Source organism: Lupinus angustifolius, chromosome LG11 (assembly GCF_001865875.1).
Source record: "Lupinus angustifolius cultivar Tanjil chromosome LG11, LupAngTanjil_v1.0, whole genome shotgun sequence".
Taxonomy (NCBI): Eukaryota; Viridiplantae; Streptophyta; class Magnoliopsida; order Fabales; family Fabaceae; genus Lupinus; species Lupinus angustifolius.
In genome coordinates, this window is record NC_032019.1 from 20,914,766 (window position 1) to 20,986,854 (window position 72,089).

A 72,089-nucleotide genomic window follows, 5' to 3' on the forward strand; every position below is an offset into this window, starting at 1 on the left:
CACTCCAAAGCGTTGAATCGCACGATTCAACGCTTTTCATGGTGGAAACCCTATTAAAACTGGTAGAAAAGTGGACTAGTGGCGGAGCATCGAATCGCAGAAACGCTACACGTTTTCGAGTTGAGGAAGAAGATAGTTGTTTCAAATGTCTTCTACAATTTCGGGTTTGTTTTGACCCGGGTTCTGGCCCAACCCATTTTTAACCTAATTTTAAGCCCATCCCATTTTTTTTTTAAAAAAACCTAACCCTTTTATCTTCAGCCACCCAAATTCAGAAACCTTTCATCTTTTTCTATACAGTTGATGCCACATGGTGGAAACTTTCCATTTAATCAAAAATTCATTCACTCATTTCTATAAAAATCATGCTGCACTATTTCTTCATTCATCTCTTCTTCCTAAATCACAGAACAACAACATGGTTATGCTCTATCACCCAAAACCTTTTTGTTTCTTCCAAAAATGTTACTACTGCTCCTCCAACTCCCTCTTTTCTATCTCTTCCCCCTATTTTTTAACAAACCATGTCAACTGCCATTACTCCTCCAACCCTGTGTCTTTTGTAAATGTAAATTTATATTTTAAGTGGAGCTACGCTTCGTGTTATGCTCCACCGCTTCTACGACCCTACCCTACCCCACCCCCCGCTTCAAGGTTGACCCTACACTTTAACAATCTTGTTATCAACTCCTGCATAGTGTTTACCAATATTGTCTCAAGCCTCCTTTGAAGTTTTGGCACTGACAATCTTTTCAAAATTTGATTCATTCATGCATTGATGAATCATGAACAAAGTCTTACAATCTTTCTTCTTGCATTCTCTGAAGATATATCTCTGGACTGTTTGCCATGAGGAGGTTGTTCTTGCTTTCTTCCTTCTTTCCATAGATCTAAGATCGAAACAAGAGCTCTAGATATCATTGTTGAACTTATGAGAAAGAATGAATGAATGAAGAATAGATTTAGGAGAAATAAATATGTGTATATACTTTGATTGAAGAGGAAAAAGATATAACATTACAATGAAACAATACACTTGCTATTTATAGCTACAAGCCAACTAACTGAACTTCTAAAAATGGAAAGTATTCTAACTATACAAACAGTCTATTTAATCGATTATCGAGTATGGTTAATTGATTATCGAGTATTAATCAATTAACGAGTCTAGTAGAAAGAATTACTTTTCTCTCAACAAATTTCTCTACATGTTTAAAAGAAATTCACTAAAAAAACATGAGCAAAGAACCCAAGTAATAGTCCACATTATTAGGTAAAAAAATTATTTTTGTACTCTCAGGCACAAGGTGATAGTAAATATTATTGTATCAAATTGCACAATCCATCACGTGATCAACTACATATGGTTATGATGACCTCCACAACCTCATTACCCTACAATTGTTATGTAACATCGATCATAATGATACACTTACTTTGAGCTGCAACAAAATCGCATTGCACCGTATTTGGGCTATATCCAATTAAGTTTGAACCACATCAAATTTAAAATCATATTTTTAATCATGGAAAAAAATCACATCACAATAACCACAATCTCAATCAACCGTAACCACAACTAAACCAGTGATGAATACACAAAATCTAGGGAAGTATTAGTAAAAAACAATAGAGATGTGCCATACTTAACACCAACTCAGTCCAGGGATTAAAAACATAGTCAAAATCATGTCAACCAAGTACATGATGGGGCGGAGCCACTTGAACAACTTCAACGGTTAATGGTTAGGTTCCCAAGCCACCGTGACTTAAAAATAATAACTAAAATGCTTTCAGGGGTTAAGATGCTATAATAACAGACAATGAGGACCAATGTGCAAGCTCAATATGAAGAAGAAGGAACCATGGATTAATTAATGGAATGGTAGAAAAAGGAACCAACAGTAAAACACAAGTATACAAGCAATAATGAAATATAAAATCTATGCATTGACGATATAAAGTTTTTTACACTGTCAACACACCATAAATTTGTATTATTTTTATTTGAGAGTCAATAGTGATTAATAAATTAATATTGAATGATTTGGTGACATTGTAAAAAATATTTACATTGTTATGAAATGAAACAAGAGAGGCAATGGTATAAAATATGAAAATATGGTACTCCTTAGTAGGTAATGAGAGTGAGGCCTATATTTATGAAATCAATCATGAAACAATACCCCTAATTGTGGGTATTATTATGAATGGAGATTTATCCAGTTTAGGAAGTTTATTATTGGATGCAATGATGATCATATGGCATGCATAAATTTTAAAAGTTTCAGATTTTAAATTATTTGTAAATAAAAATAATATTAAAAATATAGTGTAATATTTATATATTATTAGTATAAATATTACAGGTGATACATTATTATTTGTATTACTTTTTTCAACGTATATATTTTTTCCCTTAAAACATATAAAAGAAAGTGGCAATATCTTTTGTTTATATTTGTGTGATATTGAATTGCAATTTGTTAGAAAGGTTGTGAGAAATAAGAGTATTATCGTACTTGTTGCCAGAATTTTTGTTTTTGGCAAAAAGTGAGAGTTGACAAACAACTACAATATTATTTGGTTTGGGAAACTTGATTATTGGGAGAATTGATATCAACTCATCTAAAGGCTCGCAATATATGGGGTCCTGTAAAATGAGACTAGACATTCATGAAGGGTTAAGATTGGGGGAGTTTTATATAGTTCTATGCCTATAATTATCTCTTCCATTAGAAGACATTTCATAGGCAAACAACTATTTTTTTGGATTATATGATTATCTCTTTCAACAAATATAATTCATAGGAATCGAATCTTTAATATTTTTGTCTATTTAATTAGTTAATCTTACAACATCAGACCGAATTAAAATCGTTGATTAAACTTAGAAATCCAAATTAAAATTGTTGTAGAACGAAAAATACATTTTGTTAATTTTAGGAAGTTTGGAGCAATACTTTGGGAGTTACAAATATTATAAACAAGATGAGCGTGTATGGAGAAGAAATTCCATATAATAAGGAAGAAAAAAAACTCTTATACCATATGTATCAAATTTAATCATGTTGTGATTATGATAATAGAGTCTCAACACAGACACCATTAGGGGTGTCAAAATGGGCCGCCCGGCCCGTTTAGCCATCGTCCGCAAATGCCCGCAACAATTTAAGCGGGCCGGGCATGCCCGCAATTGGTTAACGGACAAAAAGTCATGTCCTGTCCGTTTTAAAACGGGCTAAAGGGCAGCTCGCGGGCATTTTCCTGTTTACATTAAAAAAGCAACAATGGTGAATGCTAAGTTATCAAGTACATTATGCAGTAAATCAATAGATTTTACATAACCACATTACATAATAATTCAAAGTTTCTATAATAATAATTCAAAACATGTCTCTCTAACCATATTAGATAATAATTTTCTCTAACAAGTATGCAATAATAATTATAAAATAACCAAACAATAATAAAGTCTTAGATTAAAATTTTAAAAGTGTAAAATGTAATGTCTGCGGGCCGCCCGCGGAGCCCGTTTAAAATGCCCGCTAATAAAGTGGGCAAACGGGCCGGGCAATATGAGCTAACAGACAAAAATATCATGCCCTGCCCGCATTTTATTACGGGCAATGTGGGTTGGCCCGCAGGCAATGCTCGTTTTGGCACCCTAGACACCATAGTATAATATATATAGGTAATTGTATGGAAGTATTAAAATTTAGGGGAACAGAATCTTGAAAGAAAACAAAAAGGATCAAAGGATGGAAAAATCTTGAAAAGCCAAATAAATATGGTAGAAACTAGAATAGTAGAAGTATTAACAATATAAAAACCGGAAAGTGTTTCATGATTCACATGCATTTAAAGTATTTTCAATATATAGAAGGCATTAATAAGTAATATCATTAATGTCGTTGTAGTATAGTGGTAAGTATTCCCGCCTGTCACGCGGGTGACCCGGGTTCGATCCCCGGCAACGGCGATTTTACTTTTTTTGAATTTTCCATTAACACAATACTATTGTTTTTTTAAATAAAAATAAGTCCCCCTATTTTTATCTTACCTCTCCATTTGAAAACCTTCTCAGGAAACCCACTTTCTTCACAACCTCATTCTACTTTCTAGTGCTTCCTTCTCTATTGTCTTTCTTTATGTTTTTTAAAATTTCATTCTCGTAAGCCAAATTTCACATGTTGATGTCAGAAATGTATTTCCGTAAGCCAGTTTTTTTCTTCCGGAACGTGTTTCCGTAGGCAAAATGTAAAGCTTCCGGAATCAGTTTATGTAAAGCTAAATTTCAGCGATGCAAAATAAATAGGGAACTTTTGAAAGTGTAACGAACAAAATTAGGGAAATGCAGTATAAAATGAAAAGTAAAATTGGGTTAACAGAAGCTCTTATATATAAAGGGATGCATTTTTTATCAATAAAGTCGATTATATACAATGTGGAGTCCCCTTATAGCATATAAAGCATTCTTATTTAAATAGGAGTATTCTTCATTCATTTGTTTATTGCCAGATTCTTATTTCTTTGCACAAGACTTATGCTTGTTTTTGTAAGGAAATGTTAGCCTAAATGTCTAAAGAAGTAAAGATAAATCATTTGTTATTACAGAATATAAATGTGTGGGTAGATATTGGGATCAAAATAACAATAAAAATAATATTTATCATTGTAAAAAAAATAAAAGTTAAATGTAATTTTAATTATGAAATGTACAATAAATTATAAATAATGTCAGCTAACCTGTCCATGCATATCATAGATGCCAAGAAGATATCAGATTTATCTTTATTCCACAATTTAAATATATGGTGAGTTAATTTTCTTGTTGTTAATTAATTATGAGATAGAATCTTAATATGTTATCAAAGGTAAAGTTCAACCACTTTCTATATGTCATTTAGTCATGGATCACTAATAACTCATCGCTTAGTTCAACACACTCATGTGAAGAAGAAGAAGAGACATGTTGGAAACTAAATCTCACATATCATATGTTTTATTCTCTTTAATATGATTTAAATGTTTATTGAACTATTGCTTTTGTTAGAACTTGTTTGAAAATGATGAGTTCTTGAAGTGGTTTTAATGCAAATTAATGGGATCATTTATGGTGATTTTTGAGTTTGTGAAATGAAAAAATTCACTAGTTCTACATTGCTTGGATAAGAGAAGTTTGAAAGCTTTTATAAACCTTAAGTTTCATCATTGAGGTGTGTCCCAAGAAATATAATAAATTTTGTGAGTGAGTAAGGATTCATACAAACTAAACCATCCACATGCTTTATATCTCAATTAATTTTGAGATATAACCTTAATGACCAACAGATGGGATCTCTAAGTCAATTTTAATATGCTTATGGAAATGTTTGAGAAGAAATTATGCAATGAGCAGATTTTGCATGGTCTAAAAATAACGATAAAGGCCTGTGCGTTTTGTCAACAAATTAAGGCCCATTGTAGTTGTCCAATGTACATGCATGTACATGCGTCGGAGGGAATTTACTAGATATGGCAAAACAAGTTATCCGGCCCATTTAGCCCGCGCTCGGAAATGCCCGCAAAAATTTAAGCGGCGTAGACATGTCTGCATTAATTTAACGGGCAAAATTTAATGCCCTTCCCATTTTAAAATGGGCTTGCAGGCGCCCCGAACATTGTTGAAAAATTAAAAAAATTGATATAATAAATTAAATTAAATAAAGTAGTCGAAGATAAAAAATTAACAAAATTTTTTATATTTTATATGAAGTTTAACAAATCATATTAGATTACAATTTTTTTAAGGATTAAAAATTACATTACATCATAACTTATTTAAAATTTTCTTATTTTTTCTTTAAATTATATGTTTATGGGCCACCCGCATGGCCAACGAAAATGTCTGTAAACTTGATAGTCAAAACGGGCTGGGTAAAACGGGCAAATTGACAAAATTTGTATGTTCTGCCGGCAAAAAATGTGGGCTATGCAGTTGCGCCCACGACAATGTCCGTTTTGCCATATATGGAATCTACTTACTCTAATAGTATATTTAAAAAACTTATTTTACATCTTATTTATCAATTCTAGGAAAATCTAATAGTTTGAATTAGTGCGTAAATCTAAACCATTAGATTTAATAGAATTGATGGTCAAAATATAAAATAAATTTAGAAAACTTATTCTCGGAGAGTAAGTGGATCCTCCACTTATTTATATATGTATTATATATATATATATGACGTTCAAAATTCAAATATTTATTTCGAGACTCACCTATGTACAGTGGCCGAGCCTTAAAATTTTGGTTTTACATCTGTTATATTTTCCCCTCATTTTTAGGAATTATCCAATAATATTAAAGTAAATTAGATTGACATTTAAGATTTAGTTTAATTACATTTATGGTCATTCATATTAATAATATTATAGTCACATTCTTATGTGTGACTGTGTGAGCTCCCGATGCGATAAATGTATATACAATAGGACTAATTCGAGTAGGTATAAAATTCATGTGGTTCCATTAAATTTTATGAAATGTCAGACTAATTTATTTTTAATATTAAAATTTATTGTATCTAAGAAAAGGGCGGATTCTAGAGGTTGTACTACAAGTGAAAGAATAATGATGTATTTTGAAAATGAATATAAGTAATATTTGAAAGTTTATGATGTTTATTAATAGATGAGTTACAAAATGGTAATTTTGGAATGTCAAAAATTATGTCATAATAATTATTTAAAGTTTTGGCTATATATATAGTATAGATATAGAAGTATATATTATAAACATAAATTCATGCAATACTTTGTTGCTTGCATTGATTATTGTTTCATATTATCATATAATTGATATGTAATCAAAATAAGGTTTGACGTGAAGCGAGAAAAGTATGTGATCCTCAACGATCATTTAGAATATGATCATAGAATATTGGACTTAAGTCCCTAATAAGTAATAATAATTGAGTAAGAAAACAAAATTATCTTATATTATCATGATTTGTATTATATTCTTTTGTTGGAAATTTAATGTAAATATTTACATAATTAAATTATTTGATATACAATACGTAATTAAATTATTTCATATACAATATTATACATTTTTATTTTATCATCACAATTTGTTTTAAGTTAGAAATATCCATGCTTCACACACCAAGCCTATAAAATATCAGGAAGCTTTCCCCTCAAAATAATGTTCTAATTTAGAAGTGCAAGTTTGTAAGTTGTAATTTAAGCAAGGTCTCTCTTTTCTTTTTCTTAAGGAAGTTTTGCCTCTCAATCATGCATTTTGGTAAATGAGGTTCAAATATTCTAACACCTAAATAAATGGGTTCCGTAGATCAAGGCGGTGACATGAGGCTATCGTTTTGACCATCTTCTTTTTCCAAATAAAGCGCACTTTTCTTTCCGACATTTACTCCATCACTACCATTTACTATTATATCACTTCTTTGTGTCAAGAAATATGATTAGTCAAAAAATATTTAATAATTATAATTTTACCTTTACAAGTTTTTTCAACAAATAAAAAATTATAGTACATAAGGTGATATAAAAAATGAGATAATAAATATGCTCTGCCTTCATACATGGGGAAACGCACATTTTGCAAAGCCCACATCAAAATTTTAATAGCCTTTTTCTTTTCATTTTATTATGACTAACTCCTTGATATACATTTCATACCTCAAATCTAGATTTTTATTTTCTATATTATGTATTGTTTTTTATTGGGTGTATTATATTGTATTTTATATTTTTATTATAATATTCAATTTAATATGGATGGTTATTCTATTAAGAAAAATATATGCATCGACAATATAACAAATATATAAAAAATTGAATATGAGTTTTATACATTGTCGCTATATTATTCTTCATTTATATTTCCTCATCATTATTGATTCATAAAAAATAATACAAGTGAATAGTAGATGATATACTAACTATATATAAATCTTTGTACTACCAGTGTATATATATTATACTCTATTATGTTAATGGTGATTCCATAGGATTATATGATTTTTTTATAAAGATTAAAAAAAGGTTAAGATGAAATGGGGAATTGAAAATTAGTCCATAATGATAGTTAAGACATGTATTCTCTTTATAGTATTTATACTATATATAAATGTAAAATTTGGTGTAACTTCCACCATGAAGTAATTTTCATTTTCTATTTTCCTCTTCACATTATTTAATTTTTACAAAAAACCATATAATCATAATTAATCACCTTCAACACATTAATTAACCACACCACTCACCTTAAATTATACATTATCATAAACATACAAAAATTATAAAATAAAGTACACTGAATACAACAAATATATTTATATAAAGTAAATACAACAAATATATTTATATATATATACTATATATAAAGTCAAAACTTGAAATAACTTCTCTCATGGTGTAATTTTCATTTCCTATTTTGCCCTTCACATTATTTAGTTTTTACAAAAAATCTATATAATCCTAAGCAACCACCACCAATACATTAATTAATCACATATCTCACCTTAAATTATACATTATCATAAACAAAAAAACATATAATATAAAGTACACCGAACACAATAAATACATTCTAATTCAAAAAATGAAATATATAAAATTAAATATGTAGTATCACACAATATTTGCCGACAGACACGAAGTGCTTGTACACACTAATTATATATAAAGCCAAAACATAGTGTAACTTCCACCATGTAACTTCCACCATGGTGTAATTTTCACTTCTTATTTTGCCATTCACGTTATTTAATTTTTACAAAAAAATATATAATCCTAATTAATCACCACTAACACATTAATTAATCACACCACTCACCTTAAACTAAAGTACACTTAATACAACAAATATATTCTAATTATAAAAAATGAAATATATAAAAACTAAATATATAATACTATTCAATATTGATCGGCAGACACGAAGTACATGTACTGCTGTACACACTAGTAATAATAAAATAGTATAACTAAAGTAATTATGAGATTAATAATTATTAGTTATTAAATAATGTATGGTAAATGATATGTTAATAGTGAAATTATTTTTACGGTACGTTCATTAAACTAGTTTATTATTTAATTCCTTATTATCATAATGTCTTCTAATATGAAAGAATCTCATTTAATTAATTTTCTAATCCTTTTAAATCTTCACAGTAGATCGTGCAACTATCACCTTTAAATTCAAACATTCTTTTTTCCTTAACATAAAAGCTAACAAATTTTTTAATCATTAGTAATTGAAAATTGCTTTGTGGGTCCTAATTAATTGAGTGGGTCCTGCATAATGGTAGGGAATATACTTCCTTGAAACGTGGCACATTGTTATTAGGTATGTTTTCCCGTTTGCTTATTAAAAAATCGATTTATTGCTACTTATTTCTTTTGGCACCGTTCATCCTTTTTTCTTAATGTTGAGATATAATTTGATAGTAATAATGATGACCAGATCTATTCATCCCTTAGTTATTAAAGTAATTGTTAATTAATTACAGAAGTCATATAAATTTATGTTATTAATAAAAAATATTATATTAACGAGGTGTTGGTATAAACCAATGAATCATACTTGTTGAAAAATGTAACCACGTATTCTAAAATAAATTAGTTTATTATTTAAAATGATTGAGAGATATATTTGTCAACAACAAAAAAATAAGTTTTGTGAATCTTAAAAAATAAATAGTTTTATGAAATAAAACTTGCATTCGTATTTCAAAAAATAAAAAATGACTGGCTATATAGTTAGTCACTACCTCAACGTTCAAAGTGGTTTTTCCTCTTTCTTTTGCTTGAGTTAAAGTGGTTTACCTCAAAGCTCCTTCGAATTTACAATTTCTGTCATGTTCACTCAACCACCTACAAATGTTTTTGTTTTTTTCTAGAGACAACCGATAAACTATGATAAATATCTTATGTCCTAAAAAATGTACCATTTAAAATACTACTATTTAATTGTTAAATTTTTAACTCAAATATATTTTTTCAATCTATAACAAAAATTGATATATCGAATAGCAATCCATTATGGAACAGCAAACAAGTTCCCTAAACTAATACCTAAAGAAAAGAACAATTTGTTGATACATTATGATTGAGTGTAGAATGAAATAATCATCATGCCACACACGTTCTAAAGTCTAAACTTCTCCCGCAAGTAGAATTGTTAAATATCTTCTTCCACAAAAATGTTATAATCATGTACCAAAAAATAGTTATATATCGAATTCTACTATAAAATCGAATATTTATACTATATTCATTTTTATATTTCCACACAATTATTTTTTATTATACAAATTTACTTTCATACAATTAAACATTATTTTACTTAATTGTTCTTAATATAAATGTACCCACTCCACAATTTTATACTACTCACAATTTTCTCTCCCTCAAATCTTAACCATGAGTAACTCAATAAAATGTTATTAATAATCAAAACGATTGCTTGGATATTTAAAACGAATAACTTCGTATCCTTAAAACTCTCAAGATAAACTGTTTTTTCTTATGAATGAAAAGGGGGTAAAAGCCCAAAACAACACAAGAGTCATTAATTTCATATCCGAAACGGAGTCACTGCAACATTAGCAAGAAGATAACACATTTTTTTGACATTTTCTATGTCAAAAAATGTATCAGTATGTACTATTTCCTATAATTAATGAGAAAAATATTTAATTATTATATTTTTAATTTAAATATATTTTTCTAATTAATTATAACAAATATTTCAGTCAAAAGTGGGATATCAAAGGAGCTAGGAGCATAAGCTGGTCATGAATATCATGCCTATTCTTAGCTAACTAACTTGTCTAATACCGATGGTAAATCTTGATCATAATTTTAGAAAGCGTACAGTCATAATTTATATATAAACAATATATGAAATAATTAGAACATATAAATTTTAAATATAAAATTGACAGAAAAAAATCTACAAAGAGTACATATGATATTTTTAAGATGAAAAACATATAGGGTTTAAGTAGAAGAGTTGTTATATCATAGGTGGGGAGAGGAAGATGCCACATGATATTAGAAATGATGAAACCTCATACAGCTTGAACCTTAAGGTAGGGGTTTTGAACAAAATAATGATATTTCACATCCATAAAATTATGTAGAAATGTTATTATTGAGTTTTATTGTTGACTTTTTGAACTATACCCAAAACATTATATCAACCATAACCTTTAAAAAAAGGATTTAATATGTATATATTGATAGTGTAAAGTTTTTTACACTGTCAACACATTATCCACCATTTCTAATATCATGTGAGAGGGCAGGTGCGGCCACATGTCATTTACAAGGTCCTCCAATGTCTGCTACAACATTGTTCTCAATAAAAACATGGTTCCAAACAAACTGGCCTTAAGGCATTTAGTCCTTAATTCTATGCACACAGAAAGATCGAATCAGCCTCTACAACTTGATATGCCATTGGAAAATATCCTATGATTTGACATTGATTGCTATCAAAATACACTAAAATACAATATATTATTAAAATAATTATTGAGAAAGAATAGTAATATCATGTCAGGCACGAGAACTGTATTTATTTAATTAAAAACTTTCAATACTATATATATATATATATATATATATAAAGTTTATATAGATAAAATTCAAAATAATAAAAGATATAAAATTTATTGTGAGTGACAATGATAAAATAATAGAATAAAAAGTTATTACTAGTTATGAGGATAGATTTAGTTTAGAGGAGTCAAACTCATTTCCATTATTGAAGAGGGAAATGTCATAAAAAGAAAGAAAAGATAAAATGTAATAACACATATATTATTTTGTTTACACTTGTAATGTCATATTTATCCTTGAAATTAAGAATAAAAAATATTATTTCTTTCTCTAGTAATGAAGAGATTCCCTACTTAATTTAGAGAGATAATAGATTGAATAACTAATATAATTTTATTTTATTCTAGAAGATAATCTTTATTTTATTTTGTCTTAAATACTTTTTTATCTTCAAATAGGTTAGTTAAAAAATGGGTGTAAGTATATATTAATCCTTTAACTTTTTTATTCAATTTTTACTTTTTAAGATAAAAAATTGAAATATAAATTATTAATTAATAAGGGTAAAATTTAACATGCCAACTAACAAACTTCCTCAATAGTATTCTATCCATCTCTATTGTTATGTAAATTTGACTACAAAATTCTATTAAATGTCACATAATTATATAAAGAAGTGCCTTACAACAAAAGAAAATGAGTTGAGATCCACTTACTCTTTATCATAGTCATCAATTGTACAGACATCTTATGGTTTAGATCTACTCATTAATTGAAACCATTAGATTTCTCTAGAATTGATGGCTAGGATGAAGAGTAAATTTAAAAACTTACTCTTGGAGTAAGTGGATCTCTCCTAAAAGAAAATATACAAAGCTATATGTGAGATGTTGCTTAAAATATGCAAAGGTATGGTTGTTACAATGTTTGTAGGAATAAGAACTTAAATTAATTGGTTCTTAAACTGTTTGATCCATTTAATTTTGGCACTATAAACAGAATCTATATCAGCTTTGCTTTTATTAATAAAAGTAAAATAAGTGTTTAATATTAGTGTTGTAAAAACTATCCTTGAGTGTAAATAAAAAAAATAATAGACATGATATTAATTAGGGAGGGGAAATGTTAAAATGGTCTGTTACTTACAAAGACAAAGATTAGGGGACAAAATTACTTGTGTCTTAATATAAATTAATTGAATATAAGTATACTTATTTTTGTTACACTTTTTATATTTTATTTACGCATTTCTATAATTGGTCTCAACATCTGTACTTATTTGATATATCTTTATCATGTTAAAAAAGTCAAGTAAAAGATATTTCATGTATACTTGATGTATATTTGATGGAGAAGTATTTGAGACAAATGTAATGCTTTGCAATATAACTTGTCTATTGATATATGGATTAGGTTAAAGTATGTTGAAATTCTAAAGTCATACTACAAGTTGATAATGTCGAAGATGCTGCTTATAATGCTTAAGGATCTGTTTGTGAGTTAAGTTTTGAAGAGGAAAAAAGAAAGGTATCAGAGACACAAATACATTTGTGGGATGACTTTGAAGTCTTCACTTTCCATTTCTTACCCTTCAAAACTCAACTCTAAGAGTTTGAAGACAACTTGATATTGTTGGTATGCAGATTGTGGGACAAAGATTTGATGTCCCAAAACATGTCTCAAACCATGTTCCAAACTATTGACAATTAAGGAATAATAAATATTAATGAATATTTAATTTTTTAATTAATATAACATATTTTGAAATCTGTTCAATGCTATGCGAATTTATAAAGAGAAAACGATATATGCACTTATATTGTATGATTTAGACAGTGTTAATGCATCATCTATCATTCATACTTAATCAGCATGGACTCTTCCACAAAAATAATATAAATGAATGATAAATATTTTATTGACTACGTACAAAACTTTACATTTACAATATGTAGATATAACAATTATTTATAAAAGATAATTGAGTGAATGTTAATACATGACCCAAGAGATTCACATATTGGGGAAGCAAAAAGTTGAAATTGACTTTGATGAGCTTTATGAGATTCCTTTGCATAAATGAAGAAAGTAAAATAATATATCATCTTACTAATCATTTTACTTACAAGAAAATAATATATATTAGAATGTGATATTTTATTTATTAATGATTGGCCTACAAATGATATGTATCACTTTCTTTTGGATACAAAAATTAGTAAAAATATATAGTAGGAATATATACCATTACTCTTGAACAAATCCACATTTTTAAGCCTCAACAAAAGAAACATTTTTTAATTTAAAGGATGGAAATATAATAAAACAAATGTAAGTTTATATAATACCGTGTTCAGCCTTTGGCCTTCCACCACTAGAAAAAGTTAATAGAAATGATATAATCACTATATTTTTGTGCACATAACACATAAAACCAGTTTTATGCCTGATTTAGATAGTTTTAATCCTTGAACTGGATTTTAGAATTTCTTATTATAGCACAAAGAATGTATTAGCACATACCAAGACGATACTTTCATTACTAACATGTGTCTATATCTTAGACTTCTTTAAATATTAATTTTTTATATTATTTACTTATTATTTATGAAGGGACTAAAATTATATTTTTTATATACACCAAGAGTTTATCTTACTTTTACGCATCCCTGTGTGAAATAAGGAATAAAGACTTATACAGTTCTTGAGTAAATATGTGTTTTGTGCGTCAGGGTGATTTTTAATTATACAAATATTAAGAGAGAAGAAGGAATACCACCGACCAAAGTTCGTCATTCCCACCTTGAGAGAGGGAAGTATCACTAATGTGTTCGCTATCACTTCTTAACTCAGGGAAAAATAAAATACAATAATGATCGTGACTTTTTTTCAAATATTTAAAAAAATTTATTATAAAGTTTGTTACACCCCACTGTGACCCGAGAGCCTCAAGTAGGGGTGAGTGTGAGCCAGGTCGGGATAGTTTAAAGATTGTCCATTACCCGAGCTTAAATATTAGTTGTGTCTTTTTTGAACTCAGGCCCAGAGCTAACCTGACCATAAATATTGACTAGGTCAGCCGTTAAACATGAACCTAGACCCAATTAAATATAATACATACTCATTTTATATAAAGTCTTCTCAATATTACTTATTATTATGAATATGTAATTTGACATATAAAATGATATATGTATATATGATAAAAGATTAGTGAATCAATGATACTTTTGACTAAAAAAGTGTCATTACTTTATACATAATTGAATAGAGACACATACAAAGATGATGAGCGAGTGACCATAGGACGGGTCGGACCCAGTAATGTCTGTCAATACTCGACACTAAATATCGACTGAGTATAATTATTGAACTCGAACTCAGTCCTAGATCTGATGAGACCCTATTCATGAGCAATCGTATATTAAAGAACATTTTAAAGTTCACTATGTTCCATTTTTTTCTTTCTTTCACTATGTTCCATTTTAAAGTTCACTATGTACAATTTTTTTTTTTTAAACGAGATATTTCTAATGAATTAGTAAATAGTCTTAAAAACACTACCGATTCGTACTCTCCCTTCAAAATTTATTATAGTATCTTAGTGCCTATTAATTTCAAGATATAATTATAAAATTAGGTCATAGTTAATTTTCACCCCTCAATATTTTGATTTGGTTTTAAATCATACGAAAATAAGTTTTACTTATTTTTATTTTAAAATGAGATATTGCTAAAAAATGATAAGATATCTACTCTTTGATATATGAGCATACAAAATTGTGTCTTCCCATATATTATTATTTGATATTTCTATTACACAACATGATCAAAGTTTTAAAGGGATATACAACATTATTCATATTGAAGAAGTGGTTCTACATGACAAAAATATGAGAAGTATTACTTACTACAAGAACTCAAATGTTTTAAATCTTGTTTCTTTAGTGTTATTCAGTCCTTAAAATATAGAGAGTCACTTAAAAGTTAAAACACTAAATGAACTTATTAGCTCTTTTATAAGTCATTTGAAACCGTTTCACCCATGAAGTTAAATGGTATAGTTTTGACATTACAAATGTGTATGATTTAAGAAAAACAATGGAAAATAGTAGCAAGCTCCCTGTATAAGTTTTTTTGTTACTACCAAGAGTATTTATTTATTTTTTTAGGTAAGAAATTATCTCTTTTGAAGTTCGTGGTTACCTCTCCAACAATTGTGGCTATCGGGAATCAAACTCTCAATGTTGGGGATCCAATGATACCATATACCACTAGACTACCTTGTTGGTCTCTCTATCCAAGTTAAGTATGATGTTGCATGAATATAATGTAATAAACTTTCCCTATATAAGTTATAAAAGGGAGATTTGTATTAAAAAATGTATGGTTATATTGATGGTTGTATCATTTAGATTTTAGAGTGTCAATCAAATTAAAATACAAAGCTTCCCTTTGATTATTGTTGGCTACTTATTATGGTTCTATGATAATATTATTTAGTACTGTATATTTTTAGTTGAATTTAATTGCTAGAATTCCATGAGAAATATTTAAAAAGCAATTTAAAAATTAAAAGAATTTTGAAACAGGATGGATGAACTCATGGCATCCTCAACATATCATTTCCAATCAAGTCATAACTTTTTTAAAAAAGTTTACAATAAAAGTAAATAAAATAAAAGTGACTCTCCCAATGTCCATTAAAGGTGCTCCCCAATTTTTATGGTCTCTAACAACATAGACAACTTTAACTTACCACATAATTCTCACAATAGCTTAAGAGCATCTCCATCCATACATTCTTGTAGTATTTTTATTGAAATAAGAATATTTTTTACTTATTTATTAATATGAGATTTTTATTTCTTAAGAATATTTCATACAAAAATATTTGTATGTTTATTCTTATAAGAAAATGTGGACTTCAATTGTAGAAAGGAGAAGATAGAAACTATTTGTTATTATAAAATATAAAAGTGTGAGCAGATTCTGAGACTAAAATAAAAATAAGAATAATATTTGACATTGTAGATAAAAACTTTCAAATTTACAATAAAAAACCTTCAATGTGACTGGTTGAATTTGCATACTTACACTATGCTTTGTTTAAAAGAAAAGTTAAGAAGAAAAAAAATTGACAAAATAAAAGTTAAGGAACAAAATTTTGAGGAAAGAAAAGTGGAGATGAGAAAATAGGTAGAAAGTGTAATGATTTTTTAGTTGTTTGGTATAATAGAAGATGGAAAGAAAGTGAAGAGAAAACAATATAATTTTTATTATTAATGACATTTTTGTACTACCAAAAGTATCTCATCATCGTATAAGTAAGTTATTAATCTCTTTCAGTTGATTGTCTCTTCCAATAGGTGTTTCTCCCATGAATCAAATTCATAACATTTTGGTCTTTCTGAAGATTTAGGAGATTTACATCACTAGAGTAAAGTCTTGATGGTTATTAATAATGACATTGGCCTATATGTGTTATTTTGTTTCTTAGAAATTTTAGGAAATTAGTAACATTTACAATTCTGACTAACAAGATATACAAATTTTTAAATGTATATGGAGCGACTATGAGAAAGTCCGTCACTCATTTTTTCTACTTAAGTTTCCCTCCCAATATCGAAGAGAAAATATAATGGTATGAGTTCCACCATTTTTTTCCTTCTTTCTTTTCAACATAACCGAACAATAAAAAAGATTATTGTCATTCCTTTTTCATTTCTCTCACTTTCTTTCATTCCTTTTTAATCCTAACTAAACATAGCCTTAATAATTAGAATATAACAAATTCAACTTTAGAATAAGCAAAGATTTCTTTAATATAGTGTTCTGCAATGACTCTATTTCAGTGGATTGGGTCTTTTATCTTGATAAAGACAATAGAAGTTATGGACTTGAGTTGGTGTAAATGAGTTGAGATAGATAACTATATATTTATGTTTAATGTAAACCTAATGTAACAAGGATAACAATAAACACACACAAATCTTTATTATCTAAACGCTCTCGAAGAGGTACACATAATTAACCAGACCTCATTATCAAATTTATTGTGTTATTATCTCTTCTACTATTTAATTATTTGTTTGTTCCTTATAAAAAACACTACAAATTTATAAAGAAATAGATAATAATTTGATAATTTTTTTTATAGCTTTATCTTAATTGTTGGTCAAGCATCAAGTGACTCATAGGATCACAGCTCCACTAAATGTGGAAACAGACCAGGCTAGACTTTGCCTTAAACATGCCGAACCTATATAGCATATATGAGTTTGGATCTGACTTGTTAGTCTATTTAAAATAAAATCAAAGCCTAAGACTAACTTGTTTAAAAGTCTGGTTTGACATGTTTAAAGGTCTATTACACTATATTATCTTGAAATAGGTCATTATGTATATATTTAAATAGGCTAATATGTCTACTTTTAACTAGACCCTTATAACTAGAACAATTAACTTATATTTTTTTAGATTAAAGTTATATATATAATAACATTACTTATATTAAAATTGTATAATATGAACATTATTACATAATATAACTAAATAGACTGACTTGTTATATTTAATAGGCCTTTTGATGTCATAAGGCTTGACTTGGTAAACTAAATATGTTTTTCAAAAAGCTTGAGTCTGGTCTATTTACAAAAAATATCTGACCTGACCGGTATAGCCTATTATAAGCCAAGTAATAGCCCTGATAAACGTTCTGCCTTATTTTCACTCCTACTCATTGCTGGGCGAATAAAATCTCACTCATGTAATTGTTGATCATCCTAAAGTAACTAGCTTAGCTTTGGAAAAAATGAAAGTGAAAGGATATAGCCCAATCAACACCTACAAATTTGATTTTTCAAAACACACCTAAGTCAATTCCTTAATATGGTGAATTGGTTTATTACCTCTTTTTGACAGGAATCTAGATTTTCCTAAAACCTCTTTTTAATTTGTCTCAAACATAAAGTCAGAGTGATTATAATTCAATAAATTATTTCATTTATTTAAATATATATTAAAATATTATTTTAAATTCCAAAGTTCAAAAATTTCCTTTCAATAAAAGGAAAATCATTTAATAAAAAAGTATTTAGCTAAGAGAATATGACCATATATTAAAATGTAATCATTTGTTAAATACAATATCATATTTCAATAGGATTTTATGAAACTACTATAAAAAAATATTATTTAATAAAAATCATGTCATATGATTTAATGGAAAACTTAATTACAAAAACTTTTCCATTAAAATTCTTACGTGTAAAGTTTATTTTGAAAAGTATCTTGGAAATAGCATTTTTATTAAAAGTGGGTATTTAGAAAATTGTTGTTTAGATAAATATTAATAAACTGTTAAATAACCTTTTATATGGTACATACTTACTTTATAAGAAGTTTTATATATGGTATTATTCAGCATTTATGTTTACCATTAAAAAAAATATTAGAAAGAAGAGAAAAAATATATTCATCGGCCAAAGTTTTAAATATGTCACTGCATCATTCACTATTAGTATTTTATTATCATTAACTCTTCAAAAAAGTAATAAAAATGAATTATAGATGATATATTAACTGCGTATAAATCATTACATCAATGATGCATAGATATTACACTGTACAAATAAATAATAAATGATATATTAACTATATTAAATTTTTATAAAATATAAATATTGCACTCTTTTGACACATCATTCTCATTAATTTGTTAACCGCCACTAATTCTCAAACAAAAATAATACAAATTAATGATAGATGATATATTAACAATGTAAAAAACTTAACAATATTAGTACATAAATTTTAAACTCTTAAAATAAACAATATTCACCTATAATATTTTTTTGGGTACATTTATATAAATGTGCATTCACCTACAATATTAATTTATATAATCTATTCTATGTATACGTTTTTAGTGTAATGTTTTTTATATTATTGTCCATCAATTATATATTAACTATTATTGACTTTTGGACAAAAATAATATAAATAAATACAAATGATATGTTATAAGTGTAAAAAAAACTTTATACTGAAAATGGATTATATTAACTGATTTAGTTGCTGAAATATGTATATTAATGTAAAAGGACATGTTTATACGTAAGAATTTTTATTATATAATTTATGGTTAACAATATATATATATATACTACTGGAAAACCAAAAAATAACCATTTACCATGATGTAATTTGTGACTCTCTATATTTTGCCCTCACTATTTTCTATTTTTTACCAAAAAATCATATATAACTCAATGTTTCTCTCCATCTAATATATGTTCATATTATTTGGTTAACTATTTCTTCTTCTTACATTATAACTATTTATTATTCTTACATTATAACTATCAGTTTTAAGGTAGAACATGAATGTTCAATTTATACACCAATCGAATAAATTCAATTATAGATTACAAAATATTTAACACAAAATATTATATTTGATATTTATGGCATACAAATTACACATTATGAATTATATGAAAACGGGTTGGCAGACACAACACCTATCCACACGCTAGTATATATTAAAATAATAGAATGACGGTAATAATACTTTAGAGAGGGATCGAGTGGGAAAAATGGTTCCATAATGCCACGTTTGGATGAATAAAATGGAAATTGATAAATTGAGGTTTCATTATTTTGAAACTTTTCCGTGTAAATATTATAATTAAATTAAAAAAGAATCATTATCTTTTCATTTCATTTGAAGCGATTAAAATGGGTGAGTAATTTGTGTCTCATAATCACTTAATGTGATATGATTGGTTAAAAAAAATACTTAATACTTAACTTTTAATTTAAATATATAATTTTCAATTAGTCACATCTCATGATACACAAAGTGACATAAAATGCGAGACAAAAGATTTGCTCCCATTAAAATATACTAATCTTTAGTTCTATCCCTTATTCATGTAGCTTGTAGACTCAAAACACTATTAGAGGCTTTTCACAAACAAAAATTAAAGGTGAGTTGTATCTTTTAAAAAATGGTTTATAATGTTTGAAAACTACTTTTTAGAAAGCTACTTCAAGTAGCTTTTAGAACGTGAAAGTAATTTTCAATAATTCGTTTTCCAATTTTACTCTTTAACATTTTAACAAATTACATTACATGCCCTCACTTAATAAACTTATTAATGTGATGTATACATTACATTTCAAATAGCGTTTAGAAAGTGAAAGTAATTTTCAATAATTCGCTTTACAATTTTGTCTTGGATATTTTAACAAATTATATTACATGTCTTCAATTAAAAAACCTATTAATAATTTGATCTATACATTACATTCCGTTGGATCTTTTGTGTGATCTATTCATTATTCTTGCATTTGATTGTTAGATAAATGTATAAAATAATTTTGCATATATCTTTTAATGATATATAGTGTTAATTGTGGAAGAATATTATAAACTTATGCAAAATAATTGCATTTTTGGGAAAAAGTTATGAAAACAAAAAAATAATATTAAAATAAAACAAATATACAAATAAAATATTACATATCAAATTATAACTAAAATATAAAAATAAATGATTATTTTAAATTATCTATGCATTTAATTACTTCAATCTATGAATAACAAAATATATAATAAATAGGTAGTGTATGACATTTTTAGTCATTTTTTAAATTTCAGCTAATTACAAAACTCTTTTACCGAATAACTATAGTTTTTTATCAACAATTGTTAGTATATTAGTATTTTTGTTGTAGGTGAGACTCGAACTCTCAACCTCCTTCAGTCATATCGTTCACTCTAACTATTAAACTACCTTATAACTCCATTTTTCTTGTTGGTGAGACTCAAACCCACAACCTCATACACTCCGTTTCTTAAGCCATTCATTCTTACCATCAGATCACCTTATCACTCCCCGAACAACTCTAGTTTAATAAGCTACATCCACGCTATAAGATTTCAGCTACCTTTACAACTATAAACTTCATAGCTACAAGTTCACAACTACAAGTTCATACATACAAGCTAGTTTTCTCACCAAACCTCAATATTATGTTTCTTATTTTACATCATTCTCCAAACTCTTCCAAAAATAATATAAGGCTGAAATATAAAATAAACTTTAAGGTTTGATAAAACGTTACCCTATGTAAAAATGACTCCCTAGAACTACAATAAAACATTATAAAACCCACTTATGAGCCATATCCCACTTCATTTAATTTATCAAATATTTGCTAAAACAACTTATCAAATATGATTTTTAAATTAGTAGCATTTTTTAATAAGCTATCTAATCAAACTAGTAGTTGAGAAAAGAACTTATGTGGACATATATTAAAGATAAATACATTTATATTTTTAGTATTATAATTTAAAATTAAATTTTAATTAAAATTAAACTTTTAATATATGATCAAGAGTTTATTGCTCAATATAGATTCATCTCCATGTAAATCTTTGTGTATGATTATCTTTGGTAAAGAGTGTTAGTTGACTATCTTATCTTATATACTACAAAAATATCTTACCAAACACTTGTTAATTTCTTTTTGGGAATTGCATAAATCTAATATCAATATTGTCAAAATAATCTCGACCGCCCAACCAGAAGCCTGGAAACTGACGACTGTTGCAATACAGCTCCAAGATCGTTTTCCTTTTTTGGTTTCATATTTACTTCTAAATTATAAAAAAAAACTGAATCTATCGTAGTGTTTCTCACTACTCATATTTAATTATTAATAACTTCTAAATATTAATAATATAAATATATAAATAATATATGATACAATAATTATGTAAAATATTCTTCCATTATTGATATTAGCGTGTCGATAGATTCGTATCTGCTGATCCATATTCTTATTTTATGATATTAAGTATTAAATTTGTATTTTTTATTTTAGAGAATTAAAATGTTTTTTTATCAGATGTAATTCATGTTATAATTTTTGTATTTATTATAATATCCAATATAAAGTGAAATATATTAAGTATAATTATATTGGATTATATGATTTTACTTTAAAAATAAAAAAAGATTATGGGTAAAATAAGAAAATAGAATTATGATAATAATTATTTTAAGTTTTTGCTTTATATATGATGTAAAATTATAAATATAAATCTTTTTCTAATAAATCTTCACGTTAAAAATGCATAAATATTGTATTATGCATTACATTTGGCTAATTTTGAAGATCCCTTTTCCCGTGATTTTCGAACTTGCCTGAATACACTAGTATTTTTGACAGCATACAATGTTTCAGCTGACCAACTCAACATCGATACGTGCAATAAAATAATTAATACAAAAATGAAGGGGCAATAATATATTTTCGCGCATAAAATTGACGTTTTAATCAATCTTGTTAAAACATCATTTTTTCTGTTTTGACTTCAAAAAATTTGAAAAAAAATATATCTCTAATACATTTGTACTTTATCTACTATTCATATTTAATTACTAATAACTTTTAGAAATTCGAGAAATAAATAATAGATAATATAATAATTGTATGTAAATCTCTATACTAATATTGCATAGATATTACCATATTAATAAATAATATATTTTCTAATCGGAACATTTTGACATTAATAAACAAGTTGAGAGTAATTTACACTAATAAACAACAAAGCCAAATATTATGGTTGAGGAAGGAAAGAAGAAAACAGAGAGAGCATAGAGAAAATACGAAAACGAAGGACTTAAAATCCCTTCTTCCAATGTTTTCGTATTGTTGAAGGGATTTTAATCATTCAAATCATTCTCTATCAGTATATACATTTACTCACTTATATTATAAATAATAAATATAATTCAATTTCATCATTATTCGGAATTTATTTGTTTCAATTCAAAGATCCTTCGGTTCTTTGAGTGGAGTATCAAAAATTGGAGCTAGATCCAGTACCAGTTCGATCAATTTATCATAATATATGGTATCCATTTTCATTTCCTTTTCTTCTCTGTTTTTTTTGATTAATTTTTTTCTGGTTATGGTTGAGTCCATTTGAAGTCTTGTAGTGGTGACTTCTAATTTCACTTTGTCTGAAATTTTTGTTATTTTAGATTTTGGATTGTCCCAATTTTTTTTGCGTGTTTTTGTTTTTGTTTTGTGTTGTATGATGATGTAGAAGCTGAATTGTGATCTTTTGTCTTTGGATTGGTTTATAGTTGATATGATTTGTTATTACCAAGCTACATTGTAGGAACCCGATTTTTTAGTGGATACTGATTTTTCCTTATTGACCAAGCTTTTTGGATAACCATCAAGTTCAAATTTCCAGCCACATGGACATGGTTTCTGTTTGGGAAGATCGCTATTATTTTGCTGCTTTGCCTGAATTTTTTATCTTTTTATGGGATACATTGATTTAACTATATTGTTTCATGGGTTCTGATGGTTGCCTTTGTAGGGTCGTTGATTGAAATAGGAATTGTAGGGTAGGGGTGGCCAGGACCCGACCCTATCCTCTCATCCTGTTTGACCCAATTTTGATCAGGACTGAATATGGCCGGGGACCATCAGGTTTAGGCCGGGTTAAAAAATTAGACCCGGTTAATATTTAGGATCGGACAAGGGAGAAGCATGACCCGACCCGACCCTTTCCATGGTCACCCATTTATCATATTTGTATGTTTGTCTATTCAAACGTGTATAAAATAATGACATCTCTTTGATCGAAAGTATGATTGGTTTTGTATTTTTTATCATATAAACACGATTAACAATATATATATATATCATTTCATATTTCAAATTACATATTCATAATACTAAATAATTTTGAGAAGACTTTATCCAAAAGGGGCTCGCGTTATATTTAATTGAGTCTAGAGTCGGGTTCAAAGGCTGACCCAATGGCTATTTGGGATTCGGTTAACTTCTGGTCTAAGGTCGGGTTCAGATTAAAAAAAATAGCCCGATCAATATTTAGGGCTGGGTAAGGGACAAGCCTTACCCGACCCATGCTCACCCTTACCGTAGGGTATGCCTATGCTGATTACCACTTCGTGAATTTGTTCCAATTATGTTGTTTTATCACTCATGGATTTTCAATAATTGAAGTATATGTTGTATCCCCTGTAAGTCAGAATTGTGTTTCATTTTATTTTTTATTGGTGATATTATTTTTGAACATATCTAGTGTTTATATAATTTGAGTGAAAGTGTAGTTTGGACCTCCGAAGATAGACATGTCATAAGGTTGGACCCTCGTGCACCATGCATCAGTACATCAGCTTGCTCCTTCAGTGTCAATTTAAACTGCTGTTAGCAAATTGGTTCCTAAAAGGATGAAACTGATGGTACTCAACTAGCATTGAAGGACTAATTTGATTTTTATGAATAATGGAGGACTATTGTGTTGTCTATCTTTGGAGGACCAAAATGGAAATTTAGACTCTACTTTATTTATTGTTGATGATGCCTGCCTTTTTCCTGTGAAGCTTGACTAGTCTATGAGATGGTAGCTTGATTGAAACCAATTTCACTATTTTCTTCTCTCACATAATGGTTACCAGCCTTGACCTCAATACTAGATTTTTTTCATGCGTTATTTTCTAATTCTTTTTGCAATCTGGTTTTCATACCATAGTTGTAAGTTAAGGAAAATTAAATACTTGGGCATTGAGTTGCTCCCTTCATTAAATTATTTTACAGTGATGAGATTGATAGTTGACAATTTCAATAGATGACATTTTACGGTGGGATATTGAGTTCCTACCTCCACTGAATCGATTATTTTACACTAATGAGATTGATAATTGAAAATTTCAATAGATGCCATCTTATGATAGTTTATTTCAGTCGAACTCCAACTGTCTTTTTGAAACATCATCTTCCATGTATCATCAAACCATTTTCTGATTATGTGGTGTTTATTGGTGCTTTCAACCACATGAACTTTTTGTGAATTAATACTTGCTACCTGAGCCTATCTTGTTAAGTTATTTAAAGCAAAAACATTTTTTTTTGTAAAAAATTGAACTTATATGTGATTGCTTCTCTAGTGTCATTTGAGGAAATACTCGGTCTTGGTTGATGCAAAAGCTAGTCTGAGGATAACCATACTGTACAACAAAATATACATAGAGATATTTTATTATTTGCATGGAATTTAAAGAGAGAGAATATGAATTTACCCTTTTATTTTTTGTTTATGAATTTCACTATAGTTGCTTGATTATGCATACGTTTTTAGAGAGGGAACAGATTCTATTAGTTTAAATTTTGACACACTGCACTGTAGGCTGCTGTTGCCAATCCCATAGTTGGGTCCCAGGTTTGGGTGGAGGATTCTGATGTAGCTTGGATAGATGGAGAAGTCTTGGAGGTTAAAGGGGATGAAATCAAAGTCCTTTGCACTTCAGGCAAGCAGGTGAGTGAGCTTTTAATTAATATTTATTAAAATTCAATCCTGTTCTTCACTTCTTCTTCTTCTTCTTCTTCTTCTTCTTCTTCTTCTTCTTTTTTTCCTCTTGCTTTAAATTCTTAAACATGAATGACAGTAGGAATCCTTTAAGGATAGCATAATGAAGATAGGGTGGGCTTAGTGCTTGCATTATGGCTGTAGTTTATCTGGAGTAATAAATACCGTATAAAATCTTCAAATTAACTCAGAATTTGAAACTGTGAATCCTTGCTCCTTTTTTTTTTGTCTTGAAATTTGCAGGTTGTTGTTAAAGTTTCCAAAGTTTATCACAAAGATACCGAAGCCCCAGCATGTGGAGTGGATGATATGACAAAACTTGCTTATTTGCATGAACCTGGTGTCCTAGATAATCTGAGATCAAGATATGACATCAATGAGATTTATGTATGTATTTCAGATTCCATCCCGCCAAGTACTGTCTCCCTTGTGTCTTAAAATGGCTTTATACTTCCTTGATGTGAGCTTATACCAATATTTTGCATCCAGACATACACTGGGAGTATATTGATTGCTGTGAACCCTTTCATCAGGCTTCCTCATTTATATGATAGTAATATGATGGCACAATATAAAGGAGCAGGTTTTGGTGAGCTAAGTCCACATCCTTTTGCTGTTGCAGATGCAACATATAGGTGATTTTCATATCTTTCATGTAAATAGTTAAGGTAATTAGTTTATATGCCTGACCATTTAAATTATTTTGGATTTAGGCTTATGGTTAACGAAGGTGTCAGCCAGTCAATATTGGTTAGTGGTGAAAGTGGTGCTGGTAAAACTGAAAGCACCAAGTTACTCATGCAGTATCTTGCTTACATGGGAGGTAGAGCTACTGTTGGTGAAGGTAGAACTGTTGAGCAGAAAGTCCTAGAGGTAAGAGAATTAGGCCTTTACAAAACTAGGGCGGTTTGCTTTCTGTTTTATTTTCCATTATATGTTTTCATTAACAATTAACAATTACAAAAACGTCAAACTGTTTCCTGTTTTTAACATTTATGAAGGAGATTGTAGAACAGTGTTAAAAACAGGAAGTCATGTTTTAATTATGAATAAAAACATATCAAATGAAAATAAAAACAGAAAACAAACCAGTTCCCATCTGATTTTTTTACTAAGCTGATTGGCTTCTAGAAATTTATTTATTTAGCTTCTTAACCTTTGTCACTGTCTAGATTTTTTAAAACCTTATCTTATACACAATTAAAATGACCTTATTTTTTGCCCATTTTCTTATATTTTCAGTCCAATCCCGTTCTAGAAGCCTTTGGTAATGCAAAGACCGTTAGAAACAATAATTCAAGGTGTGAAATTGGATAGAGTTTTATGATATTGCAAATTTTATTATGGTCCTGTCTTATTTTTACTATTTTTTAATCATGATTTCTGCAGTCGTTTTGGTAAGTTTGTGGAGATTCAGTTTGATCAAAAGGGAAGAATTTCAGGAGCTGCTATCAGAACTTATCTGCTAGAAAGATCACGTGTTTGTCAGTTGTCAGATCTAGAGAGGAATTATCACTGTTTCTATATGCTCTGTGCTGCACCTCCGGAGGTAATGGGTTTTCTTTTGTTTAGAATCAAAATTAGATTGACAAAAAGAACGGAAAGAGTCAACTTGTGAATATAGAGCATTTGTTTATGCCTACACTAATTTATAATGCATGCAGGTTGATGCTGGTGAACTTGTTATCTGAAAGTTTTTCTTGACTTCTTTAGATACTATTTTTGTCATTTTTCTTGACCTTTTTATATGTATTTTTTTGGCAGGATGTTCAGAAGCTCAAATTAGGAAACCCACGAACATTTCATTATTTGAATCAATCAAATTGCTTTGAGTTGGAAGGGCTTGATGAGTCCAAGGAATACCATGATACAAGGAGAGCAATGGACGTTGTTGGAATAAATTCTGCGGAACAGGTATTTTGTTGGGAGTTTCTTTAAGTTCATTATGTCACTCTTTTATTCTTAATAGATTTAGAGATTTCTTTTTTGATAATGAGGCCAAAACTCTTTGGCAATGTTCAGGTTTTGCCATTCTCTGGTACACATTGTTGGAAGGGAATCAAAGAATCTAATGATTCTTTCTTGACTCTAGATTTTGTTTGGGATAGGATTACTCTTTTGCCATACCTTTGGTGCTCATCGCAGGAGTTCTTCTGTGGGGTTTATTTTGTAGGCATATAGAGGGATTCACATGCTTTGTTGCATTGCTCTATGTCCTAGTTTTAGCTGTTTTTTTTGGATCTATTTTTGAGGATGCCTTATCCTCTACTTTTGAACTATTCTCTTCTCATCAATGACACTTATTTTTTTTTATTATAAAAAACCTATTTTTGAGGATGCCTTATTCTCTTCTCATTTAATTGCATTTCTTTTATTTATTATATAAGAAAGCTATTTTTTCCATTTTCCCATCAATCTTCAGGAAGCGATATTTCGAGTGGTTGCTGCAATTTTGCACCTTGGCAACATTGAATTTACAAAAGGGACGGAAATAGACACATCTATGCCCAAAGATGAAAAATCTCGATTTCACCTACAAACTGCAGCAGAACTTTTCATGTGAGCAAACATTGCAGGATCACATCAGTTAAAATATGCTGTCTTTGTATGGTCATTTCATATCTGTTCCTTGTGAAAATCCTTGGTTCACAATTTTTATTCAGGTGTGATGCAAAAGCACTTCAAGATTCTCTTTGCGAACGTATAATTGTTACTCGTGATGAAACTATTACGAAATGTCTGGATCCGGAGGCTGCTGCTCTAAGCCGAGATGCTTTGGCTAAGACTGTGTACACAAGGTTGTTTGACTGGTAAGCCTGTGTGCAGATTACTTGAAGAAATATTAGGTTGAACCTTCAATAGGATTACTAACAATTCTGGTCAGTTTACTCCAAACTCCATTTCTATAATTTTATATCATCTCAATTTGCAGGCTGGTGGATAGAATTAATAGTTCAATTGGTCAAGACCCTGAGTCAAAGTCCTTAATTGGCGTGCTAGATATTTATGGTTTTGAGAGTTTCAAGACTAACAGGTGTGGTACTGGTACTCCTTTTGTTCTGTTCGTAACATGGGTTGACCTGTTAAAGTGAACATTCAAGAAAGAGTACCACTGGAAGTTAATTTGTCATTCATGCGACTCCATTAATTATCATTGTGAATTCCAGTCAATGTAGAGGTGCTTTCCATCATGCTCTTATTACAATTTCCAGGCAATTGAGTGTATTCTTTTACCTTTCTAATCTGCCCCATTCCAGACCACTTCATCCCCTTCCAAATTCCCAAACCGAATGGGCATGTTTGATGCATATTAGTGTTTTTTTAGTGGGGTGGACAATTTGGTCACCTGGTTTTGTGGGCAACAAAAATTGTTTTGTGCTTTCTCTTGAGTTGCCTTTTGTTCATTACTTAGAGTAGTTTAAAAATCTAGCAAAGTAAAGTTTTTTTAATGATGTGATGTCCCTTATTTTCTAGCAAATCAATTTCAAGCCCAATGCCCATTAAACTAAATTCTCGGGAGATTTAATACCCTTTCATTACACAATAATGATAGCCTACATCTCTAATAGGCACCAAGGTGGAGATGTATATTTCATATTTAATACCTTGTTTCTAACTTTCTATGTACTTTGCAGTTTTGAACAATTCTGTATTAATTTGACCAATGAAAAGCTTCAGCAGCACTTTAATCAGGTCTGTTTGTCAAAGGGAGATTATTTTTTTCTTAATCACTGGCATCTACTGCTTGTATATTTGAAACAAAGACATATGCTACATATTTCTTTTCATTCTATGAGTGTTCTTGTAATGATCAAATATTTGTTCTGCAGCATGTTTTCAAAATGGAGCAAGAAGAATACAAAAAAGAGGAGATTGATTGGAGTTACATTGAATTTGTTGACAATCAAGATATTCTGGATCTCATTGAAAAGGTTTTTCTTTCTAATCCCACAATCATTTTGTTGATTGCTTGTCTCTTGTACCATACTCTTGTATTTTGTATCAGATGTTCATTTCTGTTAAAATTATGATTTAGAGGGGAAGGGTGATGGTCATAAACTTGGTAGACACTAACAATAACATCTTAATTTTGTGGACTAAATTTTTTACTTGCAACCTACTAACCAAGGTTCCCTTTGCCATATTAATTCCAAGTTGAGAAAGTATATCATGCATCAATTGTTAGAGATGCTCATTAGAACACTGAAAGAATAAGATTTTATTTATTTTTGGACTATGCATTCAAATCCACTTTGAAGCTCAAACTTTACATTGCTGTGATATATTCTTCAACAATTAGTGATCAGATTACCTTGTATGCTAAAGAACTGAATTTTCTTGTTAACACGGTAAGGATATTTTACATGCCTAACAACAGCAGACCAATATATAGTAATTCAATGCACCCTCTATGCCTTGTTTGCATGTTGCCCAAACTGGCCTAACAGGGTAATTAAACTTATGTATCTCAATTTCTGTTCTCATGCATATATAAACTGGAGTGAAAGTTTTGGAGAATAACAGTTGATATGGTTTATGTGATGAATTAAAAGCTGCTAATACTTGCCTGATGCCAAATGAGAGATATAGTAAGGATCAGATTCATTTTGTGTATGGGTTAAATATGACAATGAGTTGTCAATTTATGTCTATTAAAGACTGGAAGACTAGGTTGGCTTTATGATACCAAGTTCAATAAAAAGTGAAAGGAAAGTAAAATACCTTCAATGTAGAGTAAGCAAATTAATGTACATTGCCAAAGTGTTATTAATGATTTCATAGTTATTTTTACAGAAGATAACATTATTGTGTTTGTGCTATTTGTTATTAGTGAATTTATTGTGTATTATTTTTTATGTATTTATTTTCAGAAACCTGGTGGCATTATTGCTCTTCTCGATGAAGCATGGTAAGTATACCACATACTTGCATCTTTGAATTGGTATTATGAGTCTTAGTATCTCAGCACATCTAGCTTTGTTCATTCATTTCAGTTGGGTGGTAAAAAACTAAAAAAAATAATAAGCTCATACGAGAATGTTGCATTGGATGAGTGAAAATACTAGAGAAGAAAGGATTAGGGATGAATGCATTATAGAGAAGGTTAAGGTAGCAACTATTGTAGAAAAATGGTAGAATCTCACCTCAAGTGGTTTCGGCATGTATATATGAAGAGTGAAGACCTATAGAAGCCTCAAAGTAGATTGGATGGAGGGTAACTACTATAGGAGAAACCATCAAGAAGGATTTAGATTTAAATTGTTTGTCTGTAGACATGTGGATAGAAACTAGTAAAATTGACTTAAAACTTAAGAGTAGAAAGGAAAATTAGATATTTATTGATGAATCCTAACCTCCCAGATCATTATGCAAGTGATACTGATGCAGAAGTAGGTAGAAGAATAGAAACATTACAACGAATATCCAGAGGTTTATTTGAGAGAACATCATCTCTCAAAATTCTAACCAACTAACTTGTTTCCCAAAAAGCTAATTAACTAACCCATACTAGTTGTTATTTATACAGTTAGGACTACAGCTGTCCTAACTAATTCTGATATCCTAAATGAGTATTAGGATCCTGTGCTACTTTCCTGTTCCATCTCTGATATACCTTCCCCCAATCCTATCACCTGTTTTACGATAGGACATTATGACATTGATTAGTCCATATAGGCGACCCCACCCAGTGGGAAAAGGATTGGTTGTTTATAATTTAATAATTATTTTTGTCTATGCTCAAACAGCTTTATGTGTATCTGTTTTGCAGTATGTTTCCTAGATCAACACATGAAACTTTTTCCCAGAAGCTGTATCAGACATTCAAAAACCATTCAAGGTTCAGCAAGCCCAAATTGGCACGTAGTGACTTCACAATTTGCCATTATGCTGGTGATGTAAGTTGGATAGTTGTTGTTGTAATGAGATATATACATGATATATTAGAGGACCAGAGTGTTAGAGGTTATTTTTTTCTAAATTGGAAAACAAATTCCTAATCTGTGTCAATTTTAGGTCACTTATCAAACTGAATTGTTCTTGGACAAGAACAAAGATTATGTTGTTGCAGAACACCAACATCTTCTTTATGCTTCCAAATGTCCTTTCATTTCTGGTTTGTTCGTCCCCTCAACTGAGGTATCCTCCAAACAATCAAAGTTCTCTTCAATAGGTACCCGATTTAAGGTTGGTGTCTTTTTACCCTTTTTTGAAGACACATGGTTTTCTTGCTTAACCTATATGGTTTTAATTTTGAAATTCTTGTTCCTATGTCTTGCAGCAACAATTGATATCACTGCTTGAAACACTCAGTGCCACCGAGCCCCACTATATTCGTTGTGTAAAACCGAATAATCTTCTCAAGCCAGGAATTTTTGAGAATAAAAATGTTTTGCAGCAACTGCGTTGTGGGGTGAGACATCTAGCACTTTGTTCTAGTTTTGAACCAGAGTTAGTTCCACAATTAAAGTTTATCTGGTTGTCATGGAGTTCATGCTTATTGCATAGTATGTTGCATTATAGGGAGTTATGGAGGCAATTAGGATAAGCTGTGCTGGCTATCCCACTAGAAAAACCTTTGATGAATTTGTGGACCGATTTGGGCTTCTTGCACCTAAAGCTTTAGATGGAAGGTATCTAAGTTGTCAATCTTACTTGTCAGTCCTGTTCGGTTACAACAACAGTCAAGCCTTATTCCCACTAGGTGGGATCGGCTGTCAGTCCTGTTAGGATATTATTCTAAAAAATCTTATGGATTTCATGTTTTTATTGTGTTAGATCTGATGAGGTCACTGCTTGCAAGAGGATTCTGGAGGAGGTTGAACTTAAAGGCTATCAGGTAACTATTACCATTAGACCCTTAATTCTTCGGGAGACTTATTTTCGTTTTTGAGTTTGAAAAACAAGTGTGGGGTAATTTTGTTTTGGAGATGGGGCACAGCATTTGAAATCTATTAAATAAGAATCAATGTTAAGAAAAATGCTGTGTAGTATACTCAGAAATCTTCATTGACCTTAGTATTAACGAAACTTCCCAGTTATAAACTCTAATGACATTTTACTTCTTGAGAATTCATAACATAATTGTTATTTTGGCTTATGCTGTTACCACTTTGGAATTTCTGTTGGGACAACCATTAATCTTCCTTCCATTCTGTGGGAAGTGAATCTTGAAAATATCGTTTAGGTTTAGGAACGGGCACTATTTTATGTGTATGACAAGCTTGTAATGAACTCAAATGACTCTTTATGCCCATCTGTGCTTGCTGCCATGAATGTTATACATTACATCAGGTAACTGCAGACTTGCCGTACAAGACTGTATTTTGCTCTAGTTGAGACTTATTTGACTGGTTCTCTTTATTGCTACAGATCGGTAAAACAAAGGTGTTTCTTCGAGCTGGTCAAATGGCAGAACTAGATACACGAAGAAGTGAGCTATTAGGAAAGTCTGCAAGCATTATTCAGAGGAAAGTTCGTTCCTATTTGGCTTGCAGAAGTTTTGTCTTGCTTCGTTCGTCTGCTAGACAGATACAAGCTGCATGCAGAGGTCTCTGCTACCTTTCTTCAAATATTTGCTCACAAGTTCTAGGGGAAACATAAACTTGTCAAGTATCCTGATTTTTTATGCTGATTGCAGGACATCTTGCTCGGCATGCTTATGAGGGATTGCGTCAGGAGGCTTCTAGTCTGATTATTCAGCAGTATATCCGCATGTATATTGCTAGGAAGACATACACTGACTTGTTTAGCTCTGCTGTTTCTATTCAGACTGGTATGCGAGGGATGGCCGCTCGCTGTAACCTACACTTTAGGAAGCAGGCCAGGGCAGCTATTGTCATTCAGGTAGAAAATCTTTCAAAAATCCTCCACCATGACTTCTTAAAATATTTATAAAGGCTATACAAGGCGTGGATCATTTCTTTAATTTTTTATTCTCGGTTTATTTTATTAGTCTATCCTTGCAACTCTGATTATTTTGTAACTGCAGAGCCACTGCCGGAAATACTTGGCACAGCATCATTTTAGAAACTTAAAGAAGGCGGTAATTACAACACAAAGTTTATGGAGAGGAAAAGTTGCTCGGCTAGAATTAAAAAAGCTCAAAATGGTGACTCCTTCCCTCCTAAATCCTCTGAATCCATTAGTTAAATGTTTTAACTTAGCAACATGTTAAAGTTATAAATATTATTTATAAGGTTCCAGATAATGGTTATCTAAAGTGAGTTTAGAATTCAACAAATTAGTAAGTTATTGACATCAGGTTTAAATGGAAGACACCCTTTATAGTCGAAACTTTTATAAATAGTAAGTATAAGCAAAATTTTGACCACCTTGTGTACATTGTCAAAAGGAAAACCTCTCAAATCTGGATACATAACAGTGCCTGAGTCGTGAGAACTTTGTTAAGGTTCCCCTTCACTCACCCCATACTCATTGTAGAACTGCATTAACCTGACCACCTAAACTCCTTTAGCTTGCATGAAGTCTCAGCTGCAGTTGGAAACTTTTGGTTTTGAACTATGAACAAGTACGGCAATTATACTCTTCCAGCGAGTGGTGTATATGTGCTATTTTCTTTTGCTTCCTTAATAGGAACCACCTATAGATTCATAAATGTGCTATTTAATCTTAGCGTGTGGTTGATATTGTTGAATAAGTGAAGAAAGAAAATGCAGCGAAAAAAATCAAGGAGAAGAAAGAGAAAAAGAGGAGAGAAATAACCCAAAAGTGGTCTTACCTTTAGTGAGAAGAAAGAGGCACAATGATTTAATTTTACTGCAAATTTCCTCAACTACCCTTATCTCCATCCACAAACTGTTATTGTTAGTAGGGGTATAATTGTTTATTCATAAAATAGTCATTTTTTATCTTCCATTTCTTTGATATTTCTCTCATGCCAAACATAAAATCTATTATTTCTCACCACTTTCTTTCTACTCAGATCATTGTTGTCAAATGGCGGCCATGACGGAAAGTGGTGGCAGTTCCAGGTAGAACGCCATTCGCCATTTGGGAAACCCACTAAATGGTGAAGTCCACCATTTTGGGCCGCCATGCCGGTAATGGCAGACATGGCGCTGCTAGTGGTTTTTTGGGTTAAAATTTGGGGTTTTAAGGACAATTTTGTGTTTTGCCCAAAAATTGTGAACCCTGAATTAAACTGTGCTTTGTCTGCTTCGGAGAATCTAACCTTATTTTCTCTTTGCTTCATTTGTGTGTCTACTCTCTCCCTTGTCCGTCTGTGTGGAGTTATGAATAACACTCTCAGACTGTGTTGTTCCTCTTCTGTTCTGAATGACTTGTTTAAACTTTAGGTTTTCATTTAACGCACCATTTCACGCTCACTTGAACATTGCACTTTTGTTTCATCATAGCTACGCCACTTTGCGGTTTGTGCCATCTGCCAAGTTTTATCTATATTAAAAACACTATTAATAGTGGTATTTTTACTTGTTAACTGTAGCAGATTAAGATTTTTTAAAGTCGTTCCCTTTCAAATTAATTACAATTTTATATTCCACAACATCACTTACTTTGTACTATCTGCCAAATTTTATCTCCATCAGAAAACACGTTAACCCTAGTTTTTTTATGATTTTTTTAAATAATTACCTTTTAAATTAAATATAATTTTATATTCTGACATATTTTAACTCCATTATAAAAAACACTACTAATGGTGGTTTTTTCACTTGTTAACTCTAGTTTTAAAGATTTTTTTTAAACTATTCCCTTTCGAATTAAATACAATTTTATATTTTAGATCGTTCACTCTAATCGGATAAATACAATTTTACCGTGATGTTATGTGTCCTATACCATTATTAAATTTTTTAACTTTATTTTTATGTATTATATTTTTAACGATTTTTTTGTCAACCACCATGATGATGTCTACTTTTGCCATCTACAATGCCGTGATGACAGAACTTTGGCAAACACCATGGACTGTCGTTCGCCATCGACAACACTGACTCAGGATTCTTTCTATCTTCTTTCTTTCCATTTTTTTCCCTAAACCAAACAAAGTATTAGAGTAACCAATACTATCCCCCTCATTTTCCTATCTGTCATGTTTCTGATATTTATCACCTGTACCTCAATTATTCAAAATTGATACCTTAGGAAAGTAATCATACCATATTCTACTATATTCTTAAAACAATGCTGTCAAATATGCTTCTTAGTTTAGATATCTTCCCAAAGCTTGTCAGGTTGTTCTCTCCTAGTTTTGTATGATATTAGTTTTCTGTTTTGGGTTTCTAGTCAAAATCCACAAAATTTAATTTAAAAGTTGCCAAAGTGGCAAATCCAAGGATGCTTTCAACTTATTTAAAGGAAAGACTCTCTAGGAGCTAAAGGCAAGAAGAAAATAGTTTAGACTTTAGACCAGAGGCTGTTACGTACAGAATGTGGAGTAATTTTAGATCTAACAGGGAACCTTTGTTACACTATCGGAAGAACGAACTAAAGTTGAAGTTATTAATATTATCATTTGAAAATTCCTCTTCTCTTGAATCCTCAATTCTCCCCCTTCAGATAATTTCTTTTCCTTGTCCCCCGTGTGAGCATCATACTCCAAACGTGCCCCCTTTTATATCCAAACTAACTCCTAATATCCTCACAACTAATAAAGATTTGCAAAGCATATTTTGCATAATTCAGCTGTTCCGGTTGTGCATAATGTTTGAGTTTACTTGAGTATAAGATTGTCTTATGAAAAGGTTCATTAGGATTTAGGAATATGACTATTTGTGATTGTTGAACCTTTCAAAATGCTAGTCCAAACATCATAATAGTTAGAGTCTATTGTGCAATAAAGGGATTATACTAACCTTTTGGTTGGCAAGGGAATTTTCTTAAATCTCTTATATGTTATCATTGCTAGCTAATGACCTATTTTTATTTTCATATTCAGTGATTGAGATTTTTAAATTTTAATTTTAATTTCAGGCTGCAAGAGAAACTGGAGCTCTCCAAGCTGCCAAAAATAAGCTAGAAAAGCAAGTTGAAGACCTTACGTTGAGGTTGCAACTGGAAAAACGCATTAGGGTAAATGATTATTATTTTGTCAATGCTACTATTTACTGATATTGTTCATGGAAATAGTCTCTTCAATTGTGAGGGAAAGACTGCGTATATCTACCATTCCTAGACCGTATTAGGTGAGAGCCTCTTGCACTGGACCTCCCTTTTGTAGTCAAGTCACAATATTTCAGTACTATGTTAAACACACTTGGATTAGTTCAAGTTCAATATTGTATTACAATCTCTTAGCATGTATCCATACTGATTTTAGAAACTTTAGTTACTTGGAGTAAACGAACAAGGATTTTCTGTCCCATAATGAGTATGTCCGGGCCAATCAGGTTCATCCGAGTAATATAAAAATGTTGATTTGTGTTTTTAGAAATTTCTTTTTAAATCAGTGGCACTTTCTCATTGGACCGAGACAGGAAATTGGGACAGGTGATCTCTGTCCGGAGTAAACATGATTTGTCAGTTCTTTGTTGATAAGGATGAAAGGTCATTATGAAGTATATTTCCTTTCAAATGTTCTTATAACTCTAATAATAAATGTAGGTTGACATGGAAGTATTGAAATCACAAGAAACCCAAAGATTACAGTCTGCTTTGCAAGAGATGCAGCTTCAGTTTAAAGAAACTAAGGAACTGCTTCAAAAGGAACGGGAGGCTGCAAAAAGAGAAGCAGAGAGAGTCCCTGTCATACAGGAGGTTCCCGTTGTTGACAATACTTTGGTGGAGAACCTTACTAGTGAAAATGAGAAACTCAAGGTGAGGTGGTTTGGGGCACATATATATCTTGTAAAGTTAAATAGGTGACCATTTCTTAATACTAATCTACTGCTTCCTGGTTCCCCTGTAGACCTTGGTGACTTTGCTGGAAAAGAAAATTGATGAAACAGAAAAGAAGTATGAAGAGGCAAGCAAAATTAGTGAAGAAAGGTTGAAGCAAGCTTTGGATGCTGAAACAAAAATAGTCCAGTTGAAGACTGCTATGCAAAGGTTTTGCTTATGATTAAGTTTCGTTGGTATCTGAGACATTTAATTCATATCATTTTGAACTATTACTTGTTTCCAGTCTGAAAACAGCAATCATACATACACTCTCTTTGCAGTTATAAGATCCGATAATCATGACCATTTTTGCTTTAACTGATACTGATAGGCTTGAAGAGAAATTCTCAGATATTGAATCTGAAAACCAGGTTCTTCGGCAACAATCTCTGGCTAACTCATCCTTGAAAACGATGTCAAAGGATCTTTCTACCCAAGTTTCAGAGGTAAATTCTGCTTGCTTAAGTACATAGGTCCTTATTTTCTTTAAGTGTGAATCTTTTGGAATTTTGATATTTATCGCTGCAGAAGTTGGAAAATGGTCACCATTCGACTGAAGAGCAGAAAGCTGTGGTAAGTACATCGCTTTCTATTTTTCTATTTGTGTCTTTCCATAACAAGCCAGTCTTTGTGTTTTGTGAAATCTAAATTTAGTTGTCTTTGCAGGAGACTGTCACACCTGTGAAAAAGTTTGGAACAGAATCTGATAGCCTGAGGAGATCCTACATTGAACGTCAACATGTGTGTTTAAAATTTGACATTTAATGTCAGTTCTTCTTTCCAATATGTTCACTATATGTGACTCTTCTCTTCACTGTAGGAGTATGTTGATACCCTTGTCAAATGTGTTATAAAAAGCACTGGCTTCCATCTTGGTAAACCTGTTGCTGCATTTACCATTTACAAATGTCTTCTCCATTGGAAATCATTTGAAGCTGAAAGAACAAGTGTATTTGATCGCCTTATCCAGATGATTGGTTCTGCAATAGAGGTAACTGTTTTTTAACTTTTCTTAATTGTATAAAATCAGTATTAAGCCTTTACCTAATACCTTAAGCTTTTAGGCTAGTATCTTTGACATGGTACCAAAGTCGAGCTGATGGGAGGGAGATCGATACTTGCCAACTCCATGTCAAAATCACAATCTATTCTCATGTAGTATATTCTAGAATATTGAATATGTAGTCTAATAAAATGCAATGATCATTATTGGTTAATAGCCTACTGTATTAGGACTGTGTTATAGTGGGAGTCCCTCTTTAATTGATGGTAGACCATAACAATTGAATCTTGATAGGTGATCTATTGAATATATTCAATGACAACCTTTCTGAAGCCTTGGATTATATATTTAATGATCTTGGTAATGAGTGAAGGAGAGTACCTTGTGATTATAATATCATTTACATAAACTAACACATAGAATTTGGATGAGGGAGAAGCGTGAATAAAGAGGAGATTATAACATTTACTAACTTGAGAAGAGAACCTTTGAGCCTTTCAAACCATTCCCCAAGAGCTTATTTGAGACCATATTTGCCTTGTGTAACTTGTAGATCAAGGTTTTATTACTCTGTTGAAAGTCCACTGGTTGTTGCATATACACTTCCTCATCTAGAAAGCCATTTAGAAAGGCATTGTTGATGTCAAGTTGTTCAATAGGCCAATTATAAGTGACAACAAGAATTAGAAGCATCCTGATTGTGATGGGTTTAACTACAAGGGAAAAAGTTTTATTGTAATCTACATCACGCTTTTGATGAAACCCTTTAGCAACAAGCATTGCTTTGTACTTGTGCACTGACTCATCAAGGTTTTGTTTAACCCTAAAGACCCACTTGCAACCTATAACTTGTTTATGAGGTGGTAGGGGTACTAAGGACCATATCATATTTTGCTTGCATTGCTTGCTGCCAAACTGGATTAACTAATTTATCTTGGTATTAATTGGCTCATTTTGTGCTAATAAAACCCTGGGAACAATGGTTTTGAAAATCCCAGATTTGGACGTTGTATGCATAGGATGTAAGGACAAAGGAAAAGAAGTAGAAAATAGAGGAAAAAGACCAGTAGAAGAGGTGGATATAGAAGCAGTAGAGGGATGAGATTGTAAGAACAAAGTTGAGGAGTCACTATGAGGACTGATATGAGAATTAGGAATAGAAGCCAGTGAGGGAGAGACAAGACCTGAGTTAGGATTTGGTGAAGAGAATTTGAAAAACAGAGAATGTGCTGTTGGTGAAGAAAAGGATGAGAAATTGGAGTGCATAGGAAGAGAGGCAACATTGTTGGTTGCTGAAGTAGGAAGAGAGGGAAAATTATGGATGGTAGGATGAAAAACAACATTAGTAGACATAGAATTGCTATTAGAAGTAGAAGAAGAAATATAGGAGTTAAGTTGGAAGGAAAAGAAATATTAATTGAAATGACATCTTTTGAAACATAAAGTCTACCATCTTTAGACAAACACTTATATCCTTTTTGAGTAGTGAGTAAACAAGAAACACACTCAAAATTTCTAAATCCAGTTTATGCTTGTTTTAAGGTCTAAGTAAGGGAAAACAAGCACAACCAAACACTCTGAAGTTTATGTAGTCAAGAGCAGTACCAAACAGTGCTTGATAAGGAGACATGTTTTAAAGAACAAGTGTTGGCAGTCTATTTATGAGAAATACTGTAGTAGTGAAGGCATGTTCTAAATAAACCATAGGCAAGTTAGCATGAGCTAATAAAGATAAACGAGTTTCAACGATATGTCTATGTTTCCTTTCAATTGTCCCTTGTTGATGATGAGTATGAGAACATAAAAGTCTATGCACAATACATAAGGATTTAAGATATGTAGTAAATGGTCTAAATTCTCCCCCAAAGTCACTTTGAATGGCTTTAACTGTATTACTAAATTGAGTTTGAACAAATTTGAGAAAGCATTGAAACATGAAAAGTGTTCCAAACTTCTGTTTTAACAAGAAAATCCAAGAGTGCTTAGTGTAAGCATCAACAGTGGAAACAATGCATAGGATGAGAAGAGAGTGGAAAAGTGAAGTGACGAGAATGTGAGGAAGGAGGGGATAAAGGAGTGTGACTAGTGGATGAACTTGGTACAGAATGAGTAGAAATATGAGGTGATAAAGATAAAGACAGAAACGAAGAAACACTATTAGGATTGAGACTAGAATTAGGATTGGAAGAAAGTAGAGGAGAAGTTGAATGTCTATGTGAATTAGCTTGAGAAGGAGCACTATTAGAATTAGGATGTGTTTGATTGGGACTTGAGATTTGAGAAATGAATTTTTCTGTACAATGAGGAAAAATAGAGGCACTAGCATGTATAGGTTGATTGGCGTCATGAGGTGCAAGGTTGTCAAAATTGAGATCTTATGTAAGATCGGGTGAGGAAATAACATGTAAAATGTGGAATCGTAATACAGATCATGAGATCCTACTAAAATAGTAAAATATAAATTTATATTTTATGCATATATAAACATCTCTATGAATATATACTTTTATGCATGTATAAATATTTATAAAATTCTATATATATATATATATATAAGTAAAACAAGTAAGAAAAGGTAGACAATGTTAAGAATGAGCAAACAAGGGGAGGTGTGTAAAGTTTGTACTTGTTTTGGGTTGTTTTAGGCTAAGAGTTGTCAAAACATTTTAGGGGATGAAGTGTTAGTGTGTTAGGCGGTGAAATTTGACAATTGTTGAGTTAGAATGAATTAAAAACTGGTGGAAAGTGTTTAGGTATAAGTTTTTTGGGCTGAAACCTGTAACATTTGTGCCCAACCCACTCCCATTCAAAATAGGTTAGAACTTGGTTGACCTGGAAAAAGCTGGTCCCAGGAAACGTAAAAAGGCTGTGATTCTACCGCTTCCACGTTTTTACTCGTCGATCCAACTGTGCTTACCACTATGTGATCTTCACCGATCTGGGTTGCTAGAACTTGGAAAAATCGTAAAAATGACGATCACACATGTTAAATCACAATTTTGATTGAGGTGCACAACTAGATTGTTAGACACTGGTATCTAAGAATTAGAAATTAGAAGATGATAGGAAGAAGAATTACCCTTAACACAGAATCAATAGGATTCTGTAAGGGTTCTATGAAGTTTATTATTGATAGAAGAAAGTAGTTACAAGAAGATGATGAACATGAACTAGGATTCCTGAATCCTAGAGGTTACTCTGATTTCCTAAATCAGAAATGATTAATTCTCTAACTAACTAACTACTCAACCACCCATCTATTTATAGCCTTTAAAGCCTAACCGAAATAACTACCTAAGGCAAAGAAGGAGTTTTGCTTATTCATTTAGCCAAACTTTCCTCTTTCCTCTTCTATATACATTTGTAATTATAGGCTTATTCTTCCTAACCCTATCAATACCCCCCTCTTCAACTACCAACTTGTCCTCAAGTGGGAAATCAGGGAATTTGTCTTGTATTGAGGCTGCTGATTCCCATGAATTCTCATGTGTTGGAAGATCCTTCCATTTCACCAGAACTTCTACATTCCCCTGTTTGTCTTCCCTGCTATCCAACACATCTTCTGGAGTAACCAATAATTCCCACTCCTCATTTAACATAGGAGGTAAGGATTGTGGTTGCTGGTGAGGCTTGAGTGCTTTCTTTAACAAGGATACATGGAACACTGGGTGGACCTGAGATTGTGCAGGCAGAACCAACTTATAGGCCACTGTTCCCACCCTTGTCTCTATCTGGAAAGGACCATAGTACCTAGGGGCTAGCTTAGCATAAGGCCTAAGAGCTAGGGACCTCATTTTATAGGGCTGCAACTTGAGAAACACCCAATCTCCTTCTTGAAATTCCACATTCCTCCTATGCTTGTCTGCTTGTTGTTTCATGAGATTCTGAGCCTTGACCAAATTTCCCTTCAACTCTTCAAGTATCCCATCTCTTTGGGCAAACAACTGATTAACCTCCTCTATTTTGGAAGGTATGGTCCCTGCTTTTATCAACAAAGGGGGATCCCTTCCATACAGTGCTCTAAAAGGGGTCATTCCTGCTGAAGTGTGGTAGTTAGAATTGAACCAGAATTCTGCCCAATGCAACCATTCCACCCACAGCTTAGGATTAGGGCCTACAAAGCATCTGAGGTAAGTCTCCAAGCACCTGTTGGTAACCTCTGTCTGACCATCTGTTTGTGGATGGTAGGATGTACTCATCTTCAACTGAGTGCCAGCTAGCTTGAACAATTCCTTCCAGAATTTGCTTAAAAACAGAGGATACCTGTCTGAGACTATAGTATTAGGAAACCCATGAAGCCTGACTACTTCCTTCAAAAATACAGTGGCCACATCCTTTGCAGAGTATGGATGACCCAAGGCAAAAAAATGAACATATTTTGTGAGCCTATCAACCACAACATAGACAGTATCCCTCCCTCTTACTCTAGGCAAGCCACCAATGAAGTCCATGGATATATCCATCCAGACTTGTTGAGGAATGGACAATGGTTGAAGCAACCCTGCAGGAGCTAAGTTAGAATACTTACTCCTCTGGCAAACTTCACATTTTTGAACATAGGTTTTAATATCTGCTTTCATTCCTTCCCAAAACAGAAAACTGGCAATTTTCTTAAAGGTTTTGAAATAACCTGAATGTCCCCCCATAGGGGTCTCATGGCACTCTGCTATGATGTAGGGGATTCTGTTTGAGGCCTTAGCAACCACCAACCTGTCCTTGTAATATAAGGTACCCTTCTTCAATTCAAACCCAGGGTGAGATGTGGGAGAGACCACCAAATCTTGCATCACCTTCCTCCACTTGACATCAGTGTGCAATCCTTCAGTCCAAGAGTCTAATTCATCATTGTTGACCATAGAAAGAGCAAAGTACATTTTCTGCCTAGACAAAGCATCAGCTACAGAGTTGTCCTTCCCTGGTTTATACTGTATTTCAAAATCCAGCCCAATCAACTTAACTGCCCACTTGAATGATCCTCTGAAAATAACCTCTGCTCAGTGAGAAATTTAAGACTTTTTTGGTCTGTCTTAATGATAAAATGTCTTCCCATCAAATAATGCCTCCATTTCTGGATGGCCTGGACTAGAGCCATAAGCTCTCTTTCATAAACAGACTTCTGTTATGCTCTCAAGGAAAGACCTTGACTCCAAAAGGCCAAGGGCCTCCCTTCCTGCATCAATACAGCCCCCAACCCCTTGCTGGAAGCATCTGTTTCAACCACAAACCCCTTAGAGAAATCAGGAATAGCAAGATTAGGTAAACTCATCATAGCAGACTTCAATCCTTCAAAGGCATTAGTGGCCTCTTCTGTCCAGAGAAAGGCATCCTTCTTAAGCAAGTTGGTGAGGGGTTTGGCTATTTTACCATAATCTCCCACAAATCTTCTATAGTATCCAGTGAGCCCCAAAAATCCCCTCAATCCCTTCACATTCTTGGGCCTTGGCCAAGATCTAATAGCTTCTACCTTAGCTCCATCTGCAGATACCCCCTGCCCTGTGATGACATGCCCTAAGTACTCAATACTAGGCTGTCCAAAACTACACTTCTTCAGATTGGCCTTCAAAGAATGCTCCACCAACAATTCTAGCACACCTTGCAAATGCTTGAAATGAGTAGTTAAGTCATGGCTATACACTAAGATGTCATCAAAGAAAACCAGTGTGAATTTCCTCAGATAAGGCTTCAAAATTTCATTCATTAGGGACTGGAAGGTAGATGGTGCATTGGTTAATCCAAAAGGCATCACTAGGAACTCATAGTGACCCTCATGAGTTCTGAATGCTGTTTTAGCCACATCTTCCTCTCTCATCCTTATTTGGTGGTACCCTGATTTCAGATCCAACTTGGAAAACACCACTGCCCCACCCAATTCATCCAGCAATTCTTCCACCACAGGAATAGGGAACTTGTTAGGAATGGTGATTTTATTGAGGGCCCTATAATCAACACAAAACCTCCACCCTCCATCTTTTTTCTTAACCAGAATGATGGGACTCGAGTAAGGACTAATACTGGGCCTAATCACCCCTGCTTCAAGCATTTCAGACACCAACTTCTCCACCTCAGTTTTCTGATAATAAGGACACTTGTAAGGCCTAAGATGAGGTATCTCAGCCCCTTTCTTGAGATGGATAGCATGGTCTTGTCTTCTACATGGAGGCAATCCTTGAGGATCCTGGAAAACTTCTGGAAATTTCTGCAATACCTCTCTGATTGGGCCAGGGATCTCTGAATCTGACCTCGGGGAAGCAACATCACAATGAACCAACAATCCTTCTCCTTCCTTAAGCAGAACCTGCATGAATGCCTTCAAGGATAACTCTGCCTTGGCTAAAGCAGGATCACCCTCTAGAGTAATTATGGAGTCCCCTATTTTTACCTTAAGCTTCATATTTCCAAAATCAGCCATAACTTCCCCCAATCCTCCCAACCATTCCAAACCCAGCACAACATCAACCCCCTTCAATCCAAACAAATAGAAGTCTTGAACCACTTCTAGTTGTTGCATAGTAATCTGTAATTGAGAACACTTACCCATCCCCTTAATGTGATGGCCATCACCCACTTCTACCACATAAGCTTTTGTTGTGTCCACCTTCAACTGCAACTGTTCCACCAAATTCTTGGAGATGAAGTTATGTGATGCTCCACAATCCAGCAAGATAACTATGGGATGTGCTCCCAACCTTCCCTCTATTTTCCAAGACTTAGCAGAAGTAAGGCCCTTCATAGAATAAAGAGACAATTGAAGAGAATTTAGAGCCTCTAGCTCCTCTTCTCCCCCTTCTTCTACCTCCTCCCCATCAGCTAGGATAAGAGTTCTCAACTGCTTATGCTTACACACATGATCCCTATTGAAGGGTTCATCACATCTAAAGCATAGCCCCTTCTCCCTTTTCTCTCTCATTTCAGCATTAGTGAGCCTCTTGAATTCTCCCCTTCCCCTACCACTCTCAACTTGGCTATTTTTGGAGAATCCTCCCCCACTTCCCACTGAAGAATCTTCCCTCCTACTACTGCTAGCAGAAGAGGGGTCTAAAGTAACCATCTTAGTGTAAGAATTCCCTCTAAAAGGGCCTGAGGCCCTAGGAAAATTAGAATTGGGTCTTTTACTTACCACCTGATTCTTTTGTTCAATCAGAATGGCCTTCTGGATTATTTCTGGTAGAGACTTCAACTCATAAAGCTTCACTTCTACCCTTACTTCCTCCTTGAGTCCATTGAGGAACACCCCTCTCACAAATTCTTGGTTCACCTCCCTCAAGGCTCCAGCATACTTTTCAAACTCCTCAACATAAGCTTCCACACTCCCTTCTTGTTTTAGAGACAGAAGCAACTCAAAAGGGTTCTGAACCATTGAAGGTTGGAACCTCCTCACCACCGCGAGCTTAAACCCCTCCCAAGTGGGTGAGGGGTTACATCCCTCCCACCACTGGAACCAACTTAGGGCTTTTCCTTCCAATGCTACCAATGTCGCCTGCATCTTTTCTGCTTCAGTTAGGGCTCTGAGATCAAAATATCGTTCTAGCTTCTGTACCCACCCAAATGCATCGTCACCCATGAATACAGGAATTTCCAGTTTACGCCAACGATCTCCCCCTCGTAAGTTCTTCCTACTGTCAACCTCTTCACCATTCTCACTGACTTCATCATTCGAGGCCCCTTTTTGTGAAATCCCTAATTTCTCAGCAATGGCAGCAAGCAACTCCTCTGTCTTGTTCATTCTGGCTTCCCCTAGTTCCAACCTGAGTCGAATTTCCTCCCTTTCCTTTCGCAAATCATTACCAACTTGTGATACGTCTTCTCCCTCTTTTGCCATGCTTCTTGTTGACACCATATAATTGTTTCAGCAGCGGTGGTGATAGGGTTCCACACCTCAGGCACCAAGAAAGGTGCTCTGATACCAATGTTAGATACTGGTATCTAAGAATTAGAAATTAGAAGATGATAGGAAAAAGAATTACCCTTAACACAGAATCAATAGGATTCTGTAAGGGTTCTATGAAGTTTATTATTGATAGAAGAAAGTAGTTACAAGAAGATGATGAACATGAACTAGGATTCCTGAATCCTAGAGGTTACTCTGATTTCCTAAATCAGAAATGATTAATTCTCTAACTAACTAACTACTCAACCACCCATCTATTTATAGCCTTTAAAGCCTAACCGAAATAACTACCTAAGGCAAAGAAGGAGTTTTGCTTATTCATTTAGCCAAACTTTCCTCTTTCCTCTTCTATATACATTTGTAATTATAGGCTTAGTCTGTCTAACCCTATCATAGATGTAGAAGAAGAGATGATTGATATTGAGTTGAAGGGAAAAAAATATTCACTGAAGACCACATCTTTAAATATATATATATATTCTACCATCCTTAGACAAACATTTGTACCCCTTGTGAGTGGTAGAATAGCCAAGGAAAATACACTCAGAGCTTCTGAATTCAAGTTTACGCTTGTTGTAAGGTTTAAGTAAAGGAAAACAAGCACAACCAAACATTAGGGTGACCTAGTGCACAAAACTCCCACTTAGTGTTTGCTTGTTGTAAGCACAACCGAACACTAAAGCTAATTTAATCAGGATTGAGACCAAAGAGTAGCTGATGAGGTGACTTATTTTAAAGAGGGGGAGTAGGTAATCTATTAATGAGGAACATTGTAGTGCTAAAGGCATGTTCCTAGTAAGCCATCGGAAGGTTAGTGTGAGCCATCAAAGTTAATCCAGTTTCAACAATGTTTTGATGTTTTCTTTCTACTATTCCATGTTGGTGATGAGTGTGAGAGCATTAGAGCCTACTAATGATACCTAAGGACTTTAGGTATTCAGTGAAGGGTCTAAATTCACCTCCAAAGTTACTCTATACTGCTTTTATAGACTTATCAAATTGATTAGATATATAGACTAAAGAAAGTCCACAATCCACATCAAAAGAGTATATTGCAACATTTGAAACTAGCAAAAGAGGTAAAATATATGAAAAAATTCTTGCTTGAATTGAGTCCAGGTTCTAGAAAGATGTGTTTTGCCTGTGACAACCAAAGTGCAAGTGCAACCCACTAAGCTAAGAATACTACATTTTATTCCTAGACAAAGCACATTGATTACCGCTATCACTAAATATGAAATGCTTTGGAGGATGGTGAGTTGCAACTAGAGAAGATCCGTATGGATAACAATTGGTCCGACATGTTTACTAAGACAGTTTCAATCAAAAAGATAATTGAGGATAATGATACCCATCAATTAAAAGTCAGGAAGAGAGAGATTTGTTGGGATTTGCTCCTTAATTGACAGGAGACCATGACTATTGAACATTAGTAGGTGATCCAATTTATATATTCAATAATGGCCTTTCCAAACTCTTAGATGTTCCTTGACTCTTAAAGATACGGAAGTCCAACCTAGAAAGTTAAATATTTTTCAAGGTGTCTTGAAAATATGACAGATGAATTATTTACTATCTCTTTATTTCTTTATGAAGAAGCCTTCTTGCACTTCTGTATGTAAAGGGAACTTGTGATGAAGAGAAACATGATAAGTAAGTGAGAAGAACAACATAGAGAGTAAGTGAGACAATTGATATCCACTATAGTGTGAGACTAGTGAGAGACATTGTATTCCATCCTATTTGAGTGAGATTGAGTATTTTCCGCTCAGAGTGAGAAATACAAATATTGTAATCCTACTTCTTATATTGGACATTGAGTGCTATCCATGATAAAGTTTTCATTGTTATTCTTCCACTTTTGCTCTATCTGTGTGTCGCTTCTACAGATGCTCATTTTTTTCATCACAAAAGGAGAAAATTTGGCTGTTTCCCAACATGTTAAGCTTAAATCTTTTGTGAATATGATTTATATTTGAAATTATGTGTTTGATGTAAATGTATGCAAGTTGGAACGCTGCTGTTGCCACTAGCCAGATTCCTGGTTTAATTGTTAGTTATCCCTGCATTCTTTTTTCTTGAGATTTTATGAACCCATTTACAAATTTATTTGTTGAACAATGAAATTTTTGGCTCCTGTTCTGTTCAATGATTTGGTTGTAATTTTCAGGTGATATTCTGTAATTTTTGTGCTTTTTATGCTGACATAAAGAAAAGTATTGGAGATCTTAAATAACTTGTCTTTTTTCTTCCTTACTTTCTAGAATCAAGAAGACAATGATCTTATGGCCTATTGGCTATTGAATACGTCTGCGCTATTGTTTTTGCTGCAACAAAGTCTTAGATCTGGTGGTGCAATTGATGCAACCCCAGCTAGAAAACCACCTAATCCAACATCCCTATTTGGAAGAATGGCTATGGTAATAATTCTTCCTCACATTCTTTTTCATCTGATCTCCATTTCACACTTACAAAGTTGTGCCAATTTATTTGGTGACTAAATTACAGGGTTTTCGTTCATCCCCTTCTTCTGCCAACCTCACTGTCGTGTCGTTAGATGTTGTACGCAAGGTAGAGGCTAAATACCCTGCTTTGCTCTTCAAGCAGCAGCTCACAGCCTATGTGGAGAAAATATATGGCATCCTTCGGGACAACTTGAAAAAGGAGTTAGCATCTTTGCTTTCATTATGTATCCAGGTATGCTGAAATGCAGTTGGTGATTGTTTAATTGTATTGAGGTTTAAACTAACCATTATGGAATAGTAAAGTCAGATACAATGTCGTACATCCCATGCAGTTCCCATTGCCTGTCCCTATATACTATATCTTTAGGTGATATTTACTTGAATTTCCATGAAGATTCTTAGGCTCTATTTTAGTCACATAGGTTTTTGGTTCTGTTCCTAATGCAAATCATATTGCTGATATACAGGCACCAAGAACCTCAAAGGGAGTGTTAAAATCTGGCCGATCCTTTGCTAAAGATTCTCCCATGGGTCACTGGCTGAGTATAATTGAGTCCCTCAACACCCTCCTCTGTACCCTGAAAGAGAACTTTGTATGATTTTTGTGTGTGTAACTTATTAACCTAGGAGGACTAAGCAATTACCTCCCCTTTAGCCTTGCTTATGCCATTTCTGAAAATTGCTTAAATGCAATATAATTTTTGGATTCAGGTGCCTCCAGTCCTTATCCAAAAAATCTTCACTCAAGCATTCTCATATATTAATGTTCAACTCTTCAATAGGTAAGTAGTTTTTGCATATATATCCTTTACCATGGAATAAATTTTCTTTTTATCATTTTATTTTCGTTTAATATTTGGGAAGGTGAACATTTAAAAAAAAAAATATTTCTAGTCTTCTTCTGCGTCGCGATTGTTGCACATTCAGCAATGGGGAATATGTCAAAGCTGGTTTAGCAGAATTGGAGCTGTGGTGCGTCCAAGCAAGGGAGGAGGTAAATTATTTCAACATTTACTGTATTGTTAGCTTTTCAGTTGGTGCATGTTTCCCTAGGATGTAATAAGATATAGTGGTTGTTGACCTATGACTTCTGTGTATGGATTTAGAACTGGTGTGCGCATTTTCATAAACAGTCTAACCTAATTGGCTTGTGCTTGCAGTATGCGGGATCATCTTGGGATGAGCTTAAGCACATAAGACAGGCCGTTGGATTCTTGGTAAGTGTCTTGTTTGATTATATGGAATCATTTATTTTTCCCTTGTTGATGTTGTTTCATGATTTTGACAATCAATTTTGGTTTACAATGCATGAGGTTTTGTGTTTACTTACCGCAGTTATCTAAAATATGAGAACATCATGATTATGGTAACAGGCTAAGTTCAGTCAAACTGAAGACAGTGCATCTTTTTATCAAATAAAAAAGACACATGTCATTTAAATCTATATTATGGTACTCATCTTCAACCACAATAATTAAGTCTTAGTCTCACTAGATGGGGTCAGCTACATGAATCGAATAACACCGTAGTGCTCTATTATAAATCATGTTCATTGATAAAACAATGATACATATTTTTTCCCTAATTGTTCCACCTATGATTTTTCTTAGTCTCCTTCTGCCTCTAGAAATTGGACTAACCTCAATTTGATCTACTCTCCTTACCATGGCTTCTAACGGTCTCCGCCATACATGCCCAAATCACCTAAGACACGACTCTACCATCTTTTCTTTAATAGGAGTCACCCAAACTTTCTCCTTAATGCATTCATTCCTAACCCGATCTTGTCTAGTGTGTCTACTCATCCAATGCAATATTTTCATCTTTGCTATTTATTCTCATTGACATTTTATCACTTAACATTTAGTCTCATATAATAATATAGGTCTTATAATTGTGCATTAAAATTTTCCCTTAAGCTTGAGTGGCAAATGATTGTACTCATCCTGGTAAAAAATTATACTATTTGCCATTTAACCATCTTTTGTGGACAAAATGCATCTTTTATTAGTTCTAGATGAAAAACATGCTCAAACAAATTACTGCTATGACTTGTTAAATCCCATTTTAAACTTAGCAAGTATGAAAATTACTTCAAACAAGAATCTCCATGAGACTGGTGTTGGAAAATCAATGATTATTTCCCACTTCAATGATTCTTAACCCAATATTAAACTTAACTACCATGTAATCTACATCGTTAGAATGGGCAATGGCAAATTGAAAGCCTCGTAAGTTATCAAACCACATTAGTTCATAAGCTTGTACATCATGAGTGTTAATTTCAGAACATAAACATAAGGTCATCCTCTATGATAGGAAGTTGAAGTCTCCAATGTAGAAGATAGTAACATAATTACCTCCATTTTTTGTGGATTGTGTAAAACCTTCATGGTTCATGTGTTGGTTATTAAATATGCATCTTGTACGGCTTACATTTTCAGCATCTACCTTTTTCATGGTTATACTGGAACAGTTATCACGTCTTACTTAATTGAAGATTTATTCTCTCTCTCTCTCTCTATATATGTATATATAAATGTATTTGTGTGTATGAAGTGGTTGAAATCTAATGTCTTAAATTAGTTCTATAGGTTTAATTGTTGTCATTTTTTTATTAACAGGTTATTCATCAGAAGTATAGGATTTCCTATGATGAAATCATTAATGATTTATGCCCTGTAAGTATCTCGATCTTTCTGTGTGGGTTCATTAGTCATGCATCTCATGAATTTGTTAATATTCATATGGGCATATCTTTCATAGCATGATGGAATTTCGTTGAGCGGAATTTTGAGGTGATGAGTTCTTGCATTGATCATGCGTTCAATGTGGTTTCTTTGTATTCTTTTTACAAAGGAAACATTACGAATCATATGTTTCTGCAAGTTGATGTTCATTTGATTGCATAGGTTGTCTATCAACTTGGAGAGTTCATGAGGTTACTGCCAGGACTGAAATTGAGTTTTAATTTTGTTTGATAGTCCTACGCATGATCACTGATGCATATAATCTCTTGCTCTTGCACTCACTTCTCTGTGTCACGGTCTTTCATGTTCTGTTTTTCTCATGCCTTTTTCCTTGTTTCCTTTCCTCCCCACACCTCAGGTCATGAGTGTCCAGCAGCTGTATAGAATATGTGCACTTTATTGGGATGATAATTACAATACCCGAAGTGTATCCCCAGATGTACGTTTTTGTTTTATTATATTTTATCTGGTTGCTGCAAAATTAAAGAAGAGGCTGATACTTGATTAACATGCTCAAATCTTCCTTCAGGTCCTTTCAAGCATGAGGGTACTTATGACTGAGGACTCTAATAATGCTCAGAGTGATTCTTTCTTGTTGGATGACAATTCAAGGTGAAAATGCTTGTTTTTTGAAATGACATTAGTGTTGCTTTAATAGTGTACATGCATTTTGAGCTTTAGCCCAAAGAGAGTTGAAAACATGTCTGCCAATATAAAGGACAAAAGAAAATTGATGCATTTAATTTCTTTGTTGTGTTAAAAAATGCAAAAGGTAGATTTTTAATAAAATTGTTTGATATGTTTTTATATTTTAACAGATATTAATTAGAACAGGAAGATACTATGCAACATCACATATATGTTACCAATAAGGTGTTGGTCTAGTGGTGTAAGGCTCCACTAGATCCCCAGGATGACCAAAAGGTCAAGGGTTTGATTCCTGGGAACAACACTTGTTGGGCGGGGCAACCACACCCCCCGAAAGAGATTAGTTCCTTACCAAAAAGGTGAAGGGATATCTTTGGTAATACTAAAAAAAACTACTTATATGTTTTACCAATTGACTTGTACTTCTTTTGCAGCATCCCCTTCTCAGTGGATGACCTCTCTACATCATTGCAAGAGAAAGATTTCTCAGAGGTGAAACCAGCTGATGAGCTTCTTCAGAATCCTGCCTTCCAGTTTTTAAATGAGTAGGTGGCAAAGGAAGCTCAACATGACTTTGTATTTGTCTTGTCAAGGTAGGCAACAAAATCAGTTGTTGGTCCTTGCTGTTATAGTGGTTGTAAATCCATTTTTATTTCTATTCTTTTTCCTTCAACTTATTTTTGTTTATGATTTGGTATCTTACAAATGGTTTATTATGTCCCTACATCAATTTTCCCCTGATGTAAAGTTATTTTTTCATTCTTTTGTTGACATTCAATTGTAAAATCTTCATTGTTAAGAAGGGGGGATATTTTTAGGATATGTGAGGTTGCCTCACATGTTCATTTTTTTGACTCTGGTCAGAAAACCATTGGAAATTTAGGGTGAGTTTCTTATAGTTTTGCTTTGGTGGGGGAGCTCACTTTTCAGTGTAAAAGGTCAAGAATGAAATTTGATACATAATAAATAGGTTCATATTATGGTGTTTGGACTTTGGACTCCTGTTTTTCCTTTCTTTACTTTCCGTACTCAGTGTTCAAGTGCAGTATGGTCGAACATATTTTCTGGTTTGAGAGGACAGACTGGGTATTATATCACTGAAATTCTAGAGCAGCAAAAAGTTGAATTATGGGTAGGGATGGCATCGAGGCACGGATAGTACTTTCCTGTGCCCATACCAGCACCTATTTGTAGGCCATACATGTAGTGGGTATCCAACAAGTTTTCCCAACATAACATCAATTCAATGACAGTTTGAATCTTTTGGTATATTGATAGCATCATATGGCTTAAAATTTAGATGGGCAAGAGAATTTAACACCTCATTTACGAGGAATTCCTTCAAGAAGTTTACGGTCGGCAACACTGCCCGGCAAAAAGAAGGGCCACCAGCCCCCTACCATGTCTAGTGGTCGATGATGCACCCCTTGTTAGTCATTGACGAGCCCCCTACCATGTCTAGTGGTCGATGATGCACCCCTTGTTAGTCATTGACGAGCCCCCTACCATGTCTAGTGGTCGATGATGCACCCCTTGTTAGTCATTGACGAGCCCCCTACCATGTCTAGTGGTCGATGATGCACCCCTTGTTAGTCATTGAGAGGACTATGATGAAAAAGACGGAGGAGGATTATGAAGAGCCTCGATGGAACTATCATTGCCATAAACTTCCTCCAAAAACTTTATCCACAATCTTGATATATAAAACTAAGCAAAAACTAGAGAATTGATGTACCTAAAGTGTTTAAAGTGGAGGTGATGAAGATAAGAACAACAAAACCAAATGCAAAGATCATAAGTTCATGAGCAAAATTAACAGCAAGTAGAAGAGTGAAGAAATGAATGAGGAGTAAGCCTCTACTTATAGGTAAGGAGAGAGATGGCCCTATATGATCCATTCATTCCCCAAATACATCATGATCCATTCATTCCCCAAATACATCATGATCATTCATTGTCGACCTATATGTTCCCCATAACAGCCCATAAATGCATCCCAACTGTTCATTGTTGTCATTAATTTCAAATTTTCTGTTGTGAGTGCATCATCAACTATAGATATTGTATTGTCTGTGTGTACAGACAGAGCTTTACACTGCAAGTCTGTAACCATAACATATTTAAAAAAGTTATGCTGCCAAAATTTTCATACATTTTCAATTTCAATATATCCATTAGTGAACAAATTTTCACTTCCACTTGAAAATGAAGCTAAGTAAGAAGAGTGAGGATTTTGTAGGTCCATTTCAATTGTTGCAGTGACCTTACATTGATGGAAACTAACATGCATAATTACTCATTTCAATAAGAATAGAGGAGAGTTTAAGATTCTGAGCAACTTAGAGACTTCAAACAGAATGTAGTTTATAGAGATCATGAGGTAGATATTAGAGACAATATGATACACATTTTTTTACATGAAAAAACCTTAAGCTAGTAATTGAAATAGCATAAGAGTCAAAATTACAAATAAAATGGACTCATTTCACTTCCTCAATCTCATCCAAAGCATAGTTGTTTGTTGATACATTGGCATAGTTAACTTTGTTGAATCTAACCACAACCGGGTAGCGAGTTTTGGGGTCCTGCAGAACAAACAGAAATCCGTAAAAAACATGAGTTGAGATTCCATGGGATGGAATAAGATTGAGGTAGGTTTGATGCATGCACAAAACAGATGGTAGTGTCCTGATTTGTTCTTTCTGGTTTCATCCAAAACCAAAATGTCTCAATTTTTAATCCGATAAAATAATAAGTAGGGTTAGAAACAAGCCGAACCGAGTCGAACTAGAGTTCAGCTCGATAAGGATTGACTCAACTCAAAACTCGATTCGATACGAGTTTTTTTTTAGCTAGAATTCGGCTCAGTTAAAGTTCACGAACTGGTCGGTTCAGTTCGAATGTTCATTTAGACAACTCAAATAATTAATTAAAATTTGGAAAAGTTTTATATATATAAATATAATCTTTTTTATATATAATAATAATAAATATAAAAAAATAATGTATAAGTCAAATGAGTGAATGCAATAGGTTATTTAAGATTTTTCTTTTTCCCTCTCATCATTTATTGGACATACCCATTTGGTCCGTTAGATTTAACTTGAGTATAAACAAATCTCTCCTCATATATAAATATGTATATACATATATAAATCTATAAAGCCAACTTATAAACCTAACGAGTGAAACTATATCAAACTCAAATTCGACTCGTTTATTTAACGAACTCAATTTCCAACTCAAGTCCAGCTCATTTGGTTCATGAACCAAGTTTATCGAGCTAAATAACGAATCGAATTTCGAACGAATACTGAGTTAGTTCGATTCATTGTCAACCTTATGATAGGACATAATTCATATTTGTGTTCCATCATCGCGTTCTAACATGTCTACCAAAAGTTACTTAAGAACGAGTTTCGGGTACTAACCTGATCAACAGCAACAACTGAACCAGATTCTTTGTACCAATAGGATTCCCTCCTAAGAATCTTCACCTGTTGAGTAGAACCAACACATCAAATAAACAGAACTTAAAGTTTCAAAAATTTCAACTTCCCCAAACTACTAACTCAGAAGAAGTTTCAAACAAATTGCATAAACAAGTAGTTTTGACCACTGTCCTCGTTTCTGTTATACTCTCCCTCCCTACATATCTTCATAAGAAATGTTTTTTGTCATATATACTTATCATGACCATAGAAGCATAGATGCATCATGCAATATTGGAATTTATACTTGAAAAAGCACACGCCTAGAACAGGAGTGGATATTTACAAAAACTATCATATTCAACATAATATGTAAAATGATGCTTATACATCACTACCATACATCATTTTTTACACATAACCCTGTTTTTAAGCATAGTTGATGATGTTCATATATATATATATATTGTTAATGTGAATATGTGATACATTTTAATAGAACTAATAAACAACTAAGAATATGTAGATCGTTAATCTCACTTCATAATACATGCTGTTAACAAGATGTTTATGCATAGTCAACAATAAGTGGAAACAAAGTAAATAATCAGGTTGATATATCAATGTTGTAATAATAGAAAAAATAATTATTTAATGCTGTCCAACCAATTCACGGAGCAGAATGTCATTAATATACCACCATTTCAAAACCTGGAGCCCGACCACCAAGGGAATTACATCGTTTCATGTCATAGGAAGAGTGAAGAGCTACTAACAAATGACATCAAACCTTAAAACAATATACATTCTTTCAAACTGCATAGAGCATCACTTGACGTGGCCGCAGTATGCAGTAGAAGTGAACACCGTAACTGCACATCACGCCGCAATCACGATTGGGCAATTACGGCGTGTCACTAAATCACAATGATATGACACCAACAAAACTGCATCGGACCGTATTTGGGCCGCATGCTTTAATCGCAAAAAAAATCACAACACGTCTACAATCCACATGGCAACAGCTGCAATAACCCACAATCGTGGCCATAATTTAAAGCATTAACAATAGATATGAATCTTGTCATTTCTAAACTCTTGCACTCATCCCATCTTATCCCAAACACGGGACTTCCGACTACAACCCATATTTGACTATACCCAACACATATGCATCATTCCATATGTGTAACATAATTAACATAAAAAATGTAGAGAATATTAAAATAACTCACCTTGGTACCTCTCTTAGGACCAATTGGTGGTGGCTTGGGTTTCTTAGCTGCTTCTCCTTCTACTACAGGATTCACGGTTGCCGGTGCCGCCGCAGAAGCAGCAGCAGCCTCATCTGCTGCCCTTACAACAAGCCTAGAAGAAGACCCATTAACATTCTTTGTAGGAAACGTTACCATATTACTGCTCCTAAGAGATGATGAGTTTGTTACAACATTTAACAACACAAACCCAGATGCTATTGATGCCATGTTGCAACTTGCCATGAAGGTTTCTTCTCTATGTGTGCTTGTGTGTGTCACAGGTTCTGTTGATTGTAATCTTAAGTGTGAGAAAAAGACAAGAGGAGAAGAAATATGAAAGTATATTTGGTTGTGTTTGCTTTGGAGAAATTATCTGATCACTAGAAATTTGTATCAATCGTTTCCTCCACTGAGGTGTTGCCACTTATGCACCATATCTATTTGCTTTGGGGTTTGGATAATGTTGTTACATCTCATATATTTAAATGTTTTTGATTGAATATGTGGTTAATTATGTGTATTGGTTATTTGATAAAAAATGATTAATATTTTGTTAAACCATAATATATGACATTTTAACTTAAGAATGATATATGGGATGAGAATGAAAAAAGTCAAAAACCTTTATATACCTGTTTTCAAATAAAATAATAAATGGAGAAAATAAGTTCCACATAAATAAAAAAAATGGTTATTACAGCATGCATTTGGGGATTTTTTTTATTAAATAAAAATATAACCTTCATTAAAATTGTGTTGCTCTTCATTTTTTTGAGAGACTTAAACTCATTAAAACTAGATGCACGAGTTTAAGTTATTTTTTAGTATAATTCACCATATTGCCTACACCAAATTTATCTTCATTATTAACATAACACAAATGACTTGATCAACTTGTAACTATTAATAAGCAATATTATTCATTGTAGAGTATTCTAACAATGAAGAAAATGTTTTAAGCCAAGTGAATTGAAATTGGTCTTGTGTATATATCTCTATTAAGGGAATACTATTCAACATGACATTAATATGAACTCAGTTATAAATAAGTTTGTGAATTTCATCTATTTGATTCATAAGATTTCCTCAATTTTGTGCCCATTTCCCTTATCTACATTTTCCTTGAATTTCATCTATTTGATTCATAAGATTTTTATACTGTTACTATATCATCCACTATTCATATTTACTTATGACTGACTCTTAAATAAAAGAAGTAATACAAATGAATTGTTGATAGTACATTAATTGTGCATAAATTTTTACACAATCAATATATAGATATTACGCTCATAAATTAATTGTTTTATTCATTCTTCTATATATATATCATTGAAACACTAGAAAATGAATCTATAGAGATGAAATTAAAACAATAAATAATATAAATGGGGGATTTTATCAGCTTAATCTCACTAATGTGAAATTAAAATAATATATTGTAGTATAGAACAAACTCTGAAGTTTTCTCATTTGATACTAGTCTCTCTCCATATAGTATACTCTTTCATAGTGATAAACTTTAACAGCTCAAAAATTTCTCAAACAATATTGCCTAAAAGTGGGTAATTTTTTCTAAAATAATATAATATAAAATTATTTTCCTTATATTCGATTCCTTTTCGGGACATCAGGTTAAGTAACCTAAATTGCAGAAAAGACAACGATCATTACCTAATAGTAACCAAAAACAACTCACATGCCGTGGAATAATCCTTCATTGAAATAATGAAAAATGTTTGTACGAAAAACAAGGCGGAATAAAATCTTTGTCTAAACTGAAAACATACAAAATAGGCTGAGCCATTCAGCATATCAAAAGTACCCTACACAGATACCCTCCTCAAAAGCAAAATAGAAAAGGAAATGGCTGCTAGTGACTAGCTCTAGTATTCACGGGTGCGCTAGGGCACTCACATGAGTCCTCCTCCGTCTCAGAATTGGAGGAGAGGTCTACCACCTCAATGAAGTCCTCTATACATACTAACTCCATATAGTCCTCCTCTTCGGCTTCCAACTCCTCCTCTTAGTAGATGGCCCTGCAGTAGTGGATCCATGAGGAATCACAAACTGAATGGATGGTGCAGCAGATGCTAGTCTCCGAGCAGGTAAAGTGAAAGATGCCTCAAAGTCCGTATGATGTGAGGGGAAGCGCATCGTAGAGTCATCACAAACCATCTACAGCTCTAAGGCACAAGGGCCTGTATATGTGTATCGGTGTCCGTCACTACTCCATGTCCCCTCCTGGGACATTGAGAATCGGTAGCTCCGAATCCTTGCTGTATGGTCCATCTGAATGAGAACGTGAACTAAAGACAAACAGAAAGAAAAAGGAGTAAGTCATCTAATGAATATTATTCATTAACGGTGTAGAATTACACAAAATATCACATCCAGATAGACACACATAATATACACAATATATTCTGCATATGTAAATGTAAATGATGAATGATATTATATCTCAAACTATGAGAATCAATATCCATGAACTCAATGAATGAATGTTATATTTATTTCATCCATCCTTACACTAATATCATCCCAATAAACTATTCGTAAATAACCGAGAGTACAGGTCCCATAACAAGTCGATTTGAACGAACCAAAAATATTCCTCGCAAGGATATATGAGCGATCTGTTCCAAAGAACTGTCCGTTTCAGGATGGTGTCGTATCAAAAACTTTTTGGGCATCCCTCTCATCGATCCTGATTGCAAAGAGGGGTTGTCAGAGATTGTCTAGTTTGTGCTGTGAGAGCTGTCCAATCCAACAGAATACCTCATCCAGGAATATAAAGGACTCGTCTCACCTAGACTCGCCCTCAAGACTTTGTTAACGAATCACCGCCATCGCCGTCCCACTCAACATCGCGGGGCTCATTCGTCTCCCATAAATTTCCTCTCCACTACTTCGTTATTCATAATGAGTATGGACACTAACCGAGGTTAGCCGATTAAATCTTTTAATCATTCTTTTATATCAATCAGCCCATCATAAGACATCTCTCAAAGGAATGCTTCTTATGGGACCTGATATTTTGTTATCATGAAATATAAGAATAACATCCTTACCACTACGAACCATCGCTGAATTATCCTAGATGGCCATATGACCAAGCCTCTTATGGTCAAACAACCTTGCTGTGTGGTATCATGTAATCCTTTTTAGGCATCGCCTTGCTCACGACGTTATCGTTAGAATCCTTGCCCGAATAATATGCAAGAACAAAGGTAACTGTATAAGTTTTTTGATTTGGGCATCAGGCTCCTCGTTCGAGCAATGATCTCTCCCAATTATTAAATATACTTCTAATCCAAGTTAGAGTTATTATCTAAGCAATCAACCAATCAAAAGTAATAAAAAACATTGTATATCTCTCGCCCAAGCGAGAGACTGTCGCTCAAGTGACGATTTCATCAAAACAAACTCAATTCATTGCTCGGCTCTCACCCAAGCGAGAGCCTGTCGCTCAAGCGAAAAATCCACCAAAAACTAGTTAAAATCACCCTCTCGATCTCGCCCGGGTGACAAGAATTGCCTAGAACAGGAGAAATCTAAAAAAACAACAAATATAACTCCCAACTTTTGAGGTAGTTCGGAGATTCTGGTGTCATTTTCGGATACCATTATATCACAATGTATTCTCCCTCACCTTGGGTTGTAGATCGGTTGGTCTCCTTTAAGTGAATGTGTAGGTTGTCCGACTTCGAACACATTGAAACTAAACACAAAAAACCAATCAGTGATTTGTGAGTTAAATATTTTACATGCTAACTCTAAGCTAAAGACATCATTTTAATCTATTTTAAGAACATCCAACACTTTCATCCATCCAGTCCATAATTCATATTCTTGAATCATCCTTTATCCTCGAAAGTCTCGTTCACGATTCCCATCGTGTTCATGGTCATTTCAACACTTTCTTTACAAGTGTTGATCTCATGTTCAAAACAATATTTTAAATCAAGATATCCTTGATTTTATAATCATTCTCTTTTCATTAAAATCACAAAATGCATACTTTTAAACATTAAAACAACCCATGAACAACAAGATTTCATGGTTTCAAAACAACAATTTTCTAAGTTCATGAAAACCCAATTTTCAAGTTCTTGAGTATAACAATAGTTAGGAAGATTATTAGAAAATTTCAAAGGTTGAAAGTGTTCATAACATGCATATAAACATCATACTAAAATCTCATAACCACCTAACGGTTAGATCCTAAGAGATGGAGAACTAAAAAGTGAAGACTTACCTTTGAGTTTCTTTGAGAATCAAAATGAAGAAGAAAGAAATGCCAAGGATTTTCTCTAGTTAGAGAGGGGCTCTTTTTAAAGAAAATGAATCTGATTTGGGGAGGGGAAAAACAAAGGTTTTTCAAAGGGTGAATGATGTAATGGGTAGATGAAGGGTTTAAGGAATTTTGTGTAAGAGATGAGTATTTTTGCTTACTTGACAAGCAAGTTTCACTCGTGAAAGTGATATGACCTATTCGAAGAAACATTCATGATTGGACCATGTCCGAGTATTGTCGGCTAATACTCGGTTGGATATTAAAAATCTTCTGATTTCGGTTTACGGTTAGAACTTCGAACACAGAATTAAGAGTGAAAAATATTTAGTAATGCGTCATGGATAAACTTGATGTCCATCTTGACTCGAAATAATATTTAGAAGCCAATGGCACAATCGGAATTTGATTCCGAACTATGGAACTCAAAAACACATTATTTGGCCGAATTCGGGTGAAAATGGGTCCGACAACAGCTCAAAAACTTTCCGCCACATAAAAGTACGAAAATTTACCACAAAATAGGAATTCACGAAACAAGACTAACACTTAACTACGGTTTAGCCTAAATCATTATCGATTAATTTCTAAAATTAATTGTTTTTAAAATAAATAATTAATAAAACATACATCGAAAATTCACGGTGTTACAATCCTCTTAAAGCATACCTCTTAATAAATCAGATAGGGATAGAATTCTATTATGGCCTCCTCGACCTCCCAAGTTGCATCTTCTCCGTTTGTTTGGCTCCAGATCACCTTAACTAGGGCAATCTCCTTGCCTTGCAACATCTTCACACTTCGATCAGCGATCCTCGAGGGTATAGTTTCAAAAGTGAGATTATCCTTTAGCTGGATTAAGTCGGGTTTGATGATATGCGATGGGTACTAATGTATTTTCTGAGTTGGGATACATGGAAGACATTATGTAGGTTCAATAATAAAGGGGGCAAGACTATTTGGTAAGCTATTGGTCCGAATTTTCTAAGGATTTGGTATGGTCCTATGAGTTTAGGGGTAAGCTTACAAGCTTTAAGCACTCTGCCAATGTCAGTTGTCGGAACAACCCTCATGAAGAGATGATCTCTTTCCTCAAAACCGAGAGGGTTCCTCCTTTTGTCATAGTAGCTCTTATGCCTACTCTAAGCTTCCTTCATGTTCTCCCTTATCATTCTTATATTTTTCGTCTTTTGCTGAACCACATCAGGTCCTAGTATTAGATTCTCCCCTGCTTCAAACTAACTCAACAATGTTCTGCACTTCCTGCCGTAAAGAGATTCATATGGTGCCATGCCGATACTCAAATGAAAGTTGTTATTGTAGGTGAACTCTATCAGATGCATATAGTTCGCCCAACTTCTAGAGTGTTCCAACACACATGCTCTCATCAAGTCTTCTAAAGATTGGATAATCCGTTCAGATTGGCCATCCGTCTGCGGGTGGTAAGCTGAACTCATACTCAATTTGTTACCTAAGGTTGTTTGCAAACCATTCCATAACTTTGAAGTGAAACGTGGGTCTCTATCTGAGATGATGTTTGTAGGAATACCATGCAATCAAACAATCTCTTTGATGTATAACTTCGCTAGCCTTTCCAAGGAGTATTTCATATTGATGGGTAGAAAGTGAGCTATCTTTGTTAAACGATCCACTATCACCCAAATTGCATCATAACTCTTTTGAGTCCGAGGAAATCCGCTAACAAAACCCATTATCCCATTTGAAAACGGGGATATCCAAAGGTTGGAGTTCTCCCCCGGGTCGCCTGTGCTCGATCTTTGCCTTCTGACATGTTAAGCAACACGAGACATACTCTGCTACTTCTCTCTTCATACCGGACCACCAGAACATCTTCTTCAAGTCTTGGTACATTTTGGTAGCTCTAGGATGAATACTTAGTTTTCTCTTATGGGCTTAACCATTTTTAAATCAGGGTCTCTTAGCATACAGACTCAGTTCTTGCATCGCAACACTCTATCGGTTCCTTCTTGAAATTTCGGGGCTCTTCCTTCAGCCAACATGGTTCTCTTCTCTTGCAATTCTGGATTGGAACTTTGTAACCCTTTTACTTGTTCCTGAAATTCATTTGTTACTGTAAGCATGCCTAACATCAAACTCTTAGGTTTTACTTGCACCGCGAGGCTTAAATTTCTGAAATCCTCAATCAATTCCATCTCCCTGACCATCATGGTTGACATATGCAGGGACTTTCTACTCAAGGCATTAGCCACCACATTAGCTTTCCCAGGGTGGTACTGGAGATCAAAGTCATAGTCCTTAAGGAATTCAATCCATCGTCTCTGCCTCATGTTTAGTTCCTTTTGGTCGAACAAAACTTCAAGCGTTTGTGATCACTGAAGACTTCAAATCTTACTCCATAGAGGTGATGTCTCCAGATCTTGAGAGAAAATACGATCGCAACCAACTCCAAGTCGTGCGTCGGATAATTTTGATCATGTGTCTTTAATTGTCTTGAAGCATAAGCTACTACCCTTTGTTGTTGCATCAACATACAACCTAGACCTTGTTTAGACGTGTCACAATACATGTTGTAGTTTCCCTTCGGGTTTGTTAGAAACAACACATGTGTTGTAGTCAATGTTTTCTTCAATTCTTGAAAGTTTTCTTCACACTTCGTCGTCCATACAAAAGCCTCGTCTTTCCTAGTTAACGTAGTTAGTGGCAACACCAACTTCGAAAATCCTTCAATAAACTTCCGATAGTATCCCACTAAACCGAGGAAGCTTCTGATCTCCGTTACGGATTTGGAAGAATTCCATTCCATCACCATTCCTACTTTAGCAGTGTCTACAACAATTCCTTCACTTGATATCACATGCCCAAGAAAATTCACCGATTCTAACCAAAATTCGCACTTTGACAGCTTGGCTTAGAGTTGGTTGTCTTTCAAAATCTGTAACACTATCCTCAGATGCTTCACATGTTCCTCCCGATTCTTTGAATAAATCAGGATATCATCGATAAATACAACCATAAATGTGTCGAGGTATCAATGAAAAATGCGATTCATATAATCCATGAAAACTTCATGAGCATTGGTTACACCAAATGACATCACGAGATATTCGTAATGACCATATCATGTCCGAAAGGCAATTTTCGGAATATCCTCCGACTCTACGCGTATTTGGTGGTATCCTGACCGAAGATCGATCTTTGAAAACACGGTAGCTCCTCTTAGTTGATCCATCAAGGCGTCAATTCTTAGCAATGGGTACTTATTCTTGATGGTGACTTTGTTCAACTGTCAGTAGTTAGTACACAGTCGCATACTGCCATCCTTCTTCTTCACAAATAACACTGGAGAACCCTATGGTGAAATACTAGGTCTGATAAACTATTTCTATAGAAAGTCTTCCAATTGCTTCTTCAACTCCGTTAACTCCAATGGTGCCATCTTGTAGGGAGCTATAGAGACTGGTCCTGTTCCAAGAACCAGATCGATAGCAAACTCTATCTCTCGCACTAGGGCAAACCAGGAATGTCATTTGGGAAAACTTCTGAGAAATCCATAACCACAGGTAAGTACTGAATCTCTCCTCCACCTTTCTTCTCCAATGATGCCAACAACATAAATACTTGAGCTCCATCCTTCAAGAGTTTCTTCATTTGGTTGACAATGGTGCTTTTGGTTTCATAACATGATTCAATGAGGTTCTTAGAATCACTAAAGATGATTGTTTTGTTAAAGTAGTTTAGAAGAACATGGCTGTTTGACAGCCTGTCCATCCCTAAGATGATATCTAATTGAGATAAGGGTAGATATATCAGGTCTTATGCAAAGGTTCATTCATCTAAAGTTATAGGACATTTGGAGCACATAGTTGACATTATGACGAGTTCATTAGTGGGTGTGGATACAATTAGGTCATAAGGTAGGGATACCATAGGAAATGCTAATCGATTGACAACATCATTAGATATGAAAGAATGGGTGGCACCCGAATCAAATAACACATATAAGGAAGTCTCATTAATATGATACGTACCTTGTATGAGGTACTCATTGCCCTCAATCTCAGCTCCACTCATGGGGAACACCCTTCCTTTAACCTTAGGTCTTGCCGCTTGAACAATATTCACTTCTTCCCTTTTCATTTTAGGGCACATCGGCTTGATGTGTCTAGGCTGGTTGTAGTGATAGCATACATGGCAGTTGACACTGAAGTACTTCCCCTTGCACTTCGAACACTAGGGTGGCGTGTTGTTGTTAGAGTTCTTAACCGGTAAACTCATTTTGTTGCCGTTATTGCTGTTGTTGCAGTTGTTGTTACTGTTGTTTCCTTGTCGGAAGCCTCTGTTGTTGTAAGACTTGAAATTTCTTTGTTGATTCCCTGATGATGAAGCATAGGGTTTCTGGTTGCGGTTGAAGGGCTTTCCCCTTCCATGTCCTTGCCCGAAATTCCTTTGGGGACCATAGGAATTTTCGGGTGGTACGAAACTTTTTAGCGCCATATTCCTTGCCTTCACGCTTCCCTCATAAAGCTGACACCAGTTAACTAAAGTTTCAAAATCCGGTATCTACTAATGTACAAACATCACCTTCAAGTCCTGTATGAGTCCATCCTCAAACTTGACATAATTGGACCTTTCGTTCCCCACTTGATTTTAGTGTGAGGCATACCTCGCCAAATCTTCAAATTTGGCAGCATACTCTCCAACTGTCATGCTTCCTTGCTGTAGACGCATGAAATCCATCTTTTTCTTGGTCCTCATATCCGCAGGAAAGTACTTATGCAGAAATCTATCCTTGAAGGTTGTCCATTTGACAACTTTTTGTTCATGCTCCATGTGACGTCTAACAAATTCCCACCAGTTCTCAACTTCCTTAGTCAGCATATAGGTCACATAGGTGACCTTCTGCTCCTCAGTGTACGTAAGTGCCCGAAAGATCCTTTCCAACTCCTGGATCGAGTCATTTGTAGTTTCTGGTGCACAACCTCCTTCAAAATTTGGGGGTTTACGACGACAGAATTCGTCCAAGCTCCTAAACCGAGACAGTCCTTGGTTGGGTTGGGGTTGTTGTTGATTCAGCTGATGCAAATTTGCATTCACATTCTAAATCGTTGCAGTCATTGCAACTATGAAGTCTAGGTTAACAGCTCCACGTCCAGCCATCTTAAATCTTGGGTTGTATTCTCAACCGAATATTTCAAGCAAATGATTAAGCACACCAAGTCACACAAGAAAACATGCGAGGCCATGCCCAAGGCCGAATAGAAAAAAAAAACGCTCTGATACCATGTTGTAACTAGGGGTGGCAATACGGGCCAACCCGGCTCGGCCTGACCCACCTTTGGCCCGTCAGAATATGGGCTGACCCCACCCCACCCTTATTATTAAAATGGCTCAAAATGCCAGCCTAACCCATATTTGGCAGGGTTGGCATGCCCGTTTTCGTTTTTCTTTTTTCAAAACACACAATAAAACTTTTAGACAAAATAAATAATCATCAAGCCTCATAAATGTCTTTTAATACAAAAAATCACAAACAAAGCCACAATCTCACAATAACATATTGTCTTAGTTCAAAACTTGTAAATTCGAAACAACAAACCATCATAGTCTTAAACTTTTAGACTTCTAGTTCATAATAGAGCTTATATTTCCTAAGTTTTAAATATTAGATGCTTTGTTGGAAGAAGATGCCTCCACTTTTCTAGTACTACTACCATCACCGTCTTTGAACTCCTCTTCTTCATCGTCTACATTATGTACATGATTAAATTAATATATGCTTACAAAAATAATTAACTAACAAATAAATGGTAATTAAATTGAAAAACAATAAATTACCTTCACAAATAAAACCACTCAACCAATTCCGAGCACAAATCAAAGCTTCCACATTTTTGGATAAAATTCGACTTCTATACTTGTTAAGAACATGTGAACCAAATGCTAAATGCAGATTCAGATGCAAAAGTTGTAATAGGAATGCAAAGCAAGTCACGAGCCATGGTTGATAACTCTGGAAATCGACTTTGATTTTTCTTTCCACCACTGTAGCACATTCAAATAACTATTATCTTTAAAGTTTAAAGATAACTCCTCCAAATAAAGATGAAGTTATAACTTTCCCGTTTTTGTGGCAAGTTGCGTCTTGTGCCTATCAAGTTCCTATTAAATATTTCAAAAAAAAAAAAAAACATGTTAATAGTAAATATATATAATCAAACCATTAAATATTTAACCATTGATTTATAAAGGTAAAAAATACTTACATCAAACACATAGCCTAAGTCTTGAAATTTAGCCTTCTTCTGAGAAACATTAGAAGTAAGAGTCCGCATAGAAGTAGGAACACTTGTGCTACAGTATTGTTCAAATAACATGTGCAACTTTCTCTTAAATAACTGCAACTTTGTTTCAAAAGTAGAATTATCAACTCTTTCAAAACAATAACTCAATGTCTCCAACTTCATCATTGGGTCAAGAATTGTCCCTATTGCAAGTACAACACTATAATCATCCCAATATTTCTCAAACTTCTAGCCATGCTCATAAAAACTTCATCTTCATCTCTTAAAGTATCAATGAGTACACATTGAATCTTCCAAACTTGCATAAAGTACAAGTTGTAAGTAGGATAAGATGTGCCAAAAATCAATTTTGTGGTACAATAGAAATGCAACAAAAACACATGAATTTTTTTATACTCTTTTCCACTCTTCTACCAAAGGAGAAACCTATAATTATCATCATAGATATGGAGTTTTTCAAATACATGCTTATATTTAAGAGAAGATTCAAGCATCAAATAAGTAGAGTTCCATCTTGTAGGAACATCTAGACACAAGCCATCAGAAGTATCAACACCACCTATCTTCTCAATACATACCTTAAATTTGAGCATTCTACCTTTTGAACCCCTCACATACTTGATGATCTCCCTAATTTTATACAAGGTATCACTAGCTACCTTCATCCCCTCTTGGACAATTAGATTCAATATGTATGCAGAACAACACACATGAACGAATTGTCCATCACATAACATTGAGTTTTCCACAATAAGCTTATTTCCAACTGCTCTTGCATGACATCATTGGAGGAAGCATTATCTAAAGTTAGATAAAAAATATTTTTGTCTATACCCCATTCATTCAAAAAATCAAGTATTGTCTTAGACAATTCAGATCTAGTATAAGGCGGGTGCATGTGACAAAAGTTAATAATTTTACTTGCTAGCTTCCAACTTGAATCAACATAATGAGCAGCCAAACAAATATAACCTTCAGTTGTACAAGTTGTCCACAAACCAGAAGTTAGAGATATCCTAGTAGGAATGCTATACATCTCTTTTTTAAGCATATCCTTTTCTATCATGTAGATTCTCATGACATCAGCCTTAGTCATATTTCTAGAAACATGAATAGAATCTGAATTCAAGTAGTTAATTAAGCATATAATCTTCTTAAACTCAACAAATTTAAAAGGTAAATCATGTTCAATGATTGCATAAGCTAACATGTCACATATCACTATTTGGTCATTCTTTCGAGAAATCAATTTTCCTTCCTTATTCATAACTATTTGACCAATGTCGTCATGTTTTAATTTAATATATCTTCCTCTATGACGACGTAAATGTGATGTAACATAGTCTTTACCATTACTAACCCCACATTTATATATAATTTTGCAACCATTGCATTTAGCCCTCTCAATCCCGTCACCTGCAACTCCTATCTTGGTGAAAGATTTCCATACATCGGAAGTTAGAGATTTAAGTCGTTTGTTACTCTTACCAAATTCATCCGATTGAGATTCTTGAATCTCATCTTCAACATCTTCCATCTCATTGTCATTATCATTATTAATAGGATTTGAATTATAACCAGAACCTTCCATATTAATTGCTGTCCAAAATAACAACAAAATAAAGTTAGCAACGTGTGACATTATTCAAGTTATTAGCAATGACAACTTATAAAGGCAATGACAATTTGCAATATTATTAGTGCAGCATTTGGTAAAGAGTAAAGAGGGAGCATATCACTTAGAAACTATATGTTAAAAGTTGTATTAGAGTTTTCTATGTGATGGTCCACTCATTCCTTATTCTTAATTGGGATAGAATTTACCTATATAGTGTATTAGGTAACTATGTTCTTCTATGCATATTCTGACCTTAGTGCAGCAACCAGATCATGCATTTTGGCAGTTGAGGTTTTTTGCTCAATAATTCTCTTAATAACAAGCAGTTATGGATTTTTCAGATAACCAATGCAACAATGCTTAAGGTTTTCTACAACTGTTCCGGATACATTATAACATGCTTGGATTTTCCTAATTAACTAGGTAAATTTATTCCTATATCACTATTGGAAATGGTTATAGGGTGAGAAAAACAAACTAGTTAGAAAGTTTGATGAAATTAGAGTTCATAAGCATGAAAGTGGTTCTGTCACTTAATATTTATTTCCCAATTTACTATATAAAAGTGATTCTTTTCATACAACTTATAAGAAAATAATATTTTAAAATTTACTTTTTTTGGTTTCCCACAAGTATCTTCGCACTAGAGGCAATCCTGTCCGAGCCGGGCACATCCGCAGGTAAGTGGGACTAACTCTCCCAACGGGCATTTTTTTCATCCACAAGACTCGAACCCAGGTTCTTGCTTAAGGGGAATCAAGCATGCACCACTTGAACCAACGCACGTTGGTATTTTAAAATTTACTTTCATCAAACATACTTGAATATAAAAAATTAAAACCAATTATAATCAAGATGAACATTTATTGATTTTGTTTTTTATAGTTGTATTCTTCAGGGTCCTCCCTGCCACCATATACATTGATTGAAATTATAGGTCACAACCAACAAAGACTCCTAAAATAAACATAAACACCTCTCCAAAAATTTCTACATATACATTAAACATAAGAGACCCATTTTCACATAAAGCAGAATCAAGTGGAAGAGACTCCTAAAATTGCATTTTGATGTATTGTGAACAAAAATAAAAACTGATTCGAATTTGGAAAGGAGATTCAAATATGCTATTTAAGGAAAAGGGAAATATTAAAAACAAATAAAGGAAAATAATGGATACCTTATACATTTATACTAAAACACAAAATGGAATTGTAATTTCAATTTTAAGGTTTCATTCTTTACCAAACGGATGAGTTTCATTGATTATATATACATAGGCTTAGGTTTGATTGATTATATATTTATTTCATGTTATAAACAAAGTAATGCATGTAAAGCTAGTAATAAATCACAACATGCACAAAATAATTGAAAAAAGAATGGTTGTAGAGGAGAAATGATGTTTACAAACTTGAAGTAGTAGATGAAGAAAATGAAGAGCGAATGGAAGATGTTAAAACAAGAATGAAGAAGAACAAACGCTTTTGAGTTTTGAACCCTAAACAACTAAAAAAACAGGCAAACATCCTGCATTTAGCAAGCCTCCAACACACTGTTTTTCTAATGTTGGCCCGACGGGCCAGCCCGGCCCGTCTAAACAATGGGCTTCCGAATCGGGCTTAATATGAGTTTTTGGGAGAAAAACCTCAGCACAGCCTGCTAAAAATACCTATCCAAACGGGCTGTCTCGTCGGGCTAAGCCCATATTGTCATCCCTAGTTGTAACGCCCCGAAAATTTCTCGAACAACATTGCCCAAAAATGGGTAATTTTTTTTTAATAATATAATATAAAATTATTTTCCTTATATTCGATTCCTTTTCAGGACATCATGTTAAGTATCCTAAATTACGGAAAAGACAACAATCGTTACGTAATGGTAACCAAAAACAACTCAACATATCGTGGAATAATTCTTCATTGAAATAACGGAAAATGTTTGGAAGCAAAACAAGGCGAAATAAAATCTTTGTCTAAAGTGAAAACATACAAAATAGGCTGAGCCATTCAACACATCAAAAGTATCCTACACAGATACCCTCCTCAAAAGCAAAATAGAAATGGAAATGACTGCTAGTGACTAGTTGTAGTGTTCACGGGTGCGCTAGGGTACTCGCTTGGGTCCTCATCCGTCTTAGAATCGGAGGAGAGTTCTATCACCTCAATGAAGTCCTCTATACAGACTAACTTCATACAATCCTCCTCTTCGGCTTCCAGCTCGTCCTCTTCAGCCTCCATCTCCTCTTCTGGGTCATTGGACGAACCCTACGACCCATACCCCGCTCCTACATCTGCCTGAAGATTGGGCACCATCCGTTGAGCAACTCTCCTCCATGGTGGGGAACTGAGCACGTCGTCCCAACTCCGTCTCCTAGTAGATGGCCTTGCAGTAGTGGGTCCGTGAGGAATCACAAACTAAATGGAGGGTGCAACAAATGCTAGTCTCCGAGCAGGTAAAGTGAAAGACGCCTCCAAGTCTGCATGATGTGAGGGGAAGCACATCGTAGAGCCATCACAAACCATCTCCATCTCTAAGGCACAAGGGCATGTGTAGGTATATCGATGTTCGTCACT

General features: G+C 33.3%; 2 protein-coding genes, 1 long non-coding RNA gene and 1 other non-coding gene across 4 annotated transcripts; 3 read left to right on the forward strand and 1 right to left on the reverse strand.

The window, feature by feature from the left end:
* Nucleotides 3,911-3,982, forward strand: TRNAD-GUC. The gene has a single exon. It is a non-coding gene; the product is annotated as a tRNA-Asp (tRNA).
* On the forward strand, nucleotides 23,229-53,188 carry LOC109360662 (myosin-6-like). The gene is made up of 39 exons (XM_019605701.1): nucleotides 23,229-23,518; nucleotides 25,832-25,960; nucleotides 26,255-26,398; nucleotides 26,501-26,646; nucleotides 26,725-26,884; nucleotides 27,254-27,312; nucleotides 27,401-27,560; nucleotides 27,776-27,925; nucleotides 28,434-28,570; nucleotides 28,675-28,821; nucleotides 28,944-29,045; nucleotides 29,647-29,704; nucleotides 29,842-29,943; nucleotides 30,883-30,920; nucleotides 31,782-31,908; nucleotides 32,027-32,197; nucleotides 32,292-32,423; nucleotides 32,534-32,643; nucleotides 32,789-32,849; nucleotides 33,383-33,560; nucleotides 33,651-33,856; nucleotides 34,002-34,121; nucleotides 36,968-37,066; nucleotides 37,598-37,810; nucleotides 37,902-38,041; nucleotides 38,205-38,319; nucleotides 38,402-38,446; nucleotides 38,540-38,614; nucleotides 38,694-38,864; nucleotides 49,029-49,184; nucleotides 49,273-49,461; nucleotides 49,697-49,822; nucleotides 49,941-50,011; nucleotides 50,124-50,223; nucleotides 50,390-50,446; nucleotides 51,854-51,910; nucleotides 52,338-52,418; nucleotides 52,509-52,591; nucleotides 53,062-53,188. Exons 1-39 carry the CDS (start codon nucleotides 23,516-23,518, stop codon nucleotides 53,174-53,176), a joined length of 4,533 nt encoding a protein of 1,510 aa, XP_019461246.1. The 5' UTR covers nucleotides 23,229-23,515; the 3' UTR covers nucleotides 53,177-53,188.
* On the forward strand, nucleotides 53,202-53,616 carry LOC109360663. The gene is made up of 2 exons (XR_002109203.1): nucleotides 53,202-53,455; nucleotides 53,517-53,616. It is a non-coding gene; the product is annotated as an uncharacterized LOC109360663 (long non-coding RNA).
* Nucleotides 54,897-57,660, reverse strand: LOC109361267 (photosystem I reaction center subunit IV, chloroplastic-like). Its single transcript, XM_019606666.1, has 3 exons — nucleotides 57,294-57,660; nucleotides 56,059-56,124; nucleotides 54,897-55,212 (listed from the first exon to the last, which is right to left on the reverse strand). Exons 1-3 carry the CDS (start codon nucleotides 57,555-57,557, stop codon nucleotides 55,108-55,110), a joined length of 435 nt encoding a protein of 144 aa, XP_019462211.1. The 5' UTR covers nucleotides 57,558-57,660; the 3' UTR covers nucleotides 54,897-55,107.

What these genes read in the sequence shown, in the direction of transcription:
- LOC109360662 (XM_019605701.1), top strand. An exon ending in CCTACATTGAACGTCAACAT is followed by an intron (nt 38,615 to 38,693) that starts GTGTGTTTAAAA and finishes TCTTCACTGTAG; the next exon opens with GAGTATGTTGATACCCTTGT. An exon ending in TATTTGGAAGAATGGCTATG is followed by an intron (nt 49,185 to 49,272) that starts GTAATAATTCTT and finishes ACTAAATTACAG; the next exon opens with GGTTTTCGTTCATCCCCTTC.
- LOC109361267 (XM_019606666.1), bottom strand. Translation starts at nt 57,557, where the DNA reads ATGGCAAGTTGCAACATGGCATCAATAGCATCTGGGTTTGTGTTGTTA. An exon ending in GTCCTAAGAGAGGTACCAAG is followed by an intron (nt 56,125 to 57,293) that starts GTGAGTTATTTT and finishes TCTACTCAACAG; the next exon opens with GTGAAGATTCTTAGGAGGGA. An exon ending in CAGTTGTTGCTGTTGATCAG is followed by an intron (nt 55,213 to 56,058) that starts GTTAGTACCCGA and finishes TTTGTTCTGCAG; the next exon opens with GACCCCAAAACTCGCTACCC.